Below are 72,089 nucleotides of genomic sequence, written 5' to 3'. Positions count from 1 at the left end.
AGATTTTGTTTATAGCTTGTTTTTGCTGCCCAGATCCACTGGTTACCTGTCAGAAATTTTCCTTGGTTAATTCCATTGGCATTCCTGCTTTAAGCTTTCATCAATTGGGTGTTTTGAGTCTCTTTTTTGAGAAATTCTTAATTTGATTTCCTTTGGTCATTACTTGGAGGTTTGTCTCAGTATTTTCACAATTTTTCATCTTTTTGCTTTTGTTTTTGCAAAAAAATTTCCCCCTCATTCGCCGGGGGGGCTAAATTGTGTATGAGTGTTAATCGCCTTTGAGTGTTTTTATTTTTTGATCTTTGACACTCTCACCCAATTTTCTCAACTTGCACTTGATTAGTTCTTAGATTACATTAGAATCATCTTGTGTTTGAGAATTCTCTTGCATAGATCACATTTGCATAATTAGAATTCTCATTTTCAGAATATTATTGAAAAATGTGCATAGATTACATTTGCATAATTTTCAAGTGAATTTTTCATAGATTACAATTGCATAGTTTACATTCTGAAAAATCAATCGTAGATTTAGATCAGTTTTCTTTGATTTGAATTTACACAAAAATAAAAAATAAAAAATGGTTTGGAATTGATTTGCATTAGTTTTTCTTGATGAAATTAGTGCATTAGAGAATTTGTTATATTTTCTCTTAGTGATCAATTTTTGCATTGTCGGAAGTGAATGGAAACTCTCTCCTTACTTTAGTTAGGATTCATCGAATTGAAAGGATTACATTATCATATTCGATTGCATTCAGTTGAGTCGGGTCATAACACCATTGGTTTCATTTCCATTTACCCATTTGAGTAATAACAGCCTTAATAACACAGCGCTTAATTAAAATTCATCTAGTAATTTTTACATTTCTAGGGCTCTGAAACACCAATATAGATCAGGCTAGTGTCTTGGAGTAGGAGAGTAATTAACTCTCCAAGACAGCAAAACCAAACAAGTAGCTCATCTTGTGGTAGGATAAATCCAACTGTTACATTTATGCTCTGGGAAAGCTCCTCTTAAAGGAGAAGCACGAGACCGTGTCCGAACCAGAGAGGGGATCAATCCTCCTTCATTGGGAAAGATGCCAGATACGCACATACTACAAACGGTAAACCTCGGATTATTGTCGAGGAGCCTGGGGTCACTTGTCGGTAAACCTTGGATTATTGTCAAGGAGACGGCAAGGGGATTGAGCTTGTTACTCTGCCCTTGCGTGCTATCGGGTCGTAGACTGTTCCCCCAGGTGTATTTGTTGCTGTTGGTGACCTTAGTGACCATTATCTTTAGGGTTCTACCCAAGGTGACTGTGGAGGGAAGATCCCACTGTACCTGGAGCAGACGTCGGCTAGACTCACTTGGATTTTCTGGGGGGTTCACTTCACTCGAGACGGTTAAAGTGGAGGAACTTGGTCCAGTCTATTCATTAAGCAGGTTGCCGGGGTAACTGTTCCACCCGCCACTTCTGTACTGAATTCTGCGATGTTGGATTTCATCACCAACTAGTGTTTTCGGTCCAGAAGGCTACTGTTTGTGTGTGGTTTGACTCCTAGATTTGATAGCACGTGTTAATTTGTTTGTTTTTACTTTTAGAGACCATAGGTGTGAATTGTGAATTTTAATTGTTAGGTGTGAATTGTGAATTGTTAATTTTAGTTATAAATTGTTAATAAAATTCACTGAAGTTGAATATAATGGCAAATGTTTTGGAATTTACCAACCTAGGAACCCCTCCTAACGAGAATCCTAGTACTTTTCCTTACTTTGGAAATGTTGGTCCTCCTTATATGGCTACTTTGTCATTACCTAGATTTACAATAGGTTTACCGATATGGTTATTTTCAACTTCGTTGGCCCAAAATACTCCAATTGTTCCACCTCAACCGAATGCTTCACCTCAACAGAGTTCACCATCTCAACATCACCAACCTTCTGTTGACCCTTTAACTTCTTCGCCTAATTTTTCTTCCTCCATTTCTTCCTCTTCGCTTGGTAAAAGCCTTGATGCTAGTAACCAGGTGTCTAAGAAGAAGAAGAAAGGGAAGAAGAAGAAGAAGAACAAGAAGCAAGATAAGAAAGAAGTCAACCAACCAACCACGACTGTAAGTGTTAGTTGTGTTGAGGAAAACTCCGACATGCATCGTAAACCCAAATACCCTTGCAGGCTATGTAAGGGTGACCACTTCCTTGTTAATTGTCCTGGTATTCCAAAGGTCTTGGAAGTATGCTCAGAAAAATCTCATCAAATTTCCATTGATCCATCAACCAGTGATAGTCAGGTTCATGGGAAAAAGGGTAAAGTTAGGTTTCCTTGTAAGTTATGCAAAGGGAGTCATCAAACTCACATTTGCCCTCACATGGATGAAGCCTCAAAATTGTTGGAAAACCTTACTGTTCCACAGCAATAATTTCCAACTGGTTACCGTAAACTTTCTCCCAACCTACCGTCAACTGACGGAGTGATTGATCTAAATTTAAGTACGGTCGATCACACTCTTCCATTGGAGAGTGAAACTCATGTCACTCAGGTTGATGATCAATTAGTTGATCAAGTGGTCGATTCAATTTCACATTCGGTCGATCCCACTTTCCCTTTAGAGAGTGAACTTCATACCGCTTAGGTTCTTCTTGTTACATCAAATTCTTCTATGTTGGGGGGCATTTCACCTGTTTCTATAGAACCCCCTCCAAGTATTGAGGTCTTTTCCTTTGATTGGAATAGACTGACAGAACCTCGTCTTCCTTCCTCCATCCCTTTCCAAATCATTGTCAAGGCTAGTAGTAGGGACATACATCGTACTCAGATAGATGAAGGTGCTTCTGTTAGTATTTTATCCTCAACTGTTTGGAAAGCTTTGGGTTCCCCTCAGCTTGCGCCTATTATGCAGAATCTGAAAGCTTTTAACAGAACCATTAGTGAACCTTTAGGGATCCTTCCTAAGTTTTCTATTACCTTGGAAGGTAAAACTATCTGTATTGATCTTATGGTAGTTCAAGGTCCCTTGGATTTCAATTTACTCCTTGGGCGAGACTATGTTTATGCAATGAAAGCTGTCATATCGACACTCTTTCGCGTGATGTCTTTCCCTCACAATGGCAGTATTGTGACTGTAGACCAGCTTTCGTTCCCTAGTCTTGTTTCAACTACCAATAATATTACACCCCTAAATGTTCCTGATTCTAAAGTGGTATCTACTCTGCCGCGGGTTAATTATGTGGCAACTGGTCCCATGTTTTCAGTTACCGATGTAAGTGAGCCTCTCACTGTTTGCTCATCTTCCTTTGATTTAGATTCGGTAATTGACATGGAAAACTCTATGGGATTACTTGAACACGATGTTCTTATCCCTTTTGAGTCCCTTGACATGTGTTTCTTCCAGGGAACTATTCTTCCTTCTGATGAAGACCTCTTGGAAGCCATGATCAAGGTGTGTCCATTGACATATCTTTCTTCCAATTGGAAGCCATGATCAATGTGTCGAGGAAAGTTCCTTTTACTGTGTCGACCTCGTTAAAAAATGAAACAGGCTAGTATGAGGATAGTTATTTTACTGAGTCAACCTCATTAAAAAATGAATCAGGTAGATTTTAGGATATGTAGGTAGATTGTAGAAAGTAGGGTTTTGAGGATAGTTCTTGTTGCTGAGTCAACCTCGTTAAAAAATGAATCAGGTATGAGGATAGTTCTTCTCTTGTGTCAACCTCCTTAAAAATGAAACAACTCCCTTTTCAAGTTAAATATTGAAAGTAAACCTTCATTCCATCCATCTGGTTGAATGCAATGAAGCCTGGGGGGCATGTACCTCGCTTTGCATCATTATACTGGGGGCATGCGAACTTTTGGAGCATAGTTCTTTGTCTTGTGTCAAGCTCGTTAAAAAATGAAAGAAGGAGTCGTGAGCATAGTTCCTTGTCTTGTGTCAAGCTCGTTCAAAAATGAAACAAGGGTAGGTTACAAGAGTAGGTTAAGTAGGTATATGGTAGAGAGTAGTTATGAGCATAGTTCCTTGTCTTGTGTCAAGCTCATTAAAAAATGAATCAAGGTTTTTAGAGCATAGTTCCTTGTCTTGTGTCAAGCTCGTTAAAAAATGAATCAAGGTTTTTAGAGTATAGTTTTTTTGTTAGGTAGATTGTAGAGAGTAGTTATGAGCATAGTTCCTTATCTTGTGTCAAGCTCGTTTAAAAAATGAAACAAGGGTTTTGAGGATAGTTCTTTTCCTGTGTCAACCTCACTAAAAAATGAAACATCTCCCACAAGTCTTTCCAAGATCTTGAAAGTAAAGCTTCATTCCATCCACCTCATTGAATGAAATGAAGCTTGGGGGGCATGTACCTTGTTTTGCGTCATTATGCTGGGGCACGAGATTATGCTGGGGCCATGTGAACTTATAACAAGCATAGTTTTTCGCTTCAAGCTTGTGTAAACATGAAACCGAATCCGAGCATAGTTCTTTTCCTGTGTCAAGCTCGTTAAAAAATGAAACAAATCCTCCTTCAGTTTTGAGTCGAGTGTTTGACTAGATCTCATAAATGTTAAGTTGTATATTTAGGTCAGTTATTTCAGTGTTTTGCATAATTTTCTTATAGTTTTAGGTCAAGTCTTTCAAATGATCTCGAAAGTAAACCTTCATTTCATCCACCTGGTTGAATGTAATGAAGCTGGGGGGGCATGCGCTCTACCAGTTACGCTTAGGGGGCATCAAGCACAGTTTTCTCTCTGTTTCAAGCTTGTGTAAAAATGAAACTACTTTGAAGCATAGTTTTTATCTGTTTCAAGCTTTTGTAAAAATGAAACCTATTTCGAGTCAATTTCAGTTATTTTCAAGACTCGTTAAACTCATGAAAATCCCGAGATTATTTTGCTATCTTTCATTCTCGTAAAACAAATGAAAATTCCGAGTTCTTTCCGTCTTTGCCTGCTCATAAATTAAATTGAAAGTCGGCCATATGAGTACATTTTTATCATTTTTTCGAACTCATTAAAACTTACAAAAAAGTGAAAACCATGAGTACATTTTTATCATTTTTTCAAACTCGTTAAAACTTACGAAAAAGTGAAACCTCAGAGTCATCTTTTAAGCCCTTTTCTGACTCCTAAAACATGAAAAGATTGCCGAGCATTTCTTTTACACTCGTTAAAACAGAATTAAAAGACGGTCCCCTTATAGCTCTTTTCTGACCGTAAAAACAGGAAAATATTGCCGGGTTTTTGTCGTTTCAAACTCGATACTGGAAATAAAACAACGTGTCCTTGATCGCTTTTTACTTTTCAGGTCAGAGGCACTAATCATGAAAGTACTCCTTGGTCGTAAGATCAAGCGGTTCTCTCAAGTATTATTTTATACTTTTTCCGGCTTGGGAGACACAACTTTACGAAAAAGTTCAACCTGGAGTCTTCTTAAGTTTTTTTAGACTCTCTAAAAATGAAAAACGCCGAGTTTCTCCTATACTGGACTCATTAAAATTTCACAGTAAAGGATCTGTTCGATTACAAACAGGAACGGACCACTCCTTCTTAGGGTTCGAATCAAAACTAAGTTGGACTCATCCGAAGGATGAGCTTATAGTCAAGCATATGTTATCCTCCTCAAGCTTGTAAAAAATAAAGAGGTACTTGCCAACAATGGTGGGGGAAAAGAGAGAAAAATGAGCCTATTTGTTATCCTTTGTCTGAGAAGAAGCCTTATCACCACTCTTGAACACGACACTTTTCATTCACCTGGGTTGGGAAATCCTTTTCCTAACAGTTGATCAAACCACATTGAAAATCTTCAAACCAGGTCCAGGTATTAACTATTGGGTCAATTGTCACCAAGCCATCTGTTGTGTCGTTATGTGTTCAAGAGGTCACTGCAAATAAACCATTCATCTGCAAAATACTCGTCATCCATCTTGATCATCCCTGAGTCAGTCCTTACAGCTACATTTCTTCAACTTGATCTATGATTTCGTGTTGTGGGCTTCCCTACAACGGGTCGCTTTCTATCGACATCAACACATTATCTAGAAAGATGACCTAGGAATCGTCAGTACCTTGAAATCTACATGCATCAATGCCAGGTTTCTCGCCTTTGACGACGGTTCACATCATTGACTTTCGATCGAAGGATTCCGTGAAATGTTCAACATCAACTCATTCATTCACATCTCATGGATTGTACTAGGTACTTTGAGAACCATTGACATCACTGGTGGTCTCTCTCACGCTTGTTAACAGTTCACATCATTGACTAGTAATCAAGTGGTTTCTACCATGTTCGACATTAACTCATTTATTCGCATGGATAGAATCGTACCTGTTCAGGGAAGTAGAAATGAAGACCCTGGATCTAGTTTCCACCATCCAGGCTGCGAGGAGTTTTGTATTCATTATATAGTAGACCAACTATAAACAGATGGATGCGTCCATACTGTGTCTACAAAAAGTCTATGATTATGATGTACTGCAAAATCATTCCTGTATCAGAGCAGTAGATAGTTAATTAGTTAAAGTTTTCAATCTGAGTATGGGAACGCCTACCTCAGCGATGATATGATCTTATATATGTATTTTGTGTTGAATACTTGTAGGTTTCGACTGGGCTTTCCACAAGATAATCCTTGAAATGATAAAGTACTTCACCCTTCCTAGATTATATGAAACCCTAATCTAATACAGGCTTCGCACTATAGGGGGCAATCTGTTACACTAAAATTTGTCACCATGACTATTTGCAGTTAGTATGGCTCCATCAACTGTCATACTATCCTCCTTGGCAAGCCTCATACCTCTGCTCTCCATGTCAAACTCCAAGAAAGAGAGAAAGTCATTAAAAATCTATATATCTCTAGGTACGCAGTTTCTCTTAGCCTTACCTGCGTGTACACACCCCAAGTTCACAATGCCTGCGTACTTGTACGCTCTGTCTGTAAAGCAATGGGTGCATACTCCTGTAAAGGTCAAAAGGCGCAAGTTTCACTCCAAAAAAATTACTTGTAGTCATTTCTAGAGCATTCTAGAAGCTTGTTTGACGTGTATGGAGCGCCTCCAGATGGTTCATGTATCCCTATCAAAGAGGAACTTATCCCATCAAGAGGGGAGATATCCCATCCAAAGAGGGGGTTATCCCATTAATGGTGGACCTGAATAACTTCCTCTAGAGCACTATAAATACAGACATTGGGCCAGAGGGAGGAGAGGTTGAAAGCTGAACATTCCTAAGGGTAGATGCTGTTGGAATTAGGACTCCCTTGTAAAGCTTGATAGGAGAGATTCCCATCCTTTCCTAGCCTTATTTGAGAGTGGGTGAGCTGATCAAAGTAAAGGAAAACTCTTGCTGGACCCTAGGAGGGACCTGCACAACACCAAGGCTCAGGTTGTAATGGTTTCTTTTGTTTCCACTTAATACAAATGAACTCATTTTTCTCAACAGATTGTTATTCATGATTTGTTTCATATACTCCTTGGTCTGTATGATGGATATGTATTATTTTATGAGTTTATCAGGTGCTATTTAATCTTTTGGCTTGTTAGTGAATGCAGGTTTCGAAGAGAAGGATGAGCTCATCCGGATCGGCGAGGCTGGACTACTACAAAGCGTTGGACTAAAGGTATGTTAAAATCACCTGATTACTTGTATTCTAAATGCATGTTTAGAGAAAGGTAGTGTTTATTTGTCTTGTTTGTCACTAGAAAGCCTTTGCTTCTAGGGAGGTCTGTTTTGTCCGCATTATCGACTCTTTCCGCATGACACGGGGCACAATAATAACAGTATGGGGACTACGTGAGCACAATAATATAATATGGGGGTTGCACTAATAACAATAAGGGGTTACACTAGTATTATAGGGACCTAACATGCCCCTCTCCTTCAAAAAGTGTTGTCCTCAACGCTTGAGTAGTTCAGGATGCTTCTGTATAAAACTCTCATCCTCCCATGTGAAATCTTCAGCGGGTAAGTTCTTCCACTTGATGAGATACTCTGAAATTGATTGATTTTATGGCTGTTGCGTTCTTGTTTCTGTGGCTTCTTTAGGTTCCAATATGATTTTTCCTTCCTCCTCAAGTTTCGACAATGTTGTTTGAATGGGGAGCTTGCCACTTATAAACTTCTTTAAGCATGAAACATGGAAAACTGGGGGCACTCAGGAAGATGCAGGAAGCTCCAATTTGTATGCCATAGTACCAATATTTTGCAGCGCCTTGTAAGGACCATAGTATTTTGGTGATAATTTATTATCCTTCTTAGCTTTCTTGAGGGACATTTGTTTATATGGTTGTATTCGTAAAAATACCCAGTCACCTATATCAAAACTTCTTTCGCTGCGATGTTGATCTACTTGTTGTTTCATTCGATTATGTGCCAAAGTGAGGTTATCCTTTAAGAGTTGGAGAACTTGTTGTTGTTGAGGGTCTACCTTAACACCTTCATGAGATATAATATGACCCAAATATTCCACCTCTTGTACTCTAAAGAAACATTTGGAGGTTTTTACATATAATTGTTTCTCGTCCAATAGTCTGAGCTCTATATCAACATGTTGAACATCATCCTTCCAAGAATTGGTATAGATTAGTATATCATAAAAAATATTAACAAAAATTTTCTAAGGAAGGGTTTGAAAATGGAATTCATCAAACCTTGGAATGTAGAAGGTGCATTGGTAAGGCCAAACTGCATGACCAAAAATTCATGATGACCCTCATGAGTTCTAATGTTGTTTTTAGAATGTCTTAAGTCTTCATTCTGATTTGATGATAGCCTACTTGAAGTTCCAACTTGCTGAAGTAAATTTCTCCATGCAATTCATCCAATAATTCATCAATGAGAGGAATGGGAAATTTATCTTTAATAGTGAGCTTTTTGAGCTCTCTATAATCCAGACACGTGCACCATGATCCATCCTTCTTGTGCACCAATACTACTGGAGAAGAGAAAGAACTTTGTCTAGGTTGAATTATACCAGCCTCTAGCCTTTCTACAACCATACATTCAATTTCACTCTTTTGTGCAAAGGGATATCTATAAGGCCTGATGTTTGGAGGAACACTTCCTGGAAAATGAATAGCATGATCATGATCACAAATAGGTGGGAGGCATTTGGGAGTCTCAAATACCTTGGAATGATTGTCCAAGACTTTTTGGAGATCTGGAGAAATAGATGATTTCGACGTGGGAACCTCTAGTGAACATAATTGTGTAATTACACCACATTGTTCTTCCTTTAGAAGCTTTGTCATGCCATTAGAGTTGATTATCTTTCCCGGTTTCCCTATGATACCCCTTAATTCAACTTCCTTTCCTTTTGAAAAAAAAATCAAGAAAAGTTCTTGAAAATTAAAAGTTATTGTACCCAAAGATTGTAGCCATTGGACTCCTAGTACAACATCAGCACCACCCATTGGAATGGAAAACATTGGACTATTCAAAACATATTCTCCCATGGATAGCTTGATATTATGGCACTTTCTAGAGAAATTTATGGTTCTTCCATTTGTAACCATCACTTGACACTCTGGTGCTAGATATAGGAAGCAATTCAATTCCTTCGCTATCTTACAATGAATAAAATTATGGGTACTTCCCAAATCAATCAACACTATTACCTTTTTCTTCTTGATATGTCCTTCTATCTTGATATTTTTAGGAGTGGTAATTCCTGCCAATGCATTACAATATATGGTCAGATTCTTTTCTTGATGCTCAATGTGATATTTCACTTCTTGAAACTTTTTCTTCTTGATATGTCCTTCTATATTGAGAGTTTGAGGAGTGGTAATTCTTACCAATGCTTTACAAGATATGATCAGATTCATTTAGTCTTTCTATGGGGTTGGTTTTTGGTGTACATCCTCTTCTTTCGATGTTTCTTCATCCTTTTCTTCCTCCTCTTCACAATTTATGTAAAATAATTTCTTCTCGACACACGTATGACCTTTAGTATATTTGCTATCACAAATGTAACAAAGCCCTTTTTCTCTTTTTTCTTCCAATTGTTGTGGTTTAAACCTTGTAGGTTGTGGAAGGATAGGAGCAAAAGCACTTCCATATTTATAGTTGTGAGTGGTATGATTCCTTGTTTCCATAATTCCACTTTCAATTTTTCTTGCCAACTTGAATGCCTTCTCCAATGAATCAGGTTCACAAAGACGAACCTCATGTTGAATGTTATCCTTTAAAGTCCCTATGAAGACATCAATCCTTTGTTTCTCTAGAATATAATTTACGCTTATATTCAATTTTTGGAAGTCCTCAATGTGCTCTGCCATTGAACCCTTTTGTTTGAGATTTATCAATTGGCTAAAGAAGGTGTTTCTCTTTGTATCCTCATAATGTGCTATCATTTCCTCCGTGAAAATTGGCCAAGTGACAAGTGGTTTACGATAACAAAGCCCTTTATACCATAAAAATTGATTCGATTCTAAATATAAAGATGCAATTCATACCTTTTGTAATAGTTTTACATAATATATATCAAAATATTGTTCCATCTGTAGTATCCAATTTACTAGATCCTTGCCATCAAACTTCCTCATATCGCCTTTTCTTGATTTTAGGAGCTCGGTCTTGAAACAATTGTAACTCTGTAATTTCTGATCTCCAAGGTCTAAAGTTGTGACCTGTAGTATCCCTCTTTGTCCTCCTTCCAATGCCACTAGTCTGATCGAAATTAGATTCCCAAGAAAGAGTTATGCCCAATCTCCCAAGATGAACTTCTTATATATTGTTTTCATAGAGCGAACTTGTACGAAGGCCATGTGTTACTATTTCGACCTTAGGACCTAAAAATAATACACAGAAAATTAAAGTCTATACACATTGTGTATCTTCTTATGAAATTTCAATATGATGCTCAGAGAGAAAGTTATGGTGATTTTCCCCAAGTCACCTATTTGGGATGTAATTTGGGAGCCTGCAAAAACCCTAAATGTCTTGGACTGTATCTTCGAAACTATAGCGAAAGAAGATTTGAAATTTAAGCCCAAGCTTTACCACTATTTTGGCTCACATGGGTTTTAATTTCAGAGCCTGAAAATTCATATAAAACATATTATAGTGAAAATTCTACGATGCCCTATTTGATATGGAATTCTGGAGTTTGCAAAACCCTAAATTCCTTAGATCATATCTCCAAAAATATAGTGAGAAAAGATATGAAATTCCGTCCCAAGGTTCAAAACGATTTTGGCTCAAATGGGTTTGTTTTTAAGATTTTTAAACTTCATAGAAACAAAGTTATATCGAAAATTCCACGATGGCCTATTTGGAGCAGTGAAACCCTACAATCCAAAGCTCCCATACCAAATGTTAAACCAGCTCACAAAAAGATATAACAGATAGATCAATGCCTTAGAAATTAGCCTCTTCGAGGGGACAACCTCCTTTAAATTACACAAATGAACAATTCTTGGATGAGACAAATGAAAGTACCTCCTTTCTATATATAGGATTCTAAGGGGTCATAATGTAATTAGAGATGACATAACAATAATAATGTAAGGGCACAAAAATAACAATAGTGTGCTTCTATGGGGCACAATAATAACAATATGGGTACTACATGGGCACAACAATATAATAAGGGGGTAGCACTAATAACAATAAGGGGTTACACTAGTATTATAGGGACCTAATAGATCCACTCTACCTTGTTCACATACTTCCAAAAGAGTGTCATCTCCCATTGAAATGGGGGGACTAGTGAAATATTCCAAAGAGGAGAAAATATCTTGTGAAGTATCCATATGATGTGAGGCTCCAAAATATGAACCCCGTGTATTATGAGGAATAAATAGTAGCCAAAGCATGACCTTTACCTCAATCATCAAGTGGCTTATCCCCAGGATTTTTTCTGGAATTTTTTGGAACACAATCTTCAAATATTATCTTGTTGAAGAGCTTCTGTGATCAGGTCAATAGTATTCTTCATGCATGGATTTTATATATGATATACTTTTTTTTCAATTGATGGATTTGGATTTATCATTTTTTTATTTTCTTTCTTTGTAGTTGGAAGACTCCTCAATGGATTTGACTTTTTTCCTTGATCAAGTTCCTTCTACTTATTTTTATTGTTCAACTTACCACTTTCATGTATTGCAATCATATGGGATTTGGAATTCTTGAGAGAACCATAATTTATGAGATTATCTTTCTATTGTATGATAGATTTAGTGAATGCATCCATAGGATGAAATTTTGAGGTTGATTCCATTTTTATCCCTGAATTATGAAAGGAAGAAACAAAGACCAGGTACTAAATACTCAAATTCGAGAGAATATAGAGAATTATTTTCTCCGCTTTCTTGTATATTTAACATAGGATGAGTTATAGCAACAAAGTTATGAACTTTGTGAAGAAGCCGTGTAGGGTGTCATAACTACTTGGATCCAATGAGTTGATTTTATTCTCAAGTTGGTGTCCTTGTAATATGTATTATTTCTCAAACATACTATTCAATGTGGTTGGGACTTCATTTGGTGTGGTGATTCTATGTGTAAGAGTAGATCCAAATATATTGAAAAACATAAAAACCTGAATGTTTTGTCCATCGTATTAAATTACTTCACTTTCTAAACTACAAATTTTGTCTCTAGTTTGGTTCCCATTGTAATATTATAGTAGAATTTTTCTTAGTATAAGGAGAAATTGTGGCTTCCATTTAAAAAATTGATGGCCGTGATGATTAGTGATAAGGGTTAATTCATTCTCTATGCACACTTCAATCCTTTATCACCTACAAAGAAAATTATCTTCTTCTCCTATGCTATTATACCATGTAAAATTACTAGATAAGCTACACATTTGAATCTAGCTTCCAAGAAGAAATAATAATGGCAAGCCTAAGACCAAAGAGAATGAATCAATTCAAATTTATTCAAAGAATTCATGAATTACATATAAATAATCTCTTCAAGAGAGTGTTAATGCACATTAGTTTTGGCTTCTAGTACATGCACATAGGTAGTCACTAGTATACAACCCCTTAGTATTAGCTATTTTGTCATGTAATGGAGTTAGTCATCAATTAATTAGCCATGCATAAATAAAGAAATCATGCATACATGACAATGTAGCATGCATGTATAGCCATGCATAGGTGGAGTGATGATCTGGTGGTGCATGTTGAACTAGATTTCAATTGAGTAATTGAAGAGAAACTAACGCATAACTCAAGGTGTTGGAAAATGTAACTAGTTTTTTTATTCATAATTTTCATTTTACTCATGTCATTATGTATATCTTATGTAACAAGAAAAATAAGAAAGAAAAAAAATATTATTTTCAAGCATGGGTTTCATGCTTCTTTTGATTGGTCAACTAGGTTAGCCATGTTCTTCATTCTTCTAGGTTTTGTAATGTCATAAGAATATTTTTCATTATCACGAGTGAAGAGAGTTAATATCATTTGTATAAGAACCATTTGGGAATGTTGCAACATGAAAAAGAACTTATTTTTGTGTCTATAAAGCCAAAGATACTTCCAAGACCATGTCAACCCTAACTGTGAGACGTTGACCTAAAAGAGGTTATTCGACCTCTTGAGAAGCATATATATAATAATAATTCAACTCATTTGAAAACACAAATATTGACAAGTTTTTTATGCAATAGAACAAGAAGGAAAACAAGAGCAAGGAGACTAGAAGACAAGAAGAAAAACCTTAGTGAAGGAAAGAGGTTGAAATATTAACTTTTCTACTTGCACATTCGAGGATTAGGTTTTTTTTCCTATTGTGGGAGGCTAAGAATTGCCCCAAAAGTTTCTCAATTTACTGGAGATCTGAGGATCTGAATTAGGGGCCAAATTGTAAGTTTGGAGCAAGTTTGGATAAGGTTTTATTATTGTTGACTAGAGTTGACTTTGACTTCTTGGAAGGGATTTCAAGGAGGGCTGACTTGGTTCTTAGAGGAGGTCTTGACTTTGGTCTTGGGGTATTATTTTTATCATTTCAACAAATTATATAGGAAGGGAAGGGATTATTTTTGGTTTTTCCCTTTGGAGGGGTTTTTCCCTGACTTGCAACCTACTTCTTGTGTATAATATATTTATTGTTTATGATCTTGATAATTTTTTGATGAAGAATATAATAAATAAAAAGAAGAATCTAACTAAAGTTCACAAGAAATTAGTAAGGATAAGAAGAATTGTTTAATTAGCTACCCCACTAAATTATCCAACATGGTATCAGAGCTAAGGTGAAAAAAGAGAAGGAAACTTGAAGATATTCTTATTGGCATAAGAAAGTATTGCTTGTCAGGGGGAATCATTTGTAAAAGGACACAAGGAAAGAAGAATACCTACTGATCTAGAAGGAAGATTACTACATCAAGATTTCATTGAATACCTCATCATATTAGGAAGGATAAAACTCTCATTGAAGCAAGGAAGAATAATATCTTGTTGAAGGTTCTCTAGTACAATCCATCATCTTGAAGAAAAGGAAGCATCAAAGAATCTCAGGATCATCATCCACTCTCTAAAGCTGCTTAAAGACATGATTATTGAAGGCATCCTAGAATCCATCATTCTAGAGCATATTTAGAGTCTCCTTGAAGATCTTGAAAGTATCAAGATAGTTACATCATAAATAAGGACACTTGTTTGACAAATACCATTTTTTGCTCCATGTATTAATATATAGATCAAATTGCTACATTTTGCGAGGAAAGAAACAAGCTCATTGGGTCAACAAACTTCCTAGCATGGAAGAAGAGGTTTGGTTTGTTTCTCACAAAAAATTAGGTCATGGCATATATTATTGGCAAAGTTACCCAACGAGACAAAGAGAAGACTCAAGGATTAGCAAGATACAAGAAGGGAGAAGTGAGCGCATGGAGGATTCTTATTGAATCCATAAAAGATCATCTCATTCCCTTTGTTGTTGATTTGAAGTCTTCTAAATCAATCTATGATAAGTTGGTGAAGTTTCACTCTATAAGTGTTGGGAATAATACTGAGAGGGGGGGTGAATCAGTATTATCAGATCAATAAAACCTTTTCAATTTCATACTCAGAAACATATACGCGAATTCAGTTAAGTGAATCCGCGTGTACACGCGACTGTGTCTAAAGCAACTAGCGTATATGCAGATATCTTATGATTCAGTTAATCTTATCTTCAGTAAATGCATCAGAACATTATTAAGCAATTTAACAGGTGCAGTATAACAGAACAGAACATCACACAAGAGCCACACACATGAACACCATGATATAAGGTGGAAACCCAATGTGGGTGAAAACCACCTGCTGCAATTCGTCTCTTTCTTCTTTAATGAGAAACTTCTTTTACAATATACTGGTGCAGTCCTTTACCAGTATGCAGGCTACAACCTGCAGAGGGCTACAACCCTCTCTTTCGTTTTCCAACTACTTCTGGAAGGGAGCTACAACCCCCTCAGCTCTTGTACTAGCTGATCCATTTACTAGTACGTAGGTGCTGACCCTACAACCTTCAGGGACCACGTTTCATCAATTTTCAGACTGGATCCAAGAGTACAAAGCAAACATTACCGCAATACAATAATCAACTTATACTTGCATCATAATTCATTAAACAACCCAATACCGAATCACTGAAACCCTGTCATCAAGAACACAGAACCCAAACCAGAATCTAGAACTCTGCAACAACCACCAGAATCAGCAACAACCTGAAATATCAACCCTTATCATGCATACGCTACTTCACTGTACCAAAACCGCGTGTATATGCTCTTTCTCCAAAGGCAACCCGCGTGCAGATCTAGAAATGATTACTTCTGCCTTTGCTGTCAGATCCGACCCTTGCCAAGCGTCCCGAACAGATAACCAGCAATCCCAGATCCTCTCACTGCGTCAGACACCCACAATCCATGCTCCTTTGCCTAGTGATCTTCTCCTTATATAGCCTTAGGCCTTGTTCAATACCAAGAGCCAAAACCATAGAAACACAATACCATCAACCTCGAAACTAGGGATCAACACGTCCGTCGAGACATAATGGTCCGAAACCATAGGCACAACTTCCAAGGACTAACCGCCATGGACCAAAGGTACTTTTCCACATATACGCGCTTTTTCTGAAGCCAACCTGCGTGTACACGCGACTTGGTCTTAACAAACCTGCGTGTATGAACTTCCTTGGCAAGCTGTACTAGGATCTGTCTTCTGATTAAGTTGCCATCTCCTGTACCAACTTCTGAGCATCTGTACCAACCTCTGAGTGAGTTGCCATCAAGGACAACACTTGAATCATAATGCCAACAATCTCCCCCTTTGGACTTGATGGCAACCACCACACCAAGTCACTCTCCCCCTTTGACATCAAGGGCAAAGGGTGGACCAAGATATTCTCTTCTTTGGTATACCCTCTCCTGTCCATACTGCTGTCCATACTCCCCCTGAGTACATGCTGAAATTTCCAAATGTGCTCCCCCTTTGTGTATGCCAAAGTGTACCAATCTATCCATCCTGCTCTTGCTGAATTGTGCTGTTCATGCTCCCCTTGACTGTAGGCAAGATCTGCAAAAGATGTTCTTCAAGAAGAACAAAGACTTATACATCATAGAAGACCTTCCTATCACCAAAAGACTCAACATACATTCATCACCCAACCTAGTGGGGATATACCAATATTGACTCATCCACCTAACCATGTGAAGATACATGATAATACATGAACATTTCATCATTCATCCCAGGCATAGTGGGGAAACCAACATAGGCCGTTACATGACCTTGACATCATAAAAGAGATACATGACATAGTGATGAAATATCTAGACCAAGACTTATGAAAGCCACCAACAGCATCATGATCTGTACCATAAGCATCAGCCTGCAATACCATTCCTAAACAGTAAGATGTATCATTTAGCTTCATAGACCTTATCAACACCTTCTAACCATAATGCCAACAATGCATTATTTGAAGAATATTCTCCCCCTGAGTGTAAGCCAACCATGTCTGAACCATTTCCTGAGTCTGTTCTGCTCCCCCTGAGCCTGAGCCAACCATGACTGAACCTGGGTCTGTTCTGCTGCCCTTTCTCCATATACGCGACTTTGCAGCCTGTAACTCGCGTATATACGCGACTTGTCTTCATTATATAAGCGTATGCAGGATGGAATACTGAATTTCACTTTCAGATTCCCCTGTGTCTGTTATGTCAGCTGACTGAGTTATCCCACACCTTTCTGTCTCTGTCTTCTTCAATTCCTGCAACTGTGATGATGTATGGTCCCTTTGTCTTGAATTTTGAAATCTGCTCCTGCTTTCCCTTGCTTTATGCCCATAGTTGTTGCATGTATAACACCTTATATTTTTCATGTTCCTTCTATCACAATCAATTGCTTTGTGTCCATATGCATTGCAGGCAAAGCAATACCCTCTGAAATACTTGGGATGCGATGATCTTTCTTGAACCATTCTACTTCTGCATCTGGCTGCAACATGTCCAAGATTATGACATACATAACATTAAACATTATTCAGCGGAGGAAATAATCGTCTATCACGTCCATAGTTAGGAGTAAAGGATCTTCCTTGAGGAATTTCTTTCCTTGGTTGTTCCTTGAGCATTTCAGATTTCTCATTAGAGTTTCTTGCCTCACCTTGTGAACTAGATTCACCTTCACCATATTCATGAAAACCAAGACCAGTCTTGATAGCAGGAGATCTTTGACTATTAAGAATATCCTCCAAGACTTTAGAACTATCTTGAAATCGTAAGAGCTTATCCTTTTCTTCTAGTTTACCTTTCAAGATATTTACCTCAACCTGATGTTGTTCTTCCTTTTTCAGATACTGCTTCCTTAGGTCTTCTTCAACTTTTCTCCCTTCTTCCACTTGTCGCTTTAGTTTGATCACTTCATGTTCTTGATCTTCAAGATCTTCTTTTAGAGAGAGGATCTTTGATTCAAGTCTCTGAATAGTTGTGCTCTGATCTTTTGCTATATCCTGCAATCTCTCCCTTACCCTGGTTTCTGTTTCCAATAGTTCTTTTAATTTGGCAGCTTCTTCAGTTTCTGCATTCTTCTCTTCATGTGCCATGAGACTTTTAATATCCTCGCTATTATTGGATGAAGCATTCTTCTTCTTGTGCGCCATGAGACTTCTAATATCTTCACTATCATTTAATGAACTTTTAATATGGGAATAATAGCTTCTACCATCTTCTTCATATATCCTTTCTTTGTTATGAGGACATCTAGCAGCATAGTGACCAACTCTACCACATAGAAAACATTTGAAAGGTAGCTTATCTTTGAACCGTCCAGTTCCCCGTTCAAGATTCTTGACAAAATTTACCTCATCTTCTTCCTCTGACACTTCGAATGCGGCCTCTGGTGGTACCTCTTGTCGCATTTCAAAAGCAGTTAAGATCCCGTGAAGCTGTGACATGGTAATTTTCCGCACATTCTCCTTTTCTTCTATGGCAGATACTTTAGAATCAAATTTAGTAGACAGAGATCTCAAAACCTTTTGAACTAAGACAACTTCCTCAAATTCTTCACCCAGATCCCTCATACAATTCACAATCTCATCCATACGCAGGAAATAATTAGCTACACTTTCATTACTTCGCATCTTAAGAGTTTCATACCGGATTCTGAGAGTTTGAAGCTTCGCTATTTTTACCTGATCATCTCCTTCGTAGCTTGTAACGATTTTGTCCCATATTTCCTTAGCTGATTTGAGATGCATGATCTTCATAAATTCTGATTGAGTCAAAGTACTCAATAGGACATTAACTACTTTGGCATTGAGCTCATATTGCTTTTTCTCTGCTGGATCTGTAGGAGTTGCTGATGGGAATTTGTATCCTCCTTCTACGAGTCCCCAAACTTCTGCTCCAAGAGACTGTAGATATGCAGTGGTTCTTATCTTCCAGTGAGTAAAATTGTTCCCGTCAAAGACTGGAGGCCTGATGTGTGCCTCTCTTTCTGGATTAGCCATTTTGATGGATCTTTTCCTTCAAGCGATCAAGCTTTCTCTGAAGGACCTGCTCCGATACCAATTGTTGGGAATAATACTGAGAGGGGGGGTGAATCAGTATTATCAGATCAATAAAACCTTTTCAATTTCATACTCAGAAACATATACGCGACTTCAGTTAAGTGAATCCGCGTGTACACGCGACTGTGTCTAAAGCAACTAGCGTATATGCAGATATCTTATGATTCAGTTAATCTTATCTTCAGTAAATGCATCAGAACATTATTAAGCAATTTAACAGGTGCAGTATAACAGAACAGAACATCACACAAGAGCCACACACATGAACACCATGATATAAGGTGGAAACCCAATGTGGGTGAAAACCACCTGCTGCAATTCGTCTCTTTCTTCTTTAATGAGAAACTTCTTTTACAATATACTGGTGCAGTCCTTTACCAGTATGCAGGCTACAACCTGCAGAGGGCTACAACCCTCTCTTTCGTTTTCCAACTACTTCTGGAAGGGAGCTACAACCCCCTCAGCTCTTGTACTAGCTGATCCATTTACTAGTACGTAGGTGCTGACCCTACAACCTTCAGGGACCACGTTTCATCAATTTTCAGACTGGATCCAAGAGTACAAAGCAAACATTACCGCAATACAATAATCAACTTATACTTGCATCATAATTCGTTAAACAACCCAATACCGAATCACTGAAACCCTGTCATCAAGAACACAGAACCCAAACCAGAATCTAGAACTCTGCAACAACCACCAGAATCAGCAACAACCTGAAATATCAACCCTTATCATGCATACGCTACTTCACTGTACCAAAACCGCGTGTATACGCTCTTTCTCCAAAGGCAACCCGCGTGCAGATCTAGAAATGATTACTTCTGCCTTTGCTGTCAGATCCGACCCTTGCCAAGCGTCCCGAACAGATAACCAGCAATCCCAGATCCTCTCACTGCGTCAGACACCCACAATCCATGCTCCTTTGCCTAGTGATCTTCTCCTTATATAGCCTTAGGCCTTGTTCAATACCAAGAGCCAAAACCATAGAAACACAATACCATCAACCTCAAAACTAGGGATCAACACGTCCGTCGAGACATAATGGTCCGAAACCATAGGCACAACTTCCAAGGACTAACCGCCATGGACCAAAGGTACTTTTCCACATATACGCGCTTTTTCTGAAGCCAACCTGCGTGTACACGTGACTTGGTCTTAACAAACCTGCGTGTATGAACTTCCTTGGCAAGCTGTACTAGGATCTGTCTTCTGATTAAGTTGCCATCTCCTGTACCAACTTCTGAGCATCTGTACCAACCTCTGAGTGAGTTGCCATCAAGGACAACACTTGAATCATAATGCCAACAATAAGTACATCAGGTTAGAAGATATCCTTGAGGAATCAACTATATATAATAAGGTATTCAAAGGATGAATACATCACTTATCTTATGAAGATCTCACAAAAAATGTACAAGTTGCAAGGGCTTGGGGAAGTTGTTTCTAATTCAGAAATGGCTACTTGTGTACTAAATTCTTTACCACCTGATTGGAGTATTTTTGCAATGAGTTTTTATTCAAGAAAATATACTACTCGTTTTGATGAACTATGGACTCAATATACGTTAGAAGAAACAATGATAAAGGCAAAGGATGACACCAAGTAAAATGAACAATCTCAAGCTTTTGTTGTAAATTCAAAGGATAATAAGAAAGGGAAGTTTGTAAAGTCCAAAGGAAAACAATATATGTCCAAGATATAATGCTTTCGATGCAATGAGTATGGACATTTCAAGAGGGACTATCCAAAATAGAAACATAAAAAAAGGAGGGAAAGGAGTGAAGCTCACATAGCTGAAGACAAGGGAGAACCTAAGAAGAATCCAAAAGGAGAAGATCCCAAGGATATTTATTATTGAAGGAAGATCCATCTCTAGCAGGTTCAATTGGAATTTTTTCTTTTATTAGAAAGTAGAAAGTAGAGTAGCATACACGGTTTCATTATCGAGGAGAGTTTTGATTTTTGTAAAGCATGGCATCATAGAAAGAAGCATATGATAGTAGAATTATAATCTACATTATCAATTACTTTGAAAGGAATTTTATAGCTTTCAAGAATGGAAAGATTGACCATGTTGCACATTATAGTTCATCTAAGGATTTTCTAAAATAATGTTAGAGGTATTCATCTTGCAAAGAAGGATCGTCATGATGCTCCAATAAGAACCATAATTTAGGAAGCTTCTTGGAAGAAGAATTATGAAATTACTAGTATGGAAACAATAGTCTTGAAGGATGAAGGCATGCAGGGGGTGAATGACAGTTTGAAAGGAAAAATTGAAGTCTTTCTACTCCTAAGGAAGGAAAGTTTATCTTCAATAAGGATGTAAGCAAGATCATTCAAATAAAGGAAGGCTATATCATTGTATGGTAGAAAACTTATGCATGTTCTTAAGCAACTCTTCTCTAGAAGGTAGAATTCATGTCTACAAGAATCTTCGAGAAAGAGTTGATCATAAGAATACGTTTGGTAAGACTTTAATGTGATTACTCAATGATTGAAATAATAAGTTTGGTATTATTTGAAATGGACAAATATCAAGACTTTCTAGCTAAATTGGATGGCATAAATCAATATCTAGTAATGTCTCTTGAAGAAAGAAACACAGTTGACAATGACAACTCCAAGGAAGATATTGTAGCTTGTTGTTAGTACCATGGGCACCTTAATTAAAAAATGATGAATGGAGAAGGATTATTGTACAAAATGGAGGAGGACCATACAAAAGGATTTTGATCTCAAAAAAAACAAGTAAACAAAATCTGAAAATGCAGTCATAATAAGGTAATTTTAATATTGATATTTTGATATTGGTTATCTGTTTGATACATAGTTTTTCTACTTGAAAGAATGTTGTAGAAATGATAGTTGAGTAAAATAAAATTGTTGGTTTTAAAATCAATTCAAATAACATATGGATTGAGTGGATGGATTAGGTAATCCTTGAAGGATTATGTGGTCAAGATGTCTACATCATCTTGGGTTTGAATGGTAGTAGTATAAGAAGATAACTCGATGTTCATGTTTCGATAAAAATGAAGGTCACTTTCATGTTCAATAGAAGCTATGATTAGCTATACTTTTGTAGGCTCAAAATAATTCATTTATTGATTATGACTAGAGGAAAGTGATATAAAAGGTTGATGGCCTGAACCCTGTCACAAAATTTAAGTAAGAGAATGGCTCCATAACATCCAGGAAGGTAGAAGCTCAATATGATGAGATGCAAAGGAACAGAGGCCATGTAGCTACTACTTGAAGATACTCATGAAGAACTAGTAGTTGATGCATTGATAAAGACAAGCTAAGGAGCTTGTGGCCATGACTTCTCAATTGAATGTGAGTTAGAAATATCCTCTATGCTTGAGAGGGAGTAAGAAGTTTCCTTAAATGTTTGATTATGAGCAAGGATATATTCCCCAATCAAGAGGGAATGAGGATCCCCTCTATAGGTTGAGAGGGAGTGATGATGGACATCATATTTATATTCTCTTCTCCATGTGTCATGAACTGAGCCAGGACTAACAGTTGTACATCTAATCAAGGCCATGGAGGAAGAATGGAGAATGGAGAATTGGATAAGAATCTAATATTAATACTCCTTGAGGATATAGAATACAATATGGGAAATATTCTTAATTACCAACACTCTTTGAGTATTGCATGGATATCCAAGAAAATAGTGGTCGAAGAGGACCAATATCCTTTGAGGATTGGGAATCCAAGATAAGGATAGTCCTAAAAAGAAATACCTAGTGAATATCTGAATGGGGTATGTACCTTAAGAGGTAATGTGGTGTCTCATGTAGATCCTTCCAGCATTATGCTCTAATATAAATATAGCTTGTCAAGTTAAGGCCTTTCTATGTTAACATTGTTGGTTATGATGTTGATGCTTAAAATATGGCTTATTAATCCAACTCTTCTTATGAGAACTCTCTGGTTTGAGAAAATCCTTGTACTGATTGTATAATTATGAATAACTCCCTATTTAAGAGGGAGTGTTGGAAAATGTAACTAGTTTTGGTCTTCATAATTTTTAGTGTACTCATGCCATTATGTATATATTATGTAACAAGCAAAAGAAGAAATAAAAAATAATTATTTTCAAGCATGGGTTTCATGCTTCTTTTGATTTGTCAACTAGGTTACACATGTTCTTCATTCTTCTAGGGCTTTTCATGTCATAAGAATATTTTTCATTAGTTAAGAGAGTCAAAATCATTCGTATAAGACCCATTTGGGCATGTTGTAACATGAAAACATTTTTTTTTTTGTCTAGAAAGTCAACGAGGCCTCTAAGCCCAAGTCAATGCTAATTGTGAGAATTCAACTTAAAGAGTATATTAGACCTCATGAGAAGCATATATATAAAAATAATTCAACTCATTTGAACATGCACATCTTCACAAGTTCAATCTACAATAGAACAAGAAGGAAAGCAAGAGTGAGGAGACTAGAAGACAAGAAGAAAAACCCTAGTGAAGGAAAGAGGCTGAAATATTAACTTTTCTCCTCACACGTGCGAGGATTAGGGTTTTTATACTACAGGGTGCCAATAATTGTGGGCCAAAGTTTATAAATTCACTGTAGGCCTAAAGTTCTAAAATTAAAGGTTGAAATCTGAGTTTGGAGCAAGTTTGGATAAGGTTTGACTCTTGTTGACTAGAGTTGACTTTGAATTCTTGGAAGGGCTTATAAGGATGGATGACTTAGTGCTTGGAGGAGGTCTTGAATTTGGTCTTGGGGTCTTTTTTTTATCATTTGAACTTATTCTATAAGAAGAGAAAATATTATTTTTGGGTTTTCCCCTTGGAGGGGTTTTTCCTTGGCTTGGATCCTACTTCTTATGTCTACTATCTTTATTGTTTATGCTCTTGAAATTATTTGATGAAATAATATAATAAATAATAAGAAGAAGCTAACTAAAGTTCAAAAGCAATTATTAAGGATAAGGAATTTTTTTAAAGTAGTTTCCCCACTAGATTCTCCAACACAAGGAGAGGTGCACACGTGTCTAGGAGGAGACTATTCTCACCGAGGCAAGAATATCTAAGACCAAGTGAAATTTATAGCCATGAAATATAGAAAATTTGAAATAGGTATATCTACATGTACATTAATATTCCCAAAATTTGTGAATGAAGAAGATAATTAGATATTATTGGAAGAAATTTTTAAGGATAAACTCCATCTATTATTGCACATATTTCAAATTATAAGAGCCTTGGGCCAAATGTGTGTCCTTTAAAATTATTTTTGGGGTTTTATGAGAATCCTAAGGAAGAGTTAAGAGGGTTAGAAATGGATGTAGAATCTCTGGAAGGATGTTAGTAGCCTTCAACTATATATACATTGCTTCGATTTCGAAGGCTAGTAATCCAATTACTTTTGAAAAATACATGCTCATCTCATTATTTAATTGAATTTATAAAATCATATAAAAAATTATTGTTGTAACAGTTAAAATGATACTATTTAAAATCATTTCAAATGAACAATTTTGTTTCTTATTAGAAAGGTATATTTTATAAGGCTATAGGGGTAGTCTAGGAGGGGCTTTATACTATAGAAATAAAGTGATTTTTCTTCAATGGATATAAAATTTGACTTGTATAAATCTTATTATAGTGTAAATTGGATGTAATTGATGATGATGTTGATCCATTTAGGCTTTGATGTTTATTTTGTAAATTGGGTAATGAGTTGTGTATCCTTTTTTAATTTGTAATCTTAATGAATGGATCTACCTCATCGTTTTTCTAGCTAGGAAGAGGGTTATGGAAACAAAGCTCTCTTTCCTTTGTTTTATTTCTTATAGTTGTTAAGGGTTTGAGAAAAGCTCTTATTGAGGAAAAAATACCTAGTCATTTAAGTTTATCAAAGTTGGGAGTAATGTTTTCCTATCACATATCCTATTTGTAGATGATATATTATCTATTCTATGATAGTAGAAGGAGGGATTCCATCAAGCTTAAAGACTTATTATATCTTTATTGTATAACTACAGGTGTGTTGGTCAATGTTTAAAGTCACCAGTCTCCTTTCTGGGATAGCTAAAGATGAGGTTAATTTTTTTTCTCAATTATTTCCTTTCCAACATGTCAATATAGAATATTTTTGGTTTTTCATCAAACCAAATGCTCATGGAAAAAAGGCTTGGAATTGCCTTATTGGTAAGATTAAAAAATGATTATTAGTTTGATCCATTCATTGGCTATATTGGGGAGGTATGATCATATTAGTTAATTTTTTTCTTTACGCAATCATTTTATATTGTATGGATATATTGACATGCAAAAATAAAAATATATAAATCATGACTAATATGGTCTTTTACAAGCAATTTGGTTCTTTGTTAGTTTTTATTCATAAGGGGTTATTGAAGAAAAAACAAATAATTGAATTGTGGTCTAGTCTTAGGAAGAGAAAAGGGATAACTTTGGTCAAATATCAACATATTTCCATTCTTAAAAACATGGTTAGATGTGATTTAATGATTGTCAACTTTTCAGTAAGATATTTTCTACAGAATGTGCTTGGAGACTAACTAAATGTAAGGTAATTTGGTGCTAAGTCATAATTAAAAATTATATATTGTTTGATTCAATGGAAGATTAGATTTGGAATCCAACAAAAGGATGGCATAGTGCTTTATTATTTGGAAATAAATGGTCTTAGACTTTACTTTTATAGGACAAAAGCTCATTTGGAGGATTGGGAATGGGACGATAGTGAGGATTAGTTTAGACCCTTGGGTTGGAAGTAGTAAGGGTTATAAATATTTTGTGAATATGATGGAGACCCTTCATCAAAATGGTTATTATTTATTAATTAGGTTTCCTACCATAGTTAAGCACCATTTGTAGGAAAGAGTTGAAATTGATAATCATGCTTGGGTTGGAAGGAAGAGATTCCATTGATTGGGTGTTGGCGAGAAAAATTTCCCTAAGGTAAGGGTTACCAACCTCAACAGATTGAAGGAAAACTATCAACAAGAAGAATACATCCAAGAAAGAAAACTATATAAACTACCAAAGTTGGGTTTGAGAGGAGTGCCTGTAGGTCCTACGTTTGATGTCGATCTCGTAGGGTCCAAACCTTCTTCTTCCTCCAAAGTGATCATACCATCAACACAGTCCAGAGAAGCATATATATAGAAATTAGTTCAAAGTGCATGCATAATAAACATGTTAGATAATTAAGCATAAACATATAAACCATGATATATTATACATGAATCATAAAAAACATGAGATCATAACATATCAGAAACAAGATAGAGCTTCTTTATTGATATCAACAAAGAGTAGTTGATAGATACAACTTGATCCAACCATAGCACCAATGAAACCTTCCTCTGGATCCGTCCAGCCCAAGTTTCAAAGATCACCTCTCAACCATGTGCAAAAGGATTCCATATAATGGAATATGTGCATCTATGCAAGGAAACAAAGGCTTCCTATGACTGGGAGTGCATGAGGCATAGCGTGCATGAGGCATAGCAAAAATCAGACTGCATCCGGGGAAAAATGATTATAATGTCGATATTCTATATCCTTCTATCCTTAGGACTTCCCATGAGGTGTGTAAATACCATCATAAATGATTTGATTCAGTTAGGCCATGGGCACTTGCAGGTGGGATTTTAGTGAAACTCGTAAACCCCACTTAAAAAATAGGACATATTTTAAATCATGTATGTGGTCTGTATTATGGTATTCGCATGTGTACATGCTTTTTAAAGGGAAGAGTCACCTATGGAATTGAAAATAATTTTTTTTAATAAATTATCAAGTCTGAATTAGGAAAGGGTTGCCCAAGGCCATATCAGAGCATAAGAACTATAGGAGTGTTGAATGGTGCTATAAAATATGCCCCCTAATATATGAGGTCAGAAGGGGTACATGTTACCGGGAAAAGTGTCTATTTAGAACTGCTCTATCCCACTAAGGTGTGACAGCTGCCTTAGAAACAAACAGAGAAAACTACTTTTGTATCTCCTTTATGAACTATAAATAAAGAGGAATAGGAAGAACCAACCTGTGTCTTGCGCTAGTCCTTTGATACAATCTCTCTCCTCTTTGACAGCTTCCAGCTACCTGCTCTCTTACTTGCCCAGCTTCACCCAGTACCTGTAAGATCACAGAAGAAGAAAACTATACAAAGACATGGATCTATATTCATAAATAACTTAGGATCAGATTTAAGTTAACCATACAAATGTAACAAGCATCAATGATACAAAAGCATGGAGGAGAAACTCAAATAGTTTTTATTGATATACAAGAAGATCCAGGAGGAGTTACAACCGATGATTCCTGACCCAGCATCAACCTCCCAGCAAAGAAGCCCCTCTTCACCTCCAACAAAGCATAGATCACCCAATTCTCTGATATGTGTCTCAAAACCAACAACAATTCCTTACAATGTGCAAAATTCCAGCCTCTGGATCTCTGGGATGAGGGATCCATATATAGATGTATGCAAGGAGGATGAGTTAGCTTGTGATTTGATTAGTGGCTTCTCTCTGTCAGTTCTTGTTTCCACTTGGAGACTGAAGGCCTCTTACTCATCCTTGGTCGAATTCAGTGAGGCAAGTGTCATAGGAGAAGATTCTGGAAGCTTCCATTGTCTCTCCCCCTCGCGGAATGACACTGCCGTTTGTCATTTCCCGCTCAACGCACCCTGACAATGCATTTAGGTGTGTTGCAACGCACCTAGCCAGTGGATTTAGGTGCTATGCAACGCACTTAGCTAGTGGAGCAGCTGAAATGATCCTGTCTTGACTTATTCTGAGCAGTTTCTGGTGGAGAACTTCTGGGAGAAGCTGTAATTTGTTGACCTTGTTCCTTTAGGGGTTAGAACAACACTTTTAGGGACTTAGGAGCCCTTGGTTTATGGACATTTCATGCTTGGAGATGCAAGGCACAAAAATGTCTATAATAGTTGCCCCCTAAACTATGAGGCTGTTTATCGGGTGAAATGCTTTATTATGAGGATCCGAAGTTCTTTCAATGCTGGGAGGAGACCTGTAATAAGATACAATACAATACATTATCTTCATATTGTTTTCATGATCTAGCTGAGGCGGGCATCCCCATGCTCAACTTTACAAATTCATTTTCATGTACATAGGACAGACAATCGTCTGATTGTAGACTGATGATTCTGATAGAGCCATCATCCTTTTGGTAGGATGATTATCTGTGCTGCAATGCTGTACATTCGAATGTCTTTACTTCCCTGAATATATATCGCAGCTCGGATGGATGAAACTAAATCCGGGGTCTTCAATCTCGTCCAATCTTCACTCGAAGTACAAGTCGATCCATGTGAGAAATGTTTTGAAGTCGAACATGGAAAGACATTGCTTGATTACCAGTCGATGATGTAAACTGTTAACAAGCGTGAGAGGAATCACCGATAATGATAATGATCCTCAAGGTACTGCAGTACAATTCACGTGGTGTGAATAAAGGACTTGGCGTCAAACACCACACAAAATCTTTCGGTCGAAGGTCATTGATGTAAACCTATCACCGGAAGTGAGAAACTTGCCATTGAGGCATGCAAGCTTCAAAGTACTGAATGGGGTGTTCCTAGACCAACTTCTTGGATAATGAGCTGATGTCGACAAGAAGTGGTCCGTCATAGGAGGGCCTTAATGAATCCCACATCAATGACATGGAACGGAGCAAATGATTTTGATGGAGGTGAAAACGATCTGATGATATACGGTTCAGGGTGGCGGTCATGAAAGAATGGAGTATAATGTATGGTAGTGGGTGGGACACAAGTGGCCTTTCTGGATGACTTCTCTTGAACATGTCGACGACACTAATGTGATGGATTGGTAGCATTAACCCCAAATGTGGATGGTATGGTGTGACCATGGCGATGTGACCGGTGAATGAAACAACCCAACCCGACTCGGGCACGGAGCGGAAGTGTCATGTTCAAGAGCGACTTGCTACCAATAAAGATTCTTTGAGTTTTCTTCCCAATTTTTCCCCAGTCATTGCTGACCAGTACCTCTTTATTTTTTTCAAGCTTGAGGAGGATAACATATGCTTGTTCTATAATTTTCCCTTCGGGCAAACCCATCGCTATGTTTTAACGAGCCTAGCGATAGTGAAACTCGTTCTTGTCTAAAGACAAGTTTGTTGCTATTAATCTTTGTTGGATAGGTAAATCCCCTCTACGGACAGAGGCGATCCCACTAGCCTAAAACAGAACTAGCCACAATCGATTCACGCTGCCACGCAAGTTCCTAGTTGTACATTATAGGTGAATTAAGAAGACCAACCTAGAATCCAACGTTGTAGTCGAGGCAGAGTTGGTATTCCCGCTCCCTCGTTCCGGCAGGTCACAATCCTTGCGATCCTTGTAAACGGACACCTGCACATGCAAAGGAAGAAACAAATACAAGCATAAAATCCACCAAGGCACAACTATATTTCAGTCAGAAAGGAAATAAATCAAACATCACTATAATAGACAATGAGATTGGAACTATAATAGTAGTCGTTCATTAATGAATAATAGATAGGAAAAGTTACAACCAAGGTTCTGACGTTGAACCTCTCCTCTGGCTGGGCGAGCAACTATATGTGTCTTGCAATGTACCTCCTCTCCGGCAGCATAACCTCTCTATGCTTCACTATCACTCACGACAAGCATAATCACAACTAGCATTCCTCCAAGAATAAAAAACTAGCTTGTCTAATGCATGAGGACAGATATTTATAGATGGAGAAGGGAGAAAGATTCGATGAACCAGGACACCCATTGTGGATTGGAATTATCTCTAAAAAGCCACTATGGATAGATGTCGAGGATAGATGATGAATCTCGACCTCTATCAGATGGATTTTTCCCTCAAAAGACTTCGTGATCTGAAAGGAAAAAAACAGACGGGCGTGCTTTTAGCAAAAATCATTACCAAACTGGGCTGGCGCGGGTATTGTTCTATGACAGAGCGCCAATGGTCGCGCCCTCTTTTGAGGATCTCAGTGATTGGCGCGGGTAAGATACTTGTGGACCTGCGCCAATGGAAAAAGAGTACTTTTCAGGGAGAATTTGCAGAAGGTGTCTTCAGGGAACATGAAGTACATACTCAGGGGAACATAATGCAAGTGTTTTTGGGTTATGTCACTGCTCACAGGTCCCGGAATTCGTCCTCCAATGTACGGGAACGGGGCGATAGGGACGGTGACCAATGGTGACAAATTACTGTGTAACAGATGCCCCCTAAAGCATGAAGTCCGAGAGGGAAAGAGAGGGGTGAAATGCTTTATAGGAACACACAAGAACACATATAGCTGCCACCGAGGATCTGCATTGAGAGACACGACTGATAGTTCAATTACATGATGTACGTGGTATGGTCGCAACCATCCATAAGAGAGTACATAAATAATCTAGATCCATAGTATGGACGCAGCCATCTGGTTAGGATCAATGAATTGACTCAGGTATGGTCGCAGCCATCCAGTGAATGAGTCATGTATCAAGAATCACGCCTGGATTACAACAGACACAATCCAGGGTCTTGCGCTCCATCTCGACCCGAACAAGAGTACAAGTTCAAGCATGCGAATATATGAGCTGAAGTCGAGCATGCATGAACATCGTCTGATTACCAGTCAATAGTGGAAACTGTTAACAGACGCGAGAGGTACCACCAATAATGACAATGGCCCTCAAGGCACTATAGGTACAATCTACGGCGTGCAAATTAATGAGCTGGCATCGAACACCCGTAGAATCATTCGGTCGGAGGCCAATGATGAAAACCTCACGTCGAACACGAAGAACCTGCCATTGAGGCATGCAGGCTCCAAGGCACCGGAAGGGAGTCTCTAGATCAGCTTCCTGGATAATGAGCTGAAGTCGATAGGAAGTGACCTTCATCGAAGGTGGGCCATAATGTTTCCCACATCATCGACACGAGACAAAGAGATAATGTTGTGAATCAAGATCATGTGAACTATCAGATGGAGGTTGTTTCTTTTCAGAGGTCAACTTCTCTTGAACATATCGGCGGCACAATAGTGGAATTGGCAGTATTTGACACCGATGGATCAAAGGTCATGATGACGAGGCAATGAGTAGATGAGAGGTCAAATAGGGTACCCAAGTCCATGGAAGCAAGTGAAAAATATGAGATGAGATATCCCCACCCTGGACACGAAAGCAGAGAAGTGCCATGTTCAAGAGCGACATACTGCCGACACGATGGTAACTATGGTTCCTTTTTTCCCCCGCCATTTCTGGCGAGTACCCCAATTATTTTTAACAAGCTTGATGGGGATAGCATATGCTTGTGGTACATCATTTCGACAAAATCTGATGTCATCAGGTTTTAACGAGTCTGACAAAGGAAGAACTCGGCGTCTTTTCATGTTTAGAGAGTTTGAAAAGACAACGGAAAAGGAAACTCCAGGGGTGTCCTTTTTCGTAAAGTTGTGTCTCTCGGGCCCGAAAAAGTATAAAATAATGCCCGAAAGAACCGCCCGACCATTACGATCGAGGAGTACTTTTCATAAATAGTGATTCCGACCTGAAAAAGTAAAAAAGCGGTTGAAATCACGTCGTTTCATGACCATTAACGAGTTTGAAACGACAGAACCCGGTAATCTTTTTATGTTTTAACGGTCGATAAAAAGAACTTAAAACGACTGCCCCTTATTAACATTTAACGAGTCAAGAGGAGTAGCTCGGCAATCTTTTCCTATTTTACGAGTCTGAAAAGAGCTTAAAGGAGACTTGTCCTAGAGGAACGAGTGGTATAAAGGGTAGCAACTGGTTCCGGCAATGGTGGAACTGCTCAAAACATGTAATGGTCAAGAAGCTGGCTAATAAAACCACTCATCGCTGCGGTTCCTCAGGAAAAGATAAACAACCAAGTGAAAGCATATGGTCAGCCAAAGAGATGGTGGCGATGGAATGAAACAACCAAGGCTCATCTAGCAGAATTTAGCAGATAAAAGACAATCACGGGATGTAAATCAGGTATGGGTTCATTTTTACACAAGCTTGAACCATGGAGAACTTTGCTTGGATTCAGTTTCATGTTTACACAAGCTTGAAACGAAAAACTATGCTTGCTATAAATTTGCATGCCCCCAGCATGATAATGCAAATCAAGGTACATTCCCCCCAAGCTTCATGGCATTCACGGAGTGGATGGAATGAAGGTTCACTTGGAAAGACTCGATTTTGAAAAGGAGGATGCATGCCCCCCGGGCTTCAGTCACGTGCCCGAGTCAACTGCCGTCATCAAGATGACGGACTGGATGTTGAGGCATTTCCTGTGGAAATAAGACCATTTAGGAATGGTAGATGACTATATGTGAAGTGTGAACCGGGAAACGAAAGTTGGTCTACGACCTTGATTGTTCTTCCTTCGTGCGGAAAACACATCACTCTGAAGAGTGAGGACACAATTGCGCGTATGCGATAAATATAGTCTCGCCCAAGGAGTAAATTGTAATCTAACGGACCTTGGACTACCATGATGCCCATTTGAACGGTCTTCCCTTCTAATGTGATAGGTACATTGGGAAGAATTCCTAAAGGTCGAATGGTTTCTCGATGAAAACCTGTAAGGTTTCTCATCTCAGGCAGAAGCAGTGGCGAACCAAGTGCTTCCCAAGATGTTGAAGAAAGGATGCTCACAGGAGATCCCTCATCAATAATGGTACCGGCCATAACCATTCGGTAGACTTGAACTATAATTCGAAATGGTATGGAAGCTGGTAGCCCGGGATTGCCTAGTTGATCCCAATTGAAGGAAACAACTAGGTTGCTTGGAGGTGGGACCGGATAAACGACCGGATATGACTCTGATGAACTTCCTTCCTGCTGCGAAGGAATGAGAGGGATGCTCACTTGATCATAAGAGTCTGTGTTTATGAATAGAGTCTGGACAGTGTGGTCTTCATTCTTTACAGTGATAATATCATCTGAGGATGGAACTTCTGAAGGCAAAACCGGGTCACTTGTCATCTGGACCTCTTGAAAGACCGGGTCACTTGTCATCTGGACCTTTGGACTTTCGTTTGGTTTGGATTCAGATTCTGAAGGCAAAACCGGGTCACTTGTCATCTGGACCTCTTGAAAGACCGGGTCACTTGTCATCTGGACCTTTGGACTTTCGTTTGGTTTGGATTCAGAAGGTTCATCTTTGTTGATAAACACTCCCGGAACAAAGTGGTGCATAGATGATGAACGTAAATCAACACTTTTTCCGACCAGGGACTGGTTTGGAACAGGCTGAGCACAGCCAGGTTCGGGAAGAGAAGACTGGACAAGAGAAGGGTGGACAAAAGAGGAATCTTGGTTGATTTCTTTGTCAGCAGGGGAACGTTCTGCAATTGCAGAAAGACGTTGATAAGTAGTAGGAAGTTGAGGTAAGGGAGCTGACTATCAGTAAGAAAATGGTCCTCCTTGCATAATCGACAAGGAAACTTAGCCTTCCGCGGAGGAGCAGAAGGTGGCTTTACTTGAGGTACACTCGGGGTAGATGCGACCTTTCCCTTGGGAGACTTCTTCTTTTTGGTCTTCTTCTTCTTCTTCTTAGCCACCTGGTTACCTAAATCCAGAGTTTCACCAGGCGAAGTAGAAGATGAGGACACAGCAATAGGTGAAGAAGGGAAGGGGTCCACCTTGGGATCAACATGATGTTGTTCGGGTGGAGGAGGTGGTGGTGGAACAGGAGTTATCACACTCGAGACCATCGAGTTTGAAAACAACCACACGGGCAAACCGATGGTTAACCCAGGCAAAGACAAAGTTGCGATATACTGAACACCGACATTTCCAACAGCAGGAAATGGACGAGGGTTTCCATCAGGGGGAACACCTTGGCCGGTGGGCTCAGGGAAGGATGTCATTGAACGAGAAATAATGCTACTCAAGATAATCGCAAACAAAATCTAATTGGGTAGATGTTATCGTAGCGAGATAAATTTTAAGATGCAAAGACACGACTTGACCTTTTCATGTTTTAAGAGTCGAGAAAAGGACAAAATATGACTCTAGTCTCCTTCGAATATTTAATGAGCACGAAGTGACAAGACGCTCACAGGCACCTTTTCTTTTAGGGAGTCCGAAAAGGATCAAAAGTGACTGCTCTGGAAAACTAGGCAAGAGGTTTACCAAACAATCCGTAAAACTGCTTATACACCTTGGCAATCAGATGAAAACCAAGGACTTCCCGTACTGCAGTCAATCTTCCCGAATGCTGTGTTCAGTGCATTACGGCTTGTAAGGCGGTAGAATCGGCTTCCTGTGGATAAAAGGTTTTAATCCTATAGGGGTCCCCCAATATATACGCGACGGTACGTGGGAGCACAGTCCGTATTGGCACCTATCGTTTCACTGTGGAGGAATCACCCAACCACTCAACGGTAAGCTACCAGGTTTAAAGATGCTGGAACACGTCTCTAACCTAGACCTCTAGAATGTTTGCGTTAGGTTCCAATGCGTTGTTATATTCATTGAGTTTATTTTAAAGTTTATCTTCAATTATGTTTCAGTTTTTTGGTCCTACCGCATGTGATATCTGAAAAGCTTCTTAGATGCAAACTACATGCCAAAACGATACCATTTCATTCGATGAATTCTATCTACAGGAGGGTTGAGATCTTTACACAAACGAAATGATCAGTCAGCAAACAACAAAGATCTGATGCAGCTAATAACAAGAAATGAAAATTTTTTCCTTTTTCTTTTTAATAGCAACAAATAACAATAAACGCTAACTAATATGATGCAAAAGATCTTTTGTTTTTCTTTCCTTTAAGATGGCATGATGCATTTAAACAAATCTTAAGAGATATTCACAAGTATAAACAAACCAAGTTCACTCAATGAAATAGAACCAATCCTGAAACACCAAAATGAACTATGCAAACAAGGAAAAACACAAAGACTTTCAATGAACCATGTAATCTAAGTTCAAATGAAGTCGAGCAAAATCCAGAGAAGCTAGAAGTGAATCACCCAAAGCATAGAAGACCAAGCTTTAACAATCACTATATAGGTGCAGAATACAACCAACAAGTTGACTGGAAAATCAAAAGACCGAAACTTCCCACAGAAGGCTAGACATGCGAAGCCACTAGATGTTCTAGGGCTGAGACGAAAATCAATAGAAATCAGCAAACAAATGAAGGATAAAGGCCAAAACCAGTCAAACAGAGGTTCAACACACTTCCAGAGGCTGTAAGAGATATAAAAAAATAAAAATCTGGGCCGAAAGAGCTTCCAACCGACACACAGGCAAAGTTCACAAGGCTGGTGCGACTGTCAGCCTGCAACTTGCGCTACCAAAAGATTGGCACGAGTTGTTGTTGGGAAACATGCGCCAACTGGCGCGACTGTCAGAATAAAAACCACGCCAACTAAGCTTGCCAGCTAAAAAATAAATAACACGACCCCAGGTCGGGCCGACAGTGCTCAGATGGATCAAACAACAAATAACAATCTCAAAACTGACCCAGAAAGTTCATTCACTCAAGCAAGCAAGAGAAAATTAACATGTAAGACAAATTCCAAATAGCTTCTCCCCAGCGGAGTCGCCAAATTGTTGGATAGGTAAATCCCCTCTGCGGACAGAGGCGATCCCACTAGCCTAAAAAAGAACTAGCCACAATCGATTCACGCTGCCACGCAAGTTCCTAGTTGTACATTAAAGGTGAATTAAGAAGGCCAACTTGGAATCCAACGCTGTAGTCGAGGCAGAGTTGGTATTCCCGCTCCCTCGTTCCGGCAGGTCACAATCCTTGTGATCCTTGCAAACGGACACCTGCACATGCAAAGGAAGAAACAAATACAAGCATAAAATCCACCAAGGCACAACTATATTTCAGTCAGAAAGGAAATAAATCAAACATCACTATAATAGACAATGAGATTGGGACTATAATAGCAGTCGTTCATTAATGAATAATAGACAGGAAAAGTTACAACCAAGGTTTTGACGTTGAACCTCTCCTCTGGCTGGGCGAGCAACTATATGTGTCTTGCAATGTACCTCCTCTTCGGCAGCATAACCTCTCTATGCTTCACTATCACTCACGACAAGCATAATCACAACTAGCATTCCTCCAAGAATAAAAAAATAGCTTGTCTAATGCATGAGGACAGATATTTATAGATGGAGAAGGGAGAAAGATTTGATGAACCAGGACACCCATTGTGGATTGGCATTATCTCTAAAAAGCCACTGTGGATAGATGTCGAGGATAGATGATGACTCTCGACCTCTATCAGATGGATTTTTCCCTCAAAAGACTTCGTGATCTGAAAGGAAAAAAAACAGACGGGCGTGCTTTTAGCAAAAATCATTACCAAACTGGGCTGGCGCGGGTATTGTTCTGTGACAGAGCGCCAATGGTCGCGCCCTCTTTTGAGGATCTCAGTGATTGGCGCGGGTAAGATACTTGTGGACCTGCGCCAATGGAAAAAGAGTACTTTTCAGGGAGAATTTGCAGAAGGTGTCTTCAGGGAACATGAAGTACATACTTAGGGGAACATAATGCAAGTGTTTTTGGGTTATGTCATTGCTCACAGGTCCCGGAATTCGTCCTCCAATGTACGGGAACGGGGCGATAGGGACGGTGACCAATGGTGACAAATTACTGTGTAACAATCTTTTTAACAAGTTTAACGACAAAGATAACTCGATCCTTTTCATTTTTAGAGAGTCTGAAAAGGTACGTAAAGGTAACTCCAAAATTCCTTTTTCGCCATCTAATCCCTTAAGTCTGAAAAAGTATAAAACAATACAGAAGGGATGAATTTTCGATAGCTTTAACGAGCCGAACAAAACAAGCGCTCGATCTTTTTGTGCTATAATCCCTCAGGTCCAAAAAGATTAAAATCTAGAGGAGGGATAACACTTCCTGTCCCTTTAACGAGCTGGAAGGCCAAGGACTCGGCAATCTTTTCATATTTTACGAGTCAGTTGAAAAGAGCTTAAAGAAGACTCGTCTTTTGAGGAACGAGAGATAAAATGGGTAGCAGCTGATTCCAGGTAAGGTTTGGAATTTTCCAATCACGACAGTGTCACAAGGATGGTTAGTGAAATCACTCTTCGCAGCTGTTCCTCAAAATGGGTAAACAATCAAATGGAGGTGAATGATCGGCCAATGAAAAAGTGGAGGTGACGGTGCAAACATGACCAAGGCTTTAATGGCTGAAGTACTGCATTCACGGTGGTTATTTACCAGGGAATAGTTCATTTTTAAACGAGCTTAAACGCGGGTGGAAACATTTACTCGGTGCGGGTTTATTTTTTAACGAGCTTGAACCTTGCGGTAACACTGCTCGATTAATCCAGTCATATGATAAGAATGTCTCATATAAAAACGGCAATTTTTAGAGTTTTGCCCCATATCCTTTCTTTATGCAAGTTAGGAAACGACTAATCCAAAAAACAGATAAATAATCACTCTTTGCTTGCACTCCAAAAGGTTTGCATGCCCCCAGGTATAAAATAGAGTTTCAAGGTTACCTCTACTTCTTTCCACCAAAACATTTGTTTTACCGAGAGAGGCCTACCTCTTACAGGTTACCCAAAGATTGTTCTATTCACACTGCAAACAAAACACTTCTTCGGCGATGTCTATCGAAACAAACAAAGGTGAGCGACGATGCCCACCAACTCACATAACTTTGACAAGAGAATCTTGTTCCAGAATAACCCCCTCTTCCAATCACGGAAGGGGGTACAGACTAGTCATATTCTCCCGCAGAAACCTACCCTATACCCGAAGTTTTCCTGCCAGAGCAGACCAGGATGCATGCCCCCTGGGTTTCAGTCATATCCCTCCGAATTACTCGCGCTCATCGGGAGGACGGACTGGAGATTGAGACATTTCTTGCATGATAAGACCATTTAGGGATGGTATATGATTATTTGCTCTGTATGATCCGAGAAATGAAAGCTGGTCCACGAGCTTGACCACTCTTCCTTCGTGCGGAAAACACATTACTCTAAAGAGTGAGGAGACAATTGCTCCCATGCAATAAATATAGTCTCGTCCAAGGAGTAGATTGTAATCTGGGGGTCCTTGAACTACCATTACGTTCATGTGAACTATTTTCCTTCTCAATGTTATGGGCACATCGGGAAGGATCCCTAAAGGTCGATTGGTTCCTTTATCAAAGCCCGTTAGATTTCTCATCTCAGGCAAAAGCGATGGCGAACCAAACGCTTTCCAAGCAGTTGAGGAAAGGATACTCACAAAAGCCCCCTCATCTATGATGGTACTAGCCATAATCATTCTATATATTTAAACGATAATTCAGAATGGTATGCTTGCTGGTAAACGGGGTCTGCCTAGTTGATTCCAGTCGAAGGAGACAACTAGGTTGCTTGGAGGTGGGACCGAATAGACGGCCGGGTATGCCTCTGACGAACTTACTTCCTGCGGTAAAGGAACGGGTAAATTGCCCCCATGTTCGTCGGAGTCTGTGTTTATGAAGAGAATTTGGACGGTGTCGTCCTTGTTCTCTTCAGTGACGGTATCATCTGAGGATAAAACCTCTGAAGGCAAGACCGGGTCAACTGCTGCCTCGACCTTTTGACTTTCGTCTGGTATGGATCCAGATGGTTTATCTTCAATGATAGGTGCTTCAGCCGACCACCTGAGCGGGCCAGCCGGATTTTCAACTAGTGACGGACTCAGCAAGAGTTTTTTATATCCAGGAGGAAGTCGTAACGGTGAAACCGGACGATCATCCAAGACTCTTTTAGCTTCGTCTAAGAAGGGACAATGGTGGACGGCATGATCGCCTTCGCACAGTTTACAAGGAAATATATATTTTCCTTTTTGTCCTGGGGCTTCACTTTCACTAGTCGACGGTGTGCTTTCAACATGATCACCAGAGGTTGACGACACCGGGTTGTGCAAATGAGGAGACCAGTCCCTTAATATCCGAGGGATGCAAGGGTAATCTCTGTGAAAGTGGTCTCCTTTGCAAATGACACATGGCGATTTAGGCCTCGTCGGTGCAGTGTGTGGATTTTCGTTAGACGACACTCGTTTTCCCCCATTCACCTTTGGCTCCTTCTTCTTCTTCTCTTTCTTCTTCTTTTCCTTCTTCTCCTTAGGAACTTGAACTTTGGCTTTACCAGCCCCATCAAGCGAAGAGGAAGGAGGAGAGGAAGAATTAGAGGAAGTAGAAGGTTGGTGGGTAACTCTAGATTCGTCTAATTGCTGATTCGACTGTTCAGGAATAGTGGTGTTCTGAACAACAGAGGTTGAGAAGAGCCATACTGGAAAACCAATTGTTAGCCCTGGAAGCGACAATGTGGCCATATGGGGCGCACCAACATCTCCCCAAGAGGAGAAGGGACTAGGATTTCCTCCAAGGGGAATTCCTTGGTTGGTAGACTCCATTTTCTCAACCCAAGATCAAGGTAGGAAAGGGTAATGAATATTCCGTTTAAAATAAATTTTAATACGCTTTGACACAATTTGTTTTTTTAGTTTTTAAGGGTCGAGAAAAAACAAAAGATGACTCTAGTCTCCTTCGATTTTTAATGAGCCTGAAGTGACAAGAGCTCAGATGGACATTTTCCGTTAAGGAGTCTGAAAAGGAACGAAAGGGATTGCTCTGGAGGTCTAGGTAGAGGGAGTACCAAACCAATCGCAAAACTGCAGAATACTTTTTACGGTACGGCAGTCAATCTTCCCGAATGCTGTGTTCAGTGCATTGCGATCAGTAGGGCGGCCAACACGACTTCCTATGGATAAAGGATTTAAGCCTATAGGGGTCTCCCAAAATATACTCGACGGTACGTGGGAGCACAAGTCCGTACTGGCACTTATCGTCTCAAAGTGGAGGAATCACCCAACCATCAATGAGGACAACAGTTACCAGGCTTTACGACGCCGGAATACGTCTCTAGCCTAGACCTCTAAATGTTGTGCGTTAAGTTCCAAAGCGTTGTTAGATTCATTGAATTTATTTTAAGTTGATATTTCTTATGAAGTTTGCCTTTTGGGTTCTGTTAGCGCTTGAAATTTCACCTCAGGCTGAGAAAGGTAAACCTCAAGGCAACATCAAACCATTTAGCCTCGTAGCTAGCCCTACGGGGCAGGAGAAGGCTCTCTCCGGTCTATCTTGGTAAAATCTTCAATAGATGAGATGACCAATAAGGTAACACTGATATTAGGCTAGTAAACTGATCAAAGAGTTTGGTTTTGGTTTTTTTGGGGTTTTTGGTGGCAAATTGAGGAGAGGGCAATTTTGGGTGCGGGGATTGGACACAGTTTCTGCAGGGGGTTCCTTGGGGCGAGGTAGGAGATAGTGTTGATGCCTTTAACTGAGGTGGATGGTCAGGAATGAAAGGTGAGGAGCTAAAGAGAGCAAACAATCACTTTGAATTCTCTTTAGACAGTAGAAAACATTGAAATTAAACAAACTTAAAAGCAGAGCATGGCAGGCATGAATTCTTACTTTAACACTTCATTTGTTTAATGTGCAGAAGTAAAAGAAAGGAAATGAATCACATAAAAAGCTTACAAGTACATTGAGAAACACACCATCAACACATGAGTCCACAAGAATCCCAAAGAGGACTGCAAAACCCTGGTCTTCCTTAGCCAAAAATTGCAGAGATACAGTGAATAATACAATGATAGCTTCTCCCTCAAGAGTCCAACCTTCCAACCTCTGAAAATGATTAGGAAAATACATAATATAGGCAAGCCAACCTCTTCCCTTGCCTCTAGGGGTCGATCTCACTATCCTAGGAGCTGTTTCAACCACTTCTAAACTAAGCACTACAATCTAGGCAGTCAAAACAACTTGCCTCTATAAGCTAGGAAACCAATCCATTCATTAAATATTTACCCTTTACATGAATGAATCTTCTAGAAGTGTTAAACAAGAGTAAAAGTGTCTTAGAGTTACAATAATTACATCAAATATAATCATCTTCCACCCCAAAAAATCAAACTGGGTCAAAACTGCGTTTTCTGGGCTGTACAATGCAATCTGGCAAAAACTGCCTGACGGGTCGCGCGTCCCTGCCTGACGGGTTGCGCGCCGTTGCAGTGATGTTTGAGGCACTTGAAGGTGTCAAAATTGAGAAAAAGTGGGCTTGTTCGAAAGGTATGTGAGGCTACTTTCCAAACCAACTGGAATTTTTGAATTTAGAGTTCATTTGCCCTGTCAAAAACCAATTCTCCCAAGACAGCTTTCTGCAGTTCAAAAAAGTGGCAGAAAGTCAAATTTTGCATGTATTTTGATCTTCTGGAGGCCCAAAACTCCATAAAAACTCAATTCCATCCATGGGCATATGTAACTTTGCATGAAAAATCTAGAAATGATGAGTTTTCTCCAAAAGGAGTTGCCATGATGAAGGGTCGCGCGCGGGGTGAGACCCGTTAATGGACAAAAACCTGTAAATTGCATAAAAAATTCACAAATGACAAAATTTTCTCCAAATTTCTTGAAATTTGGGCTGGGAGTCCCCAATCAAGTACCATGCTGAGTCAAAGAGGCTTTGGCCAAAATTTGAAGTGGATCGGGCGTTTTCCTTCGTTTTTGTGCTTTGGCCAACCGTCCTTGGAGCACCTTCGTTCTCGCCGGTATTTTTGACATTTCTTTAAAACCATGACACCTGTGCAAAAAGTGAAGGAGGTTTTTCTTCCTTGGCATGTTTTGGACAAAAACCTCTCTCAGTTTTCCAAAATTCATATTTTATTGCTCTAGAACATCATTTGAGTGCGACTTGTCCCGATGTGTGAAACAAGGAATTTTGTCGAAATGAAGCGAAATGAAGGGGATAAGAGGCTTCTAAATTCTTGGGGAAATTTTTGGAAGTAGGGAGGGATGTTAGGAAGTAGGGGAAAGTGGAATCTCAAAGATTGAGTGAGGGAAAAGGGTCCAAAAGGGCAAAACACAGGCCCAACCTAGAAAATTGCCAGGTTGTAGCTAGAAACTAGGGTTTGTGCAAAAATGAGGAATTTGGCGGATCTAAGGGATGGGAAGTGTTTGATAAGGTACTTTAAGGATAGGGGAAGGTGTATGAACATCAGGAAACAAGTTTTGCCGGTGATTTGACCATCCAAGAGAAATTGCCTTCAAAACCCTAGGAGAGGGAAATGACCTTGCCTAGGCACAACTGAAGCATGAATAAGGTGTAACATGACCCAATGGAACCTAATATGATGATAGAAACCCTCTGAATGATGATAGACTCAGCTGGATGATGACATGGACTGACATTTGGACAACTTTGAAAAGTGTGAAAGCAAACCCTAGACCTAATGCCTAGTGACCAAATTTTGCTTGAAGACTCACTGAAATGACAAGATTTGACCTTGACACTTCAAAATCACTTTGTAAGAGCATATTTGATCACTGGAGGAAGGCTGGAAAGACTGACACTAACATTGGCTCCAATGGGGATGGTAGCTCCTTGGAGGTGCCAAGAACCTTAGACCTCTGGGAGAGAAGACCAGTGCCTTACAATCATTGGGCAATGGAGTCATTATTTTGAACGGAGAACACAAAACCTTTGACACATTTATTGAATGAAAACTTGACTAAAAAGTGACTGAAACTTAACTGAAACTTGACTCAAACCGACTCGATGACAAATTGAAATGATGGAAAAACTTGACTCTAACAAACTACCTCAAGACCTGAACTTAAAATTTAAAACTTGATGGTAGTACATAACCGCCTATGTTTCTTACAAGACAACCTACCATCAAACTATATCATAATGCCAATGCAACCAATCAAGAAGATGGCTTCTTGATTGATTCTCCTGATCAGATCTCATGATCAACAATAGATACTGGTAACTGGGCATCCAAAAACATAGTTGACCATGATCTCCTTCATCACTGAACATCGCAATAAACACTGTCACTGCTGGCTGCAACAAACTTGCTAGAGGATCGTGAAACACATGAAGATTTGCCATTGCCACCTCCTGCTGAAAGAACAAGGTATCCTTTATTTCAAATTTTGATCTGCCTTCATCATGTGCTTCAGTAAAAGTACGCTCATGGGCTTCAAAAAACTCTGAACAAATGGATGAGAAGATCTCTTCTTGGAAAGATATTTCAGCACATGAAACATATGAAGAATCTGAAAGGAAATCCTGAATGTTTTGATCTTCTGTGGTGTGAATGTGCTGTAGGTCATTTGTATATGACATGAGGGCCAGGTTATCATGTTCCTTATTACATTCATAAATCATAAGAGAAGAAACTTCAGATGGTCCTTGAAGCACAAGATGATCATTTATATCGTCTACCACAAATTCATGCAGAAAAACTTTTTCACTTGCTTGAGCAAAGATCTCACCTTGTTGTTCATGAGCTGACTGAATGACCTCCTCATGAAGATCTAGTTCTGGTGAGGTGGGAGCACTTAGATTTGTAACTTCGTTTTCTTCATGCCAGCTAATCTCAACAGTCGAGTTCTTCTTTATAGGATTCAACACAAGGTATTCTTGGTCACCATGATCTGAATTTTGATCTGAAATAGCTGAGTTGACTGCATTACATTCTAAAATTGAATCTTGGCTACCTTGCACGTTGTCTTCTTCTGTGGGCAGATCTGAAACAAGCTCTTCTCTTTCATCAATTACAGCCATATAGCCATCTTCAACCTGCTGATCTTGACAAGTATCCTCTAAGATTTCTATGTGCTGCTGAAACGGCTTTTCATACAGGGCTTCCATGATCTCTTCATCCATGAAATTATCATCTTCATAAAACTTCTCAAGGCTTTCAATAAAACTATAGGCATGCTTGCAACAGTCTTGAACTAAATTCAATGATGGATAAGAGTCCTTATATCTTTCAATGAACATAGCATGAAAATCCTTTAAATAGTAAATACAAGCAGGTGGCAAACTTTCATACCATGATTGGGCTTTACCTTCCAGAGTGGCCAAGAATATCTTCATCAAGCAATATTCAGGAAAATCCACCTTCAACTTGTGAATATGCATATGAAATCTAACTAGATGTAAAGCAGCATCCTTCTTACCATCATCATTAAATGTAGGCAAATTCCTTGACCAATCTACCTTGGGAATCTTATTCGGAAAACCTGGAATGTGATCTCGGCTCAAGGGAGCATATCTTCTTGCAATCCGATCCATCTTGAAAATCTCAAAGCTACTGATCTCTCTGCAGTGAAGTCACCATGAAGCACAGGTTGCTAGATTCTTCAGTGAAAAGAGTCGTTAGGTGAATGATTTCAGCCTTGTCAGTGTCTGATCGTTGTCCACTATCAACAATCAGATCAGAACTTGATACATGTACTGGGGTAAAATGCAAATGAAGTGCTATATTCACAAGCTCACGGAGATTGACTGAAGCAGCGTTTATCTACTTCCGCTAATGCAAAGAAAAAGCGTTTCGAAGGCTACCTGGCATAACTTCAGGCTTCGTCTAAGACTTATGAAACAAACACATCAATGAGCAAACGATTAATTTGTTCTCCCCAGTATGGTTGTCAGTATGTTAGCGCTTGAAATTTCACCTCAGGCTGAGAAAGGTAAACCTCAAGGCAACATCAAACCATTTAGCCTCGTAGCTAGCCTTACAGGGCAGGAGAAGGCTCTCTCCGGTCTATCTTGGTAAAATCTTCAATAGATGAGATGACCAATAAGGTAACACTGATATTAGGCTAGTAAACTGATCAAAGAGTTTGGTTTTGGTTTTTTTGGGGTTTTTGGTGGCAAATTGAGGAGAGGGCAATTTTGGGTGCGGGGATTGGACACAGTTTCTGCAGGGGGTTCCTTGGGGTGAGGTAGGAGATAGTGTTGATGCCTTTAACTGAGGTGGATGGTCAGGAATGAAAGGTGAGGAGCTAAAGAGAGCAAACAATCACTTTGAATTCTCTTTAGACAGTAGAAAACATTGAAATTAAACAAACTTAAAAGTAGAGCATGGCAGGCATGAATTCTTACTTTAACACTTCATTTGTTTAATGTGCAGAAGTAAAAGAAAGGAAATGAATCACATAAAAAACTTACAAGTACATTTAGAAACACACCATCAACACATGAGTCCACAAGAATCCCAAAGAGGACTGCAAAACCCTGGTCTTCCTTAGCCAAAAATTGCAGAGATACAGTGAATAATACAATGATAGCTTCTCCCTCAAGAGTCCAACCTTCCAACCTCTGAAAATGATTAATAAAATACATAATATAGGCAAGCAAACCTCTTCCCTTGCCTCTATGGGTCGATATCACTATCCTAGGAGCTGTTTCAACCACTTCTAAACTAAGCACTACAATCTAGGCAGTCAAAACAACTTGCCTCTATAAGCTAGGAAACCAATCCATTCATTAAATATTTACCCTTTACATGAATGAATCTTCTAGAAGTGTTAAACAAGAGTAAAAGTGTCTTAGAGTTACAATAATTACATCAAAGATAATCATCTTCCACCCCAAAAAGTCAAACTGGGTCAAAATTGTGTTTTCTGGGCTGTACAATGCAATCTGGCAAAAACTGCCTGACGGGTCGCGTGCCCCTGCCTGACGGGTCGCGTGCCCCTGCCTGACGGGTCGCGCGCCTTTGGAGCGATGTTTGAGGCACTTGAAGGTGTCAAAATTGAGCAAAAGTGGGCTTGTTGGAAATTTCTGTGAATCTACTTTCCAACCCAACTGGAATTTGTGAATTTGGAGTTCATTTGCCCTGTCAAAAACCAATTCTCCCAAGACAGCTTTCTGCAGTTCAAAAAAGTGGCAGAAAGTCAAATTTTGCATGTATTTTGACCTTCTGGAGGCCCAAAACTCCATAAAAACTCAAGTCCATCCATGGGCATATGTAACTTTGCATGAAAAATCTAGAAATGCTGAGTTTTCGCCAAAAGGAGTTGCCATGATGAAGGGTCGCGCGCGGGGTGAGACCCGTTAATGGACAAAAACCTGTAAATTGCATAAAAAATTCACAAATGACAAAATTTTCTCCAAATTTCTTGAAATTTGGGCTGGGAGTCCCCAATCAAGTACCATGCTGAGTCAAAGAGGCTTTGGCCAAAATTTGGAGTGGATCGGGCGTTTTCCTTCGTTTTTGTGCTTTGGCCAACCGTCCTTGGAGCACCTTTGCTCTCGCCGGTATTTTTGACATTTCTTTAAAACCATGACACCTGTGCAAAAAGTGAAGGAGGTTCTTCTTCCTTGGCATGTTTTGGACAAAAACCTCTCTCAGTTTTCCAAAATTCATCTTTTATTGCTCTGGAACATCATTTGAGTGTGACTTGTCCCGATGTGTGAAACAAGGAATTTTGTCGAAATGAAGCGAAATGAAGGGGATAAGAGGCTTCTAAATTCTTGGGGAAATTTTTGGAAGTAGGGAGGGAAGTTAGGAAGCAGGGGAAAGTGGAATCTAATAGATTGAGTGAGGGAAAGGGGTCCAAAAGGGCAAAACACAGGCCCAACCTAGAAAATTGCCAGGTTGTAGCTAGAAACTACGGTTTGTGCAAAAATGAGGAATTTGGCGGATCTAAGGGATGGGAAGTGTTTGATAAGGTACTTTAAGGATAGGGGAAGGTGTATGAACATCAGGAAACAAGTTTTGCCGGTGATTTGACCATCCAAGAGAAATTGCCTTCAAAACCCTAGGAGAGGGAAATGACCTTGCCTAGGCACAACTGAAGCATGAATAAGGTGTAACATGACCCAATGGAACCTAATATGATGATAGAAACCCTCTAAATGATGATAGGATCAGCTGGATGATGACATGGACTGACATTTGGACAACTTTGAAAAGTGTGAAAGCAAACCCTAGACCTAATACCTAGTGACCAAATTTTGCTTGAAGACTCACTGAAATGACAAAATTTGACCTTGACACTTCAAAATCACTTTGTAAGAGCATATTTGATCACTGGAGGAAGGCTGGAAAGACTGACACTAACAGGTTCACCACGAGATGTAGATGTAATTCCTAAAATGCAATCTAAAGATGATAAACAAACTTTTATCTCTTTTCGGCAATGAAAATCCTAGCTACTAGGGGAGAAGAAAGACACAATCTTTTCACAAAGAGCAAAGAGCACACTGTAAATGCACTTTCCTAAATCAAGCCAAACAGACTGTCTATATGCAAATGCACATGCATGTATTTGTTTTTCACTTTCTTAGTATTGATGCTAAAAAGAAAGTTGATGTACAAATCTAAATTTGCTTTCAAGCAACAAACATAAACAAGCTTCTTTTCGAAATCAAAAGGTAGAGATGATTACGACACTTTATGATTTTGAAATAAATACTCGTTTTTGACACTAGAAAGTCACAAATTCAAACCAAAGGCAATAGTAAAAACATAATCAACCATCAACATCAAATAAACTTTCTCCTATGATCAAAATCGACACTTGCGACAGATCTAAATCAAAGGACGACAGTACGACTATTCTACTTTTGCAATGGAAAACTGTAAACGACTCAACAAACACACAAAAACATCTACAGTTCTTTTGTACAAAGGAGGCAGAATATCAGTAAGGAAAAGGGGTTTGAAACAGTCATATACTGATCACAGGCTGCAAAAATCAGAGACAAAACTGGAAAGAATGAAGCACAAGAACCTCAGCTGCACAGGGCTAGGCTGATCAGCGCACCTGTTACACAGAGAAACTGCATTGCAGCGCAGGTTGCCCTTTCGGGAAGTGCGTTGAAATGCAGAACCTCTTCACAGTGCCTGCGCTGGGGCAGAAACGAGAATCCTAACCGGGTTCTGGGTCACAGTTTGTAGTTTAGTCTTTGGTTTTTGGCCGAGTAAAAGCAATCAGTAATGCACAATCAGGGGTAGATCTAAGGAGGGTCTAAGAGCTATCACAAGGGCAATCAGATAGTCTGTGAATCCGCTGTTCAAATCATAAACAGATCCAGCGAATGGATTAAAGCAACATATGTCTACTTTGCATTTTTTATGGCAAATGCAGTTCGAATGCTACTTACAAGTTTATGAAACAAACAACAAGAGATACACAAACAAACTAATTAGACAATCGTCCCCAGCGGAGTCGCCATTTTGTTACCAGGAAAAGTGTCTATTTAGAACTGCTCTATCCCACTAAGGTGTGACAGCTGCCTTAGAAACAAACAGAGAAAACTACTTTTGTATCTCCTTTATGAACTATAAATAAAGAGGAATAGGAAGAACCAACCTGTGTCTTGTGCTAGTCCTTTGATCCAATCTCTCTCCTCTTTGACAGCTTCCAGCTACCTGCTCTCTTACTTGCCCAGCTTTACCAAGTACCTATAAGATCACAGAAGAAGAAAACTATACAAAGACATGGATCTATATTCATAAATAACCTAGGATCAGATTTAAGTTAACCATACAAATGTAACAAGCATCAATGATACAAAAGCATGGAGGAGAAACTCAAATAGTTTTTATTGATATACAAGAAGATCCAGGAGGAGTTACAACCGATGATTCCTGACCCAGCATCAACCTCCCAGCAAAGAAGCCACTCTTCACCTCCAACAAAGCATAGATCACCCAATTCTCTGATATGTGTCTCAAAACCAACAACAATTCCTTACAATGTACAAAATTCCAGCCTCTGGATCTCTGGGATGAGGGATCCATATATAGATGTATGCAAGGAGGATGAGTCAACTTGTGATTTGATTAGTGGCTTCTCTCTGTCATTTCTTGCTTCCACTTGGAGACTGAGGGCCTCTTACTCATCCTTGGTCGAATTCAGTGAGGAAAGTGTCATAGGAGAAGATTCTGGAAGCTTCCATTGTCTCTCCACCTCGCGGAATGACACTGCCATTTGTCATTTCCCACTCAACGCACCCTGATAGTGCATTTAAGTGCGTTGCACTGCACCTAGCCAGTGGATTTAGGTGCTATGCAACGCACTTAGCTAGTGGAGCAGCTGAAATGATCCTGTCTTGACTTATTTTGAGCAGTTTCTAGTGGAGAACTTCTGGGAGAAGCTGTAATTTGTTGACCTTGTTACTTTAGGGGTTAGAACAACACTTTTAGGGACTTAGGAGCCCTTGGTTTATGGACATTTCATGCTTGGAGCTGCAAGGCACAAAAATGTCTATAACAGTACATGATGGCTGAAATGTGTTAAGTACAAAGATAGATCATTTGAGGACCCGAGAGGAGATAACTAGATTCTAACTCTTTGAATACTTGTAGAAGGAATCATAAAAAATACTCATGTCTAAGGTGGGCGTACTGATGCTTAGAGATAGTAAGGCATGTCTGTTGATCAAGTGAAAAGCAGATCCATCATGTATACATAAGAGTACAAAGAAGACTAAAGAATACATAGTGGATCATCTAATCGTAGCCGCAAAGGAACATAATGGAGCTATATCTCAATATCACATATAGAAGAAAATCTGATCAAAGATTCTCGAAGATTGTGTGACCACTGATGTTGCATAACTAATCCTCATAATAGTACCAAGTCATATACGTGGAATAGTAGTACTACATAAAATTGGGTGTCAACATATAGGATGTTGCTATAATGAATTACAATATATAAGGGTGGCTAGTAAAACTGGCAGAAAACTGAAGGAGCTGATAAGTGAACCAAGATGCTGACATAACCCAAGGTCTTCTCTGACCACATATGGTCCATTTCTACACTATGGGAATAAATGAGCTGAAGTCGATCATGTGAGAAATGGTTTGCTTACCGGTCATTGATGCATACCATTAACAAACATGAGACAACTCATCGATAATAATGATGAGATTCAAGGTACCCCAGTACAATCTAACTAGTGCGAATAAATGTGTTGAAGTTTAACACTTAAGGGAATCTATCAATCAGGAGACATTGATGTGTTGTTACTATCAATAGTGAAGGAGTCTACAACTGATGACTGCAAACCCTAAGGTACTAAAAAAAATGACTCTAGATCTTGTTCATAGAGTAATGAGTTGGAGTTGATGGGAAAATATCTACTGGAAGGAAGGCATTAAGGCATCCCACATCAACCAGCACGAGTGTAACCCGTAGGCCAATAATTTTTAAGAACTCAGATGAAAAGAGATGAAGTAATAATTCCAAAGTACGTTCCCAGTGTACACAAGATGTGGCTATCACATGGAAGAAACCATTTGAAACAACCAATAATGAGAGATGACACAGAGGTGAGAAATCCACCAATAGGGTCAAATGGAAACCAAGGTATTGCACAAATCCCAATGTGTGATAATTTAAGTTAACGTCGAACACAAGGGAAACCACTTAGTCAAAAACCCATGATATTTATCAATGTTTAACACAAGGTCACTTATCAATGATGTAAATAGGTCCAGGGTGTGGCTCTAGGGCTACTCTCAAAGCGATTTGTGAGAGTCCATAAGAGAAAACCTGCTAGCAAGAAGTCAATGGAGACCTTCTTAACCAACATGAGTGAAGGACCAAATAACTGATGTGAAGTTGAAGATAACTTAATATATTGGGTGCGGCTGACTGAAAATGAGTGAGAGACACCGCAGAATGGCTGACACAGGTTGACTTCCCTTGAACAAAAGAACGACCCAAATGTGACTCTATGGCAGCATAAAATAACTTTTTATAATTTTACAATGCTGGAGTCATTAACAAATTTTCCATATTATTGGAAGAGATAACCAACTAGAGGAGGAATAACTAAAGAACAACGTTATGGATCTCCTAAAGTCAAAATAATTCCCATCCCAATGGAGGAAAGACTCATTTTTAGTGGTCTATTTAAGGACGACACAACTAACTCTTGTTGCCATCAAATATGGAGTAAATGTCTCATTCCCGCTCTTTTTTGGAATATATATATTTTTTCCTTTTTCATATTTAAAGCCTAAAAAGGAATAAAATAATTCCTATAGTATAGTGGAAAGAATGAGTGTTAAGGGCAGATGCACTAGTTCTTGGTAGTGGAACATTGCTATGCTCAATGCAAGGTGGCGAATACTGGTCATCAACACTCAAAGGAATATTCTTTCCATGGATAAAAGGTGTCAAGTTGCAAAGGCTAATGGATGCATGGTTTGAACTTGCAGAAATGTCATGGTCAAAATTGTCTTATACATGAGTCCAAGTGAAGCTGACTTAAGGCCAAAATGGTACAAATAGTCAATATGAAATGTAGTAGTATAGCTTAACACATGGGAGCCTCTAGGGTATAAAGACAGAATGATAGCGAAGAAGAGGAATGAGGCTTCATCACAAATTCATTGAGGGACTAAAGAGGACTCCCAAGTCAAAGAACTATTTTTCAGAATGGGTGCCAAGTGACAACAAGGTACTATCTAGGGTACCCATGATAAGGTAGGCTCCTACCACACAAGTTATGGCACTTCTAAGTAGTGAGAAGGTTCTGTGTCCCATATTGGTGGGGTCGATCCTAGGGCCAAAATGGAAAAGGAAATTGATAAATGCACAATGCACGTGGGAAACCTAACCTATATGCCAGTTTCAAGAACCGATACCTATTATAGTGGATCAACCATAAAAATACCCAAAGGGGAAGTATTCAAAGTTATGTAAACATAATTAGGAACAATAGGTAGGAAGTTAATACATCCCATATATAAACTTCAGATAAAATCTTGTGTTATACAATACAAAACTTGAAAATATATAACTTATATATATAATATGGTATAGGGAACCACGCTGCCTTGCGGATTACATATAATAGTTCTTTAGGACAAGCCCCTTTGTGGGCCTCTAGCCAAGTATTCCTTTCCTAGCTGAAACTCATGGCTTCAAAAAATTCCTCCTTCGAAGGCAACTCAACTTCCAAGAAATCATGAGAAAAAGAAGGATCAAAAGAGGGAATTAAGGGCTCCCACACCCCCATAGGATAAATCACTCAATCAACTATTAGGACCAAGTCTTGAGAAGGAAAACAATAGTTTGAAGGATCCTTCTCAGAAGAAAGTGAGCATTGATAATACAATTCCACATAGTTTATCTGTGGTGGGGAAGAGTCTACTTGAACATTTGGAACATACCATGGGGTATTCTGAACTAAATTCGAATTAGGAGGGTGATTATCATGTGCAAATTGATAAATAGTGACAATACTTCTATTATGAGGAAAATACATCGCTCGAAAAAGTGAAGACACCACAACATTCATGGCATAGACATAATCATGCCCAAGTAGCATATTAAAGTCTAAAGGGTGATCAACCACTACCATATCTACTAAGATAGTCTTCCCACCTAAAGTAATAGGCAATGAGGAAGAACACCCATAGATTCACTAGGTATTCTATCGTAGGCTAATAACTGACTATCAATTGCCAACAACTTTGGAGAACCCAAAGCTTTCCAAGTCAAGGAGGATATAATACTTGTAGAGGATCCTTCATCCACCATACATTGAAAGATATTTGTGGAATTTACTCTAATGCTTAGTTGGAAATGTGTAGTAGAAGGAAGATAGGGCTCAACAAGGTTATCCCAATCAAAGGAGACACTCCTAGAACTTGGAGCGGGTAAACTCGAAGAGATCGACATACCCCTAAGACTAGAAGACTCTGATCTAGAAATCAAAAATACTTTTTTGTTAGGTACTTCACCCCCGAAAGGAGGAGTGGAATCCAACAAATATTGATTTGGCTTGACCACTTCATTAACCAATCGTTGACTAGATTGATGAGAAACCAGAAAAAGTTTAGAAGTAAAAGAACCTTTAGACTTGGACCATAACCTTTTTACCACTGGAATACGAGGGAAAAAATGAGTAATATGGTCTCTCTTACATATCTTATAAGGGAAACTAGGTTTAAATCTTTTACACCTAGGTTTATGATAAACATCCATTCCCCCAACATGACTAGCAGTGGTTGGTGGAGAATCTCCAACATGACTTGCAAAGGTTAGTGACATTTTCCCAAGAGAGATAGTACTTGTGCCCTGAGACCTACTCACATAAGTAGGTGAGTCAAAAAAAATATGACTCACATAGGTAGGTAACCCATTTCTAGTATGACTTGCAGTGACTAGACTTATGCCCCTAGCGTGACTTGTAGAGGCTGAAGGCTCATCTCAAACATGCCTTGCATTGGTTGGTGTGTTGGGTCCCTATAATACTAGTGATTACCCCATTACTATTATAGTTATACCCCTTATTTATATTGTTGTGCCCATATTACCCCCATATTGTTATTTCTGTGCCCCATAGAATCCCTCTATTGTTATTTTTGTGGCTTTATATTATTATTGTTAGGTCGGCTGGATTGTATTGTGACTCCTTAGACTCCTATATATAGAAAGGAGGTTTTGTCATTTGAATCATCCAAGAATTGTTCATTTATGTAATGTAAAGTAGGTTTCCCCCTCGAAGAGGCTGAATTCTAAGGCGTTGATATATCTTTTCTATCTTTTCTTGAGCTGGTTTCATAACATTTGGTATCAGAGCTTTGGATTCTAGGGTTTCGCTGCTCCAAATAGGTCATCGTGGAATTTTCGCTATAACTTTTTTTATGTGACGTGTCAGAAGTGACAAAAAAAACCCATTTGAGAAGAAATCGCGCTGAACCTTGGGTCTGAATTTTAGATCTTTTCGCGTGATATTTGCGGAGATATGATCTGAGGAAGTTGGTCTTTTTGCAGACTCCTGAATTACATTCAAAACAGGTGACCTGGGGAAAATCGTCATAACTTTCTCTCTGGGGATCAGATTGAAATTTCATAAGAAGGTGTATAAGGAGGACAGATTTTAGTTTCTTGTATGCATTTTTCAGATCCAACGGTCGAAACAGTAACTCTTGGCACGTCGTATAAGTTCACTCTACTGAACTAGTCTATAATCAAGTCACTGTGGGAGATTTCGCATAACTCTTCCTTGGAGAATCCAATTTGGGTCAGACTTGTGGCATTGGAAAGAGGACATAGAAGGCTACTACAGGTTTCAATTTTAGAATTGGAGGATTTGGAATTAAAGAGATACATCAGATTCAATATCAGGCTTCTACAAAGTGAAAAAAGGTGTAGTTTCTTTTAAATTTTTGCGAAAGCTTGGTTTGAAGGAATTCAAAGGGCATAGTAAAGCATTATTATCGGTAAAAAATGCCTCGAGGAAAGAAAATGCAAACACCGAGTAAGGAACCTGAAAGCTCTAGCATGACTCATGAAGAAGAGGAAGAAATGCTACATGATATATCAAAATTACAAGAACAAGTGCAACAAATGTCACGCTCACAAAAGCTAACAGAAGCTAAGATAAATGGCGTGGAATCTAAGATAAAGGGCATGGAAGCTAATATGGATGATTTGAACACATATTTGAAGAGAGACATGGTAGATTTGAAGACAGATTTGAAGACAGACATGGACGAATTGAAGATAAATATGAATAAGTTGCTACAAGAAATGGGCACTAAGGATGAAAAGGTACTAAAGGAAACTCATGATGAGAATAAAAGAAATGTTAATCATGATTCCATAGATGCTAATGTTGGATCAAAGACTCACCATATTCCAAAAATCGATATGAGGAAGTTTGATGGCAAGGATCCCGCCACATGGATATTACAGATGGAGCAATTCTTCGATCTCAATAATGTGCAAAACACACAAAAGGTACGTATGGCAACTGTATATTTGGAACCAAATCAGTTTGTATGGTATCAATGGCTTTGCTCTCGTAAACAATTTATCACTTGGGCAATTTTTACGGAAGAATTGATAGCACATTATGAGGATACAAAAAGCAACACTTTTTTTAGCCAATTGATAAGTCTCAAACAAAAGGGTTCAATAATGGAGCACATTGAGGAGTTCCAAAAATTGAACATAAGGGTAAAAGATATTCCAGAGGAGCATAGGATTGATGTGTTCATAGGGTCTTTAAAGGATAATATCCAACATGATGTTCGCCTTTGGGAACCTGATTCATTAGAGAAGGCATTCAGGTTAGCAAGAAAAATGGAAAGCAAAATTATGGCAACCAGGAAGCATACCACTCACAACTATAAAGATGGAAGTGTTGTTGCCCCTAGTCTTCCACAACCTATAAGGTTGACACCACAACAATTGGAAGAAAAAAGAGCAAAAGGGCTTTGTTACAGTTGTGATAGCAAATACACTAAAGGTCATAAGTGTGCTGAGAAGAAATTATTCTACATAGATTGTGAAGAGGAAGAAGAAAAGGAGCAAGAAAGGTCAAAAGAAGAGGATATACTCCAGGAACAAAGCCTAGATGAAGAAAAATAAATCCAACCATATCTTGTAATGCATTGGCGGGAATTACCACTCCTCAAACCATCAAGATAGAAGGACAAATCAAGAAGAAAAAGGTAATAGTGTTGATTGATTCAGGAAGCACCCACAATTTTATTCATTGTAGGGTAGCAAAAGAATTGAATTGCTTCCTATATCCAGCACCAGAGTGTCAAGTGATGATTGCAAATGGAGGAACAATAAATTGCTCTGAAAGTGCCATAATATCAAGCTATCCATGGGAGAATATGTATTGACTAGCCCAATGCTTTCCATTCCAATGGGAGGTGCTGATGTTGTACTAGGAGTCCAATGGCTACAATCCTTGGGTACAATAGCTTTTAATTTTCAAGAACTTTTCATCAAATTTTCTATGGAAGGAAAGGAAGTTGAATTAAGGGGTATTGCAGGGAAACCAGGAAAGATAATCAGCTCTAATGGTATGACAAAGCTTCTAAAAAAGGAGCAAAGAGGTGTAATTGCACAATTATGTTCGCTAGATGTTTCCACATTGGAATCATCTATTTCTCCAGATCTCCAAAAAGTCCTGGACAATCATTCCAAGGTATTTGAGACTCCCAAAGGTCTCCCACCTATGCGTGATCATGATCATGCTATTCATCTGATTCCAGGAAGTGTTCCTCCAAACATCAGGCCGTACAGATATCCCTATGTCCAAAAAAGTGAAATTGAACGTATGGTTGCAGAAATGCTAGAGGCTGGTATAATTCAACCGAGTCAAAGTTCTTTCTCTGCTCCAGTAGTATTGGTGCACAAGAAGGATGGATCATGGCGCATGTGTCCGGATTATAGGGAGCTCAACAAGCTCACTATTAAAGATAAGTTCCCCATTCCTGTCATTGATGAATTACTGGATGAATTGCATGGATCAATTTACTTCACCAAGTTGGATCTTCGTTCGGGATATCATCAAATCAGAATGAAGATTGAAGACATTCCAAAAATAGCATTTAGAACTCATGAGGGTCATTATGAATTTTTGGTCATGCCTTTTGGCCTTACCAATGCACCTTCAACATTTCAAGGTTTGATGAATTCAATTTTCAAACCATTCCTTAGAAAATTTGTGTTAGTATTTTTTGATGATATACTAATCTACAGCAAGTCTTGGAAGGATCATGTTGAACATGTTGACAGGGTGCTACAACTATTGGAGGAGAAACAATTATATGCAAAAAGATCCAAATGTTTCTTTGGAGTCCAGGAGGTGGAATATTTGGGTCATATTGTATCTCATGAAGGAGTTAAGGTAGACCCTAGCAAAATTAAAGCCATTAAGGAATGGAAAATCCCCACATCCATAAAGCATCTGCGAGGATTTCTTGGGTTGACAGGGTATTATCGCAAGTTTGTTAAGAATTATGGGAGAATAGCAGCACCTCTAACAACATTATTGAAGAAAGATGCATTTTCATGGACTCCGGAAGCAACAAAGGCCTTTGAACATCTTAAAGAGGCAATGTGCCAAGCACCGGTCTTAGCTACACCGGACTTCACAAAAACCTTTATTGTGGAATGTGATGCTTCAGGAAATGGAATTGGTGCTGTTCTAATGCAAGATGAAAGACCCATTGCTTTTGAAAGTCGTCCAATCAAGGGAAAGTTTTTAAGCAAAGCTATTTATGAGAAGGAAATGTTGGCAATACTCCATGCACTTAAGAAATGGCGACCCTACCTAATGGGAAGACACTTCAAGGTAAAAATGGATCATGATAGCCTTAAATACTTTTTAGAACAAAGATTATCCTCTGAAGAGCAACAAAAGTGGGTCACAAAGATGTTGGGTTATGACTTTGAAATCATCTACAAAAAAGGGAAGCAAAATGTGGTGGCAGATGCACTCTCAAGAAAGGATGAGGATGTGGAAGCATTGTTGTGCGCCATTTCTATTATCCAACCAGATTGGATAAATGAAGCAAGGGAGGAATGGAAGAATGACGAAGAAGTGTGGGCACTTATTCGAAAGCTACAACAAGATTCCAGTACGTCTGATACATTTAGCTGGCAAAATGATTCGTTATGGTACAAAGATCGCTTATACCTCTGTAAGAATTCCCAGCTAAAACAAAAGATTCTTATGGAATTGCACACTTCTCCCTTAGGAGGGCACTCAGGATTTTTAAAAACTTACCACAGGGTTAAGAAGGAATTTTTTTGGGATGGCCTTAAATCAGATATTCAAAAGTTTGTGGCAGAATGTTTGGTTTGCCAACAAAATAAAGTTGAAACAATTAAGACACCGGGTCTATTACAACCTTTATCCATTCCAAGCCAACGTTGGGAGGAGGTTTCAATGGATTTTATCACAGGTTTACCCAAGTCTGAGGGAAAGAGTGTCATCATGGTGGTAGTTGACAGACTTACCAAGTATGCACACTTTTGTGCATTATCACATCCATTTAAAGCCAGTACAGTTTCTACTGCATTTATGGAAACAATTCAAAAGCTACATGGAAACCCAAAGATTATTGTAAGTGACAGAGATCCCATTTTCACTGGAAATTTTTGGACAGAATTATTTTCTTGTCTTGGTACTCAGTTAGCTCATAGCTCATCTTATCATCCTCAATCTGATGGGCAAACTGAGATAGTAAACAAATGTTTGGAAGGATATCTTCGTTGCTTTGTATCTGATAAACAGACACAATGGGTCAAATGGTTGCCTCTAGCTGAATGGTGGTATAACACTTCCTTCCATACAGCAACAAAAATGACCCCATTTATGGCACTTTATGGGTATCAACCACCATCCATCACATCATATTTAAGAGAAAATTCTAAGGTTCAGGCAGTGGAACATCACATCGAACATCAACAACAAGTCCTCCAACTCTTAAAGGATAACCTCGTGTTGGCACAAAATAGAATGAAACAACAGGCAGATCAACATCGCAGTGAAAGAAGTTTTGATGTAGGTGATTGGGTATTCCTACGGCTACAACCATATAAGCAAATGTCCCTAAAGCAAGCTAAGAAGGATAATAAATTATCACCAAAGTATTATGGTCCGTACAAGGTGTTGCAAAAGATTGGTACTATGGCATACAAATTGGAGCTTCCTGCAGCTTCTCGATTGCACCCAATTTTCCATGTTTCATGTTTAAAGAAGGTTATGGGCGACAAGCTCCCAGTTCAAACAATATTGCCAGAACTTGACGAGGAAGGAAAAATTATATTGGAACCGGAAGCAGTCACAGAAACAAGAACTCGACAGCTACGAAATCAATCAATTTCAGAGTATCTTATCAAGTGGAAGAACTTATCCGCTGAAGATTCCACAGGGGAGGATGAGAATTTTATGCAGAAGTATCTAGAACTACTCAAGCATTGAGGACAACACTTTTTTGAAGGAGAGGGGCATGTTGGGTCCCTATAATACTAGTGATTACCCCATTACTATTGTAGTTATACCCCTTATTTATATTGTTGTGCCCCTATTACCCCCATATTGTTATTTCTGTGCCCCATAGAATCCCTCTATTGTTATTTTTGTGGCTTTATATTATTATTGTTAGGTTGGCTAGATTATATTGTGACTCCTTAGACTCCTATATATAGAAAGGAGGTTTTGTCATTTGAATCATCCAAGAATTGTTCGTTTATGTAATGTAAAGGAGGTTGCCCCCTCGAAGAGGCTGAATTCTAAGGCGTTGATCTATCTTTTCTATCTTTTCTTGAGCTGGTTTCATAACATGGTGATGTTTCATGGAGAGAACTATTCTTCTTCTTATTTTTCCTCTTTTTCTTCCTTTTAGATTTCTTATGACAATATGGAGGAGAGAGAGGAAGCCTAGATTTCCCTTGTGAAGAAGATGAATAATTAACACCTGTTTGATGCCATTGAAATAAAGAATTTATCTTAGAAGATTCAAGAACATTTGGATATTTGGAGTAGACCATAGCCAAATTTGTAGTCCAACATTCAATCTATGAATATTCAAGGTGGTTATCAAAGGGGTACGAACGTTTCCAAAGATATGAGTGAAGGTATCAAAAGCAGTTACATTGACCTCCAGATAATAGCCTCTACCGGTGCAAGTACCCAAGCTTTGCAAGGGAACCCTCCAGAAGTATTATGAAAGGGAGTTGTCTATAATGCGACTGTTTGGAGATTCCGGTGACGGAATCCGGCGGAAGAAATTGAGGTTAAATCTTGATTTGTTGCAGTTAAAATGGTTTTTTAACTGCATATTTGGATTCAGCACCCTGAAAAACCCCTGGGACGCTTTCATTGTGCAGAAACTAGCTATCAAACTTGCGATTCCAATAAATTCCTGCCGGATTTCGACCGGAAAAACTCGCCGGAAAGGCTTTCAAAAAGTCGCGTTATAGAAAACTGCTTATGAAAGAGATGCAATATCTGCCTCAGGTACAGTTGTAGATTATTTTTGCCTCTTGGATACAGACCAAGAATGATATCGTTATGCAGATTTTATGTTGATTATAATCGGAGGTTTACTTCCTTCTTTCCCATATTTGCGCCTGATCTTAATGAGAGCCATTGTTGATGCCAAATTATTTTTGAAGCATTTCAATGGTTGCCCTATCATTAATGTCCCTGCATTCACTTAGTCGGCCTGTACATATTTTTTGGAGGATCTACTTGCTCTTGTAGAATTTGGGATCGATGAAAATAGTTAACTAATCATAATAGTCAAAATTTGGCAAGTTGCAAGACCCTATCACTGACTCAATAAGACACGAGTGCTATGGATGAGGCTATCACTCTTGCCTGGGTAGAGAATGATTTTGATTTTCTAATGGAAATTTTTTTAGGGAATCCAAGCCCTGAACTCTATAATCATCAACATTATATGACTGGAGCTACACCACTAATGGTGGTTGCTGGCAAAGGCAGAGTTAATGATGTTTCACTACTGCTCTCATATGGGGTCGATTGTATTTTACAGGCACAAGGTGGGATTATGGCTTTAGAATGGGCTCAAAGGGAACATCAAGATGAAGCTGCAGAACTTATCATGAAACAAATCGAAGAGGAGCTCACAGTGGGGCCAAGGCAGTGATAGTGAATGTCACATGCGTAATACAAATGACAATGACATGTCATGTGAAACATCCAAAATAAAGGATTTTCAAAAGAAATCTCTGGTTCTAGTCTCCCCTCTTTTTGATACTGGTTCTGGTTTAATATTGTTGGGTTTCTGAAGTGGATTATGGAGCTTAATACCATCAAGGGTGCTTTTGACCAAGTTTCCAAGAGACAGAAGAATCATACACAGAAAATGCAGACATCCCGAGGCCATGAATTTCGGGCTCACTTTTTGGGAAAATGGTGTCGAATTGTAGAAATCCATGATCTGGGTTTTATGCAGAATGACTCATATTGACTTAGTTGCAGGATTTTTGTTAAAAAAATATTGATGGTTTCAGCTATTTCGTAGGTTATATCAAGGCATTTTTTTTTTTTAAAACGCCTTGCAAATTATGGAATTAAGGTATAAACGAAATTATAATTCGAACACTGTTGTAGACAAGGTTGGAGAAGGAATGTAACATTGATTTGAATCAGGTTTTCGTGTTTGAAGTCAAGGTTGTAGCTTTATTATTCATTTTTATTTATCAGATACTATTTGTAGCTTCATATAATCGCGAGATCATGCACAAATACAAAGTTCACATTATCCCTTGCTTATTAATAGGGATGATGCTGATCAGAAAAGAAAGATCGATAAAATTCTTGTGAATTTGTTCCAAAATGAAAAAACTACAAGGGTTTCTTAAGATAATCACATCTTATTCCCCTTTCATTGATTTTCTCAGTCAGCATACCAATGATGATTCCTTATATGCCGCAATACATTGTTTGGAAAATTTATGGTGGTATTGTAATTAAAACTCCTAAAGAGATTAAAGTTATAGAGTATCCAAAGAAAGCTGAGTTTTGCTAACGATAATTTTTCTGGTGGTGATAAGGATATCTTTACCATTAATACTTCCATGGTTCTCGTATTTGTCTATTTGGAATCTATTTGCATTAATCCCACCATGATCGCCACTTCTATAAAAAATGCCAAGCCTCTAGATGATGAGATATTGACTCTAGGAACTACAGAAGGTATGACGAAAATAAAAAATGATCCACATGATTGTGTACTTGTTACAGATCCATTTGGGCACATCAAGTCCCAACATCCAGATCAATGTTTTAGGGCTCATCAAACCCTAATTTCAGTTGCTTCATGCCCTAAATAAGTCACCCCTTTGAATGCCTCCTTCCCAGACAGTTTCATGACTTGAAGACATCCAGAAATAGCCTCTAAAGGGACTAGTGTAGGTAAACCCTTGTAAAGGTGCACTGCAAAGTAGTTGAGTCCACTGCTAGGGTGCTCTACAGAGCACTTAGGATTCCTTTCACCTGCGCTGGGCAAGAATGAGCAAAATTCACAATGGGTTTGGGGAACATTCTTATCTTTTGGAGTCATCTAGAAGGTTCCCTCACTTATCAACTCCTATGAGCTCGAAAATGGATGAGGAATGAAGTAAGGTGCATCCTATCCTCTCATTCCTTCCTCCATGTAACTAATTCTAAGTATGGAAGGCCATTCAATGCCATGATTTATGACAAAAAATCCTTCATCTTCCTATAAATTGACCACTCATCTAAGTGATCAGGGGTTGGATTATGTTGAATTGTGAGGAGATAATGCTGCTATGAGATTTGGCTTTGAAGCAAGTATTGTAATGCTACAAGTTTGTCATGCTTTTGATGTGATGTGGATGGGATCTAATCTAGGTGAATGGCTTTGAACCAGACACCAATGGTTGTAATTCCTTCTTCTATCTAATAAAGTGTTTGAACCTTTTTCCCATATGTTTGTATTGTTTCATAATGCTTATATGTGTGAATTGTATCTGATTCCTTTCACTTATATTCAATAGATCGTATGCTTTGATCGGTTCTTTATTTTCTATTGTGTTTACAGGGTACTTCTCAAGCGTATTAAGTACGGGAAGGAGCAACATGATCGATACAAGGGAGACCAGAGGAAAATGGAACTACAAGTAGGTCTTCTTGTCTTCTCATCTTATCTATTGCTTATAGGAAAAGTCTAAAACACTTTAAATTGTTGTTCTAGATACAACTACTTATTAAGGGAATTAGTATTTATCCGTAGATATCAAATTATCCAAAGCAAATTGGCGACCATACTGGGGAAGATCATCCTTCCTAGTGGCTTATTCACCTCCTAGGACATTCTTGTAGACCCTACTTGTGTTCATTCACTGTATTTTAGTGCTTTTGCATTGAATTTTGGTTAAAAATTGAGGTTAGATGACTCTTGAGTCAAGGGACAATGCTCTACAGAGCACCCCTGAGTGAGAGACAGTGCTCTGCAGCATAGTTAGGCCTTCTTTGACTTGCGTTGATCCACCTTAGGGAAAATTCTCACCTTTGGATTGAGTTTTTACCAACTTTCCCTTGTTTGATTGCTTGTTGATTGATCAATGAGTGTCATGTCTCAGAGAACAAGTTTCTATCACCTTGTCTAGCCCTACTTTGATTTAATTGATTAATGTTTATTTAATTTTTTCTTTGTCATTATCGATCTATAGTCAAAGTTAGAATATAGTTGATTAATCTTCGTTTGAAAGAAAGTGTCGTAAAGTCTTCTTTTCCTTCAAAACAGAACTATCGTAAAAGTCTTCATTCTTATGAAAGATTGATTGATTATATGTGCATATTTCCTTTTTATTCATCATAACATTAAGGGATTCAAAAATAAAAACTTGCATCATTCATATTGTAGTTTGTGAATGATTGAAAGGAATATCTAGGGAAATTGCATTAGATGTGCTCTTTCCTCTTTGTCAAAAATCTAATTGCTCTATCCCTACTAGCTAACGATTTTCATTGTTAAATTGAATGGAAAGAATGCTTATCATATTATTTCATTTTAGGAATTGAAAACATACATCACGTGGTGAACGTTGAAAGGAAAATTCTAAAGAAGATCAACTTAAAATTTATTTGAATTTACCTAATGGAGAATTGTCACCTAACGAAAAAAATTTAAAGGTCTAGGCTAGAGACATGTTCTGGCGTCATAAAACAAAGAAGTTGTCGTTAACTTGTCTACAATACATCCTGAGCATGATACCTCATTCCACGTACGTGAGTATATTGTAGCTCATCCACATACCTTCGAGTATATAGGGCGGTGTTACAGTACGTAAAGTATATGGGAATTCTCTCACTGTGTGGTTTTGCATTAGACAACACTTACACAGACTGGGTCTCCACATATCTTCAGGTATATATGGGAGGAAAAAACTAGGTTTCTATCCATCCTTAGGTAACTGAGTCGGCTTCCTTGTACACTGTGATACACCGAACATAGCATTCAGGGAGATTGCCTGCCCATACTTCTCGGTTCGCCGGGAGGTATTCTACAGTTCACAGTTTCTCGGTAAACCTTTTGCCAGATTATCCCATTTTTGTTTTGTTATGTTACTTTGATTAAAATAAAATTAATTGATCGTGTATAACATCCTCCACGCTCACTCTTTAGTTGATCTTAGGTTGAGATATATGGCGACAAATCCGAAGACCACCGATCAAGGAATTTATTTTGATGGGAATCCTAGTCCTTTTCTTCCTTTCAGAAATATTGGTGCTCCTTATATGGATACATTATCCCTACCAGGATTTACCATTGGCTTGCCAGTATGGTTGTTTTCAACCTCCCTGGTTCAAAATGTTGTGATTTCTCTGCAATCAAGTACACCTCCAACTAGACAATATCAACCTCCAGTTGATCCTAGAGTTGACCCTTTGCCTTCTTCCTTGGTTGTTTCTTCCACCCCTTCTTCCTCTTCGCTTGGTGAAAGTATTGGTACTAGTAATTAGGTGGCTAAAAAGAAGAAAGGGAAGAAGAAGAAGAAGAAGAAGAAAATTCAGCAGGGGGCAACCAAGCAACCATTACTTTGAATGCAACATCTGATGAGAAACCACCTGTCAAGCCTCACAAAGTTCAATATCCATGCAAAATTTGTGTGGGAGACCATCTTCTTTGAAATTGTCCTAATATTCCTCAGATCTTAGAAGAATGGTCTTCTCGTACACATCATCCTGTGTCATCAACTTCTGGAGATCATGCTAGTGACACACCATCAACTAGTGGTAGTAAAGTTCATGGAAAGAAGGGTAAAGTTAAGTTTCCCTGTAGGCTATGTGAAGGGAATCACCCCATTCACCTTTGTCACTATCTGGATGAAGCCAAAAAAGTGTTGGATAACCGTCCTGCTTCTCCACAGTGACTTCCATATGGTTACAAGAGACTCTCCCTTAATCCTTCACTAGTTAATGAATTGACTAACTCAAATCAACCGTCGGTCAAACCCACTCTCTTTGAAAGTGAATCCTATGAGTCTATACCTGACCCAAATCAACCAGTCGAGGAAACAGTTGACCCAATTTCACCTTCAGTTAATCGTACCTTTCAGGGAGAGTGAATATGATACCACTCAGAATTTTTTCGTTTCTTCAGATTCAAATGAGCTTGGGGGAAATCCTCCTGTTCCATCAAGATAGGAGGAAAATCCTCCCATTCTCATACCTCAAGGGGTCAATTCTCCCGTTCTTATGGTACCCCCTCAAAGTAGTCTAGTCACTTCCTTTGATTTGAATCGACTGGCAGGATTCCATCTTCCTTCTTATGTGACTTTCCAGATCATAGTACAAGTTTGTAGTATGATTGTATCTAGCACTATTATAGATGAAGGTGCATTAGTGAGTATCCTTTCCTCAACTACTTGGCTAGCGCTTGGTTCACCACCGCTTGTGCCCATTACCTAGAATCTGTTGGATTTTAACAGAGGAACTAGTCAACCATTATGGATTCTTCCTTAGTTGCCAATTACTTTGGGAGGAAAAATTGTTTATCTAAATGTGATGTTAGTCCCAAGCCCTTTAGATTACAATTTACTTCTTGGGCGCGACTATTTCTATGACATGGGAGCTATTTTTTCAACACCCTTTCAGGTGATTTGTTTCCCGCATGAAGGAAAAATTGTCACCATTAACCACATTTCATTTCCCTGTCCAAATATGGCTTCCAGTCAACCATCTTCCCTAAATGGTCCATTTGTACCAATGGTATCGTCCTCGCCACAGGTTAATTATGTGGCAACCCGTTCCATACCTACATCAACTGACAATCAATTCAGTGATGTTGTACATCATGTACTGGGGGCATTGTAACCATATCTCTCCTTCATGACCTCTTATGTGTTGTGATCCAAGGAATACAAGGAGTGTTCCTTATCTTGTGTCAACCTCGTTAAAAATGAAACAAGGAATATGAGCATAGTTCCTTGTCTTGTGTCAAGCTCATTTAAAAAATGAAACAAGGAATATGAGCATAGTTCCTTGTCTTGTGTCAAGCTCATTAAAAAATGAAACAAGGAATACGAGGAGACTTCCTTCTCTTGTGCCAACCTTGTTAAAAAATGAAACAAGGAATATGAGGATAGTTCCTTGTCTTGTGTCAACCTCGTTAAAAAATGAAACCAAGGAATATGAGCATAGTTCCTTGTTTTGTGTCAAGCTCATTAAAAAATGAAACCAAGGATATGAGGATAATTCTCTTACTGTGTCAACCTCATTAAAAAATGAAACAGCTCCCATGAGGATAGTTCCTTGTCTTGTGTCAACCTCATTAAAAAATGAAACAAAGGTCATCAGGATAGTTCCTTGTCTTGTGTCAACGTCATTAAAAATGAAACAAGGAATATGAGGATAGTTATTTTACTGTATCAACCTCATTAAAAAATGAAAAAACTCCCATGAGCATAGTTCCTTGTCTTGTGTCAAGCTCGTTAAAAAATGAAACAAGGAATCTAAGCAGAGTTCCTTGTCTTATGTCATGCTCATTAAAAAATGAAACAAGGTCCCTTGGATCAAAGTTCCAAGTCGAGTCTTTGATTAGATCTCATAAAATCCCAGTCGATTCTTTCACTTGATCTCGTAAAAGAACCTTCATTCCATCCACTTTATAGCCATGATTAGTCTACTTAGGTGAATGTAATGAAGATTAACCTAGTGGTAAAGTTAAGTTTCCCTGTAGGTTATGTGAAGGGAATCATCCCATTCACCTTTGTCCGTATCTGGACGAAACCAAATAGGTGTTGGATAACTGTCCTACTTCACCGCAACAACTTCCATCTCCTTATGGGAGACTCTCCCTTTCATAATGCTGGGGGTATGTAAACCAATCTCAACCATAGTTCTTCATTTCAAGCTTGTGTAAAAATGAAACCAGTTTCAAGCAAAGTTTTTCCTCATTTCAAGCTTTTGTAAAAATGGAACTAGTTCCAAGCATAGTTCCCTATGGTTCAAGCTTGTGTAAAAATGAACCCATCTCCATTTTAACCCTCGTGATTTCCATTATATCAACTTCTTTCATCAGATGAGCTTTGGTTGTTTTCATCCCATCGCTACCATCCCTTTGGTCGATCACACACTTTCACTTGGTTGTTTTACCCTTTTTGAGGAATAGTTTCAATGAGTGGTCTTATTAGCCAGCCTCTTCACATAAATAAACATGTTTTGAGAAGTTCCAACATCATCGAAACCAGTTGCTACCCTAGACACGACTCATTCCTCGAAGAGGAGTCCTCTTTAAGCTATTTTCAGACCCTTTAAATATGACAATATTGCCGAGCACTTATCCTTTTCAACTCGTTAATGGATTGGAAACGCCATCCTTCTCATATAATTTTACGCTTTTTCGGGCTTGGGAGATTAATTTACAAAAAATAGCTTGTGGAGTTTTCTTTTCATCTCTTTTCAAACTCTCTAAACATGAAAAGGATCAAGTTATCTTTGTCGTTAAACTCGTTAAAACATCAAAAAGCGACAAACATGTCCATGTAGACAAGACCAAGTTTCACCTTGACTAGACTCATTAAAACATCAATTAGTGATGGATTCATTCGAAGGGTGAAATTATACAACAAGCATATGTTATCCTCCTCAAGCTTGATAAAAATAAATAGGTATTGGTCAGGAATGACTTGGGAAAATGGGAAAAAGGGGAAAACCACTTTATAGTAGCAGGACGCTCTTGAACATGACACTTTCACTCCATCATCATGACTATTTCGGTTGGGTTATTAGCTTGATGGTTATCACATAGTTGGTCTATCATACCATCCATCACTTTGTTTTGGGTCAATTCTAGCAATTCATTTCAGTGTCGCCGACATGTTCAAGAGAAGTCATTTAGTCAAAATTTATCCTTTGCAATACCATAAGCCTTCATTTTCATGACCGCCATTCCTGAACCTTGTGTCTTCAGTCAAATTCCATCTCTGAAATTACTACACTCATTTCGTGTCATTGATTTGGGATACATCAAGGCCCTCCTGCGACGAGTCACTTCTTGTCGACATCAACACATTATCAAAGAAGTTGACTTAGAAACACCCTTTTAGTACCTTGAGGCTTGCATACATCAATGGCAGGCTTCTCACTTCCGGTGACAGGAATACATCATTGACCTTCGACTGAAAGACTTTGTATAGTTTTCGACATCAAATAATCGATTCACACCATATAGAATGCATTGTAGTACCTTGAGGATCATTATCATTATTTGTGATTTCTCTCACATATATTAACAGCTTACATCATTGGTTGGTAATCAGATGGTGTCTTCCCATGTTCAACTTCAGATCACATATTCACATGGTTTGATTCATACTTGAGCAAAATATTGAACGAGATAGAAGACCCCGAATCTAGTTTGATCCATCCAGGCTGCGGTTTTAGGAGTACTAAATCATATGTACAATGGATTTACATTGATGGTCATTCCGATCATGGATCTATATCTGTAGATGACTGTTAATGTACATGTAATGAAAGTTTATAAGTTGAGCATGGTATGCCTTCCCTCAGAAATTCATGTAAAATCAATTATCATGATATATGTATTGTAATTGATGCAAGTCACCTTCCACTTTGATACCTCCTCATCACATCGTAAAGCATTTCATTTGACACTGGAATTTTTTTGACTTCATGCTTTAGGGGGCAGCGGTTACAGATCCATTTTGGCACATAAAATCCCAACATCTAGATTAGTGTTTTAGGGCTCATCAAACCTTAATTTCAGTTGCTTCATGCCCTAAACAATTCACCCCTTTGAATGCCTCCTTCCCAGACAGTTTCATGACTTGAAGACATCCAGAAATAGCCTCTAAAGGGACCAGCGCATGTAATCCCTTGTAAAGGTGCGCTACAGAGCAGTTGAGTCCACTACCAGGGTGCTCTGCAGAGCACTTAGGCTTCCTTTCACCTGCGCTAGGCGAGAATGAGCGAAATTTACATAAGGTTCGGGGAATATTCTTATCTTTTGGAGTAATCTAGAAGGGTCCCTCACTTATCAACTTCTATGAGCTCAAAAATGGATGAGGAATGAGTTAAGGTGCATCCTATCCTCTCATCCCTTCCTCCACAGAACTAATTCTAAGTATGGAAGACCATTCAATGCCACCATTTATGACAAAACCTCCTTCGTCTTCCTATAAATTGACCACTCATCTAAGTGATCAGGGGCTGGATTATGTTGTATTGTAAGGAGATAATGCTGCTATGAGATTTGGCTTTGAAGCAAGTATTGTAATGCTACAAGTTTGTCATGATTTTGATTTGATGTGGATGGGATCCAAGTTGGAGGAATGACTTTGAATTAGACACCAATGGTTGTAATTCCTTCTTCTATCTAATAAAGTGTTTATACCCTTTTTCCCATATGTTTGTACTGTTTCATAATGCTTATATGTGTGAATTGTTTCTGATTCCTTTCACTTATATTCAATAGATCATATGCTTTGATCAGTTCTTTGTTTTCTATTGTGTTACAGGGTACTTCTCAAGTGTATTAAGTATGGGAAGGAACGATAGGATTGATAGAAGGAAGACGAGAGGAAAGCTGAACTACTATTAGGTCTTCTTATGTTATCATCTTATCTATTGCTTATAGGAAAAATCTAAAACACTTTAAATTGTTGTTCTAGATACAACTAATTATCTAGGGAATTAGTATTTATCCGTAGATACCAAATTCTCAAAAACAGTACTGATCCCACGCGATCCCAATGGCACAAATTGCATGGGGTTTATACTGAAATGTGGTCCCGCAAAGCAATTTTTTTTTTTAAAAACCCATCATAAGATCAACGATTATTATTCATTATGGTGGCACTCCTCTCCTTTTCAGAAACCACTAAAGGTGCCCCCGTTAGCAGTTTTATGGTTTTTATAAAATTCCATATAATAACAGATGGGCCCACATCAACTTTTATTACATTAATATTTTATATCCTTGCTCAAAATTAAAGGCTTGATATGTTTTTAATTGTATTGTAAAATTTCTAAGAAGATGGGGAATTATTTCATAATGAAGGAAAATGAATATTATATAAATTATATACATATAATATTTAATATGTTTTCATTTTATTTGTAAATCTCTTCAAAAGAGAGGGTCATCTGATAACTGTTTCCAAAATTAGTTCTTGGAAATGATTAAGACAATTAGTTTGTTAGCCTAAGAAGGGAGAATAAAATTGGAGAAAAAAACCATTGAAGGGGTTTGGAGTCTAGTATTCATGACTGACTATTATAAAACAGAATATTTTGGAAGCCTGAATAATATATGTCAGTTTGATTCCAACATTGGTGTTACAGTGATTGTTTTTCTCATGTGTCCTAGCATTCATATATGTTTTTCCTCTCTTGGATAGTGTAAGATGCAATTGGTGCTTTATTTTATGTTTTTAATGAATTTACTTCGTTGTACTCATTAAAATTTCATTGTAATCATTAAAAAATAATCTTCAAGCCCTTAATGGAGCACTCCACATCCCAGAATCTCATCCATTTTCTTCTTCTTCTTCCATCATTATTTATACAGAGTTGAAGCAAAGATTATTAATTTCCTATGCCAAAACTTTTTCTCCTTCATTTTCTACTTTACATCTCCACCTTGCAAATCTCAGAGTCTCTAGCCATTCTTCTTTGGAAGGCTATGGTTTCTAAACCATAACTTTTGGTTACAAGCCTTCATGACATGTACTTCCAACCATTAATTTAAATCTTTTATCCAATCTGAAAATGTCTCAGGCACTAGTTCCCGCATAGCCAGGAACAGTCTCCTGTGCTACAACAGGTACCACAGGAATCCCCCCCCCACATTCAACTATGTGGTCCCTAGGAAAGGAAACTAAGGTCACGAGTTCATAATCAGAAGCCAGGCAGAACAATCATGGGCATGTGATCAACAAGTAGGAGAGGGGGTATCTCTCTTTCCCTGTCTTCACTTGTCCTTGTGCTTAACTCATGTGTTAGAAGAGATTTCCCACATAGCTTAATGAGACTAGATTTCCACTCTTTAGTAAATTTCTATACTTTAATTTCAGAGTGGCCTTGGAGAGTTGACTCTCCACACACCTATTCCAAGGTCCTAATGTCCTAGACTAGTTGATGTATCTATGACTGAATTAAAAGTCTAGTTCATTTTAATTAAGCACTTATTTTTAGTTGTGATTTAGGAAATAGGGAAACAAAGGTGAAACTGATCATGTTTTGACATGAAACAAATCAATAGAAAACCTAGCTACATGAAAATGAAACTCATTTTCTTCAATGAAAAGTGATTTCTACAAAGGTTCTACGAGGAACTCAATAAAGTAAAAATTCCTTCCTTTTTTTTTAAATTTTGCATTCACACATTCAACCTCTATCGAAAGAGACTAAAATTATTAAAATGGAAACTAACTTAATGCATACTAAAATTCCTAAATGCAAGACTCTATGGAATGCTTTGAACAAAAAAATGTGTTCTTTCAAAGACCTAAAGCCAAAATTTGACCAAACAATGAGAAACAAATATCCAAGAAAATATCTCCCAAGCGAAGAAAATTTCAACCTCAACCAAAGATTCACACACTTGTTGAAAAGCCACAAAGACAAAAAAAAAAAACAAAAACCAAAGAAAATAAAGGAAAAAAACAATTGAATTTTCTCTTTTTCTCTTTAAGGACTTATGACAAGAGTTTCAATAGGGAAAAGAAATCAATCACTTCAAGATCAAAATCAAGCAGAAAGACTAAAAAATTCATAAGCCATAAACAATCACCAACATGATAAGACTAAAGTGAATAAGAGACCAAAGCACTTCAACAACTTGACGTGAAAGATACATAAAAGATTCAGAAAAATAGAAATATTTTAGAGAACAAAAATCCTTCACTGAACCCAAAATTGCAAAGACCCTTCTCAAATAATAAAAAAGAAACCAAATGAGTAAACCTTAAGAATGCAAAGGGAAGTAATGAAAATATTGGATTATAAGCAAGATGAGAACCAACTCACTATTCCATAAGCATAAAACAGTCAAACACTTCACCAAGAAGATCTGAAACCCAAACTTAAAATACAAAAACTTTAAAAATTTCAAACCCTAGGTTGACAAAATATTTTTGCAAAAAGAGATAAATAAATTGACACCAACAAGAAACAAGACCATTCCATACCACAAATGACCTTAAGGAAGCAGTAAAACTAGGCTACACCAGTGACTAAAGGCAAAATTTGAAAAAATTAAAATTTTTCCAAATATACATGAATGTGTAATAATAGATTCACATGTACACTCAACTGTTTCTGAGGAAACTAGTGTATACGCGGGTTTATTTGGCAGAAATCGCATGTGTACGCTTTTGTATTCAAGAAAAAACATGTATACTTAGAAAAATAGAGAAAAATAAAAAATACAGACCTTATCAAGAATATCAGACTGATTTCCCACACTACCACTGATTCAACAATACT

Source organism: Pinus tabuliformis, chromosome 2_1 (assembly GCF_031772625.1).
Source record: "Pinus tabuliformis cultivar Carrire ecotype Pingquan chromosome 2_1, CPIR1, whole genome shotgun sequence".
Classification (NCBI taxonomy): domain Eukaryota; kingdom Viridiplantae; phylum Streptophyta; class Pinopsida; order Pinales; family Pinaceae; genus Pinus; species Pinus tabuliformis.
The sequence above is the reverse complement of the archived record's forward strand: the minus strand, read 5'-3'. Positions refer to the sequence as shown.